Below are 60,948 nucleotides of genomic sequence, written 5' to 3'. Positions count from 1 at the left end.
AGTTCTCAAATATTTGGTCTAGGTGGACACAGGACAAGACATTAAAAGAGGGGCAAGGGGTAAAGAGTTATGAACTGTCGTTTATTATTTTTTTAACAATGCGATTTGCTTACTAAGGTTTTGATAATAAATTGATACGAAGTAGAGTTGCACATCGAGAAAATAATTTGGGCCTTGAGCTTTCGTGCGAGGCAAGTCCCTCATGCGGAGTGCTGATTGTGCGGGTTAGTACCGCATATTTAAAAATTAAAGCGAAAAACGCAGGGCGAAGATAAGCAATGGACACAATAAACGTTTAGCGTGTTTTCGGGGACTGTTCCTCTACCCATGCAGCCACGTCTGGCAACAGCGCACAAACACTCTGGCGCGGCGTGCACGTGGTTAGCGGTTTGTTTCGGTGTTTCGGTACGTCTACGACCGTGACCTACCATTACATAATTTGCCTCGTTCGAAACGTTTGTTGCTTGTGGAAGTTACCTGGCTGGCAATGAAGACTAAGCGAAAGACTGATGGTGAAGGACTCACCAAAAGAAAGAAAACTCGCAGCAACACCTGGTAAGTCAACAGGAGCTTTCTAAAGCTAGCTGCAACCTCTCTCAAAGTCAAGCTGTTGCCCGTTATTCGGTTTGCTTGTCGATGATCCTCACGGATCATGGAGAAGCCACATTTCTTGGGGACCTTTTACTCTGTACGGGCGCCGCAGTCGTAGGGCTTCAACTTAATCTCGTTAGCTGCGCGTCATCCGACTGCGGCACTCCGGCGACTGCATAAATACGAGCACGCCTCGTTCGCCGACGCAGTACGCATCACGACAGACGTTCTGCACGTCTGTCACCGCGTACACACGTTCACAATGGCGTTCTTCGTCTTGCTGTGCCTCGTCGTCGCCGTAAAGGTGTACAAGAAAGTCTCGCCCAACGGTAAGCTCACCGTCTACATTGGCAAGCGGGACTTCGCGCAGCGAGGAGACAGCTGCGATCCCGTGGAGGGCGTCGTCGTGGTCGACAATGATTATCTCAAGGGCCGCAAGGTGTACGGCCAAGTGATCACCACGTTCCGGTATGGTCGCGAGGAGGACGAAGTGATGGGACTGCACTTTTACCGACAACTGTTCCTCGCCCATGACCAGGTAGTGCCCGAGCGCAATCAGGTTACCCAGGTGTCCGACCTGCAGCAGCGCTTGCTACGCAAATTGGGAAACAACGCGTATGCCTTCAGCTTCAACCTGCCTGCAAATGCGCCCATGTCCGTCACGCTTCAGCCTGGCCCCAATGACCGTGGTAAACCTCTGGGTGTCGAGTACGAGCTGCGCGTCTACGTCGCTGAGGACGACCAGCAGAAAGCTCACCGACGCAGCACCGTCAACATGGCTATCCGCAAGGTGCAGTACGCGCCACTCATGCAGAGCGAGCGCCAGCCGACGACCGTAGTCTGCAAGGGCTTCACGCTCAGTCCAGGCAAGGTGGAACTCGAGGTTGTGCTCGACAAAGAAATCTACTTCCACGATGACAAGATAAACGCGCACGTGTCCATCTCCAATTACTCCAAAAAGAACGTCCGAAACATCAAGGTCCTGGTGCTGCAGAACACGGAGGTCACGCTTGTCCACGGGCATTACTCCAAGGTGGTGGCGTCTGTGGACAGTAACGAGAACTGCCCCATTCTTCCTGGTGCTGCCTTCTCCAAAGTGTTCCACCTGCTGCCTTTGGCATCGGAGAACCGAGACAGGAGAGGAATTGCCTTGGATGGCCTGCTGAAGGAAACTGATGCTTGCCTGGCATCGTCAACACTCAACCATGAGGATGCTATCGGCATAATCATTTCATATGTTCTCAGAGTGCAGCTCTATCTGGGGCCCATGTCTGGTGACTTGATTGCTGATGTTCCCTTTAAGCTTGCCAAGTCAGAGCCTGAGGAAGTCTACCCCAAGCTTCAGGAGAAGAGAATCTTTGATCGCGCAAAGCTCAAGAAGCAGCTGACCAGAGAGATGAGCACCAACCTTGTATTTGAGGACTTCCAGTGGCACAGGCAAATCAGTGAAGACGGAGGAGAATAATTCTTAAACGATTTTTTTTCGCCTAGGTTGCCCTCTGTTGGTTTCTCCGTCTCCACTGCTCTCTATGTATGTCTGGTTCTTGCCTTTAGTTTTCGGGCCTCGAGGAGTGGAACTGTATGGTGGATTTTATTTGTAGAATATCTTTGTATGAAAGTACTACATGTTAATAAAGAATAAGCTAAATAATGGCGCTGACTATTTTTGCTTCATGTTGCAATAGAAAAAACCAATCCACAGATTGGTCATCTTGCTGTTATGTCCAAAACAGCTATTTTTCTTGGAATGGACCCTGAAGTGAGCTTTGATGGTGTTAAATAAGGTTTACAAGATAATTAGAATGCTTAGCTGTGCTCCTCAGCTTTCATTAGAGAATGCAGAAATGGAATCTCAGGTGACATCATCAGCACTTTCGGGAAGCGCATGCATGATGTAATGTCTTGCATGGTTTAACCAGTGGCCAATGGTGCTGTATTATCCAGTATTACGAAACCGGCTTCTGTCAGCATGAATGTCACCAATAGGTTATTTATGGTAGTTGCTGTAAGAGCGTTGAAGATGACGTTGCAAGCTGCCTGACGGTACTAGAAATGCAACACCGCAATTCAAGGAACATTCCTTATACATGATGTGCGTCTATCTGCACATGAAAAGCGGCGAGTTTGGTCAGAGAGCCTCCATTTTCTGGATGCTAGTGGAAAGTGTGGGAATTAATGTCTCTAGACAAAGGCTCAGACCAGGGGAGTTATTTTTGAAGCGAAAGCTTCACTACGGGACCTTGGGCTTCAATCGCGGACCGTATAAATTTGACCTTCAGCTGAGTTAGAGGACAAAACATGAAAAAGAGAAAAAGAAATTGAATCAGTATCCATGACCAGGAGTCGAACCCGCGGTTGCGCGAACAGATCTCCTTTAAGGGCCGCTCAGCGAGACCACTAGGTGATCGCTGCAGCCAACATGCCTCGTGTTAAACTGCACCACACTCTCGCACTGTGCATTGGAGAGCGTCGTCTTCATCATCTGCCATCTGCTTCATCCCGCGGCACTGCCTGGTCACCATCGTCTTCTACGTAGCACAAATCTGTGCTTTCACTCCGATTCGAATATAGTAAACTTGCTGGCTCTCGCCCTGCCATAAGCTTACCGTCCCGGTTAGCTCAATTGGTAGAGCGACTGCTCCGGTGAAGCGGTGGTCCCGGGTTCGAACCCCGGACCAGGACAAATTTTTCTTTAACTACGAAGTTTCTGAGAAAGCTGTATAGCTTTCCTTTGTAGCCGTATGGCTGCGCTCGGGTGGATGTCAATGAGTAATTACTCCCTTATTAGTAAACTTGCTCTATAGTTTTATGCAGTGCTTTTACTGTGGACACCCATTAACTGATTATCTGGTCTTGTCATGAAGAAATGTATTTAAAAAAGCTCTCGTTAATTCAGACTGTGTAATTCAAACAAATTTTAGGTCCACTTCTAGTTCAAATTATTGAGAGGTGACTGTTTTATAATATTGGAAAATTCCACGGGCTATAGAGGGTGCCACTAAAAGACCAATATGGCTGCCCAAGAGATGATAGGCAGCTGTGCTAGCCTATTGCTGTATTGTGCTGTCTCATACTGCGTTAAGACGTCCGTGCTATTGACTCGCTTTCTAGAACGACGAACCCCATCTCGTGATTGCGGACGCTGATACGGCGGACCTAGCTATGAGGGCACAGAAGAATGACGGCACTCTGGCTGACACAAACAAGGCATCCATTGTTACAGTTACAATAACGCCAGCTAGCAACAAATTACACTAAAGAATCGAGATCGTCTCTTCACCAGCAAAGTTATGAGTGATTGTTGGCAGGGAGAAGTTATGAGGCTGGACGGGCTGAGCTCACGGGAAAATGTTCCCATGAGGCCTCTCCCCACTGGCGGAGAGCGGAGCACCGCACCACAGTGTCAGCACGCGATGAGTTCTCAAGCCGAAGAGAGCTGTCTCCCCTGTACAAAGCAATCACACCATCTGTGAAGCTCATGTCGTCCCAATTCAGGCGCCCTGTGTAGTTAAGATGCATCGTGGGCAAGCAAACGAAAAGAGACAGAACAGGGCGAGTCCCCACAATTCTTGTGTCTTGAATTTAGAGGAAATGTGTGTAGGTAATATCACCTGTGACCGGACAGTTCAGTTGCGTAGTAGGTAGAAGGTATGGTTGCTTTTATGTTTTCTGCCCATGTTATGGTCTTTAATCATTAACTTGAATATTATAATAGCCCGTCACTGTGCCTATGTGCAAAAAATAATGACTTGACTCAAAAAGAAGCTTCCGTTGGAGATACTAGATCAAGTTGGATCATCTCTCGGGCAGTACTGTAGATGGCCGCGAGGCGGTGACACTGTATTTAAAACTTGTGAATATGCCTTGGACAATGCTAATGTACTGCTGCAGATTACTTTTTTTTTATTGTTCTCTGTGGCATCGTGTTTCCAAATCCTGTATCATGCATTAGGTCCTGCTGGAATTCCTTAGGGAAATGGGCCTTTATCATTGTGTTGTCATTAGGTGCAGTAGTACAAATAAATGAAAAGATTTCCTTGAACAGTACTTAAGCACAAACTGATATAACCAGAACTCGCCCGTAAGCAGAAGTAGCTAATTTTGCATCTTAGTTACTGCTGTCTTTATAAAACTGTTCACTGATGCAAACGTCGATGAAATGTGCACCTCACTTCCCTGACATCTATGGCTGAAAAAAAGAAAAAAAAGAAATCAAATTATAAATTCGAGAAAGAGGATCAGCATTTATAGTCAGGCTCAGCATCACTTGCAGCATGCAAAACTTGGCTGGAGCTTCCTTTTTGAAGCAGCAAGAGCCCGACTGTGGTGCCAGTGGAAAGGGTCAGGCTTTCTCTGAAGTGTATCGCACTGCATTCAGTTGATTACTATAAATTGGTGTGATCATTGCCTTTGCATTGCAGGTCATACTGAGCAGGGCTGCATTGATGTTATTATAGTCAGCTTGAAAGAAGGGGTATTTATTTTTTGTTTATAAGTGTCCCTTATTTCCTTGCAGCACTGACAGTACCTCGAGTGTCCTGGGCCAAAATTTCGAGACGCCACTTCATATTGTGGAGTTTCTGCTGACTCCACTTTCATTTGAAGCGTTTGTGGAAAAGCACTGGGAGCGAGAACCGTTCATATCTCAGAATCGAGTTGGTCACGCCGAGCGGTGGGCACCACTATTTGGAAAAGACAACTTCTTTGCCTTGCTCAAGGAGAAGCAAATATACTTTGCAAAGGACATTGCTTTGTGCAAGTATGAGGATGGGAAGAGGACAAACTTTGAGAGGCAGGGACGTGCTACTGAGGCTAAGGCAAAGAAACTGTTTGAAAATGACAAAGCTACAATGCAAATCCACCAGCCGCAGCGATGGGTGGTAATGCACTTTTGTTCCTCATTTTCATGACACTTGCATTGTGTTTTTATCTGGGCTCTCCACAGTGGCTTGGAATAGCCTTTGAATACGTATACCCCGAAGGCACTTTACTGGTTGCACGCACCACTTTTAATTGAAATTGTTATAATTCTAATTGCAACCCTCTGCAGTGGCTCAGTGGCTATGACATGCTGCAGCTGAGCTCTAGGTTGGACTGAATTCTGGTTCCAGTGACTGCATTTCAGCATGGCCAGAATGGAAAAGCATCCACGTGCTGTGCTGTGTTATGTCAGTGCGCCTTGAAGAACTGCAGGTGGTCAAAATTAATCTTGAGCCCTTCATAATGACCCAGGTGCAGCTTCGGCACATTAAACCCCATATGCCATACTGTAACATACCATGCCGTACTCTGCCGTACAATACATGCCATAGCATACATACCACACCATAGCACACTGCTCCTTACACCACAAGGCACCATGGTTCGGCAATACACATTTTTCAATATTACCAAACCTATATTGTCTAAAAAAAATGTGTAGAAAAAGCAGCATGTTCAGATCTCATTGGTATTTAAAATAGTGCTGTTGTCCCTTTGACCTTCTCCTTCTTCCCGGTGAAAATATGTCAGCAAGGAACACTTGCCACCAAGAAGCCGGATCAAGGTCAGCATGCTTGCCAACCCACGCAGTACGAAGTGTTATTGCCAGCAGGGTGCCATGGTACTGCCTTTGCACAAATCACATTGGAACAAAGGGGGAAAAAAAAAAATTGGTTGTTGCTGTTTGTTTATATGTATGAAATGCTGTAAAGCAACACGCGTTGGTTCAAAATTGACTCTTCACCCCGCAAGTAGTCTGAAAAGCAATGCGGACTCTTAACAAAAGGTCATTATAGTGACCAGAAATGTAAATCCTGCAGTTATGATCTGTCTGTGTGTTTCATTGCGTTTCCTGGGAATTATGTTGAGCATGGCTAAAAACCTAGCAGACTGCTGGATGGAAAACTGAGAGGCTACCACTGTCTTGTTTCAATTTTAAGTACACAGTGCCAGTGTGACTTGTGAAGGGCAGAGTTGAGCATGCTCAAATGTCTCCACAGGATGGTCTCTGGGAGGTGCTGGAGAAACTGGAGTGCTTCTTTGGCTGCCTCGTGGGATGCAATGCTTACATCACTCCCCCATCTGCGCAGGGGTTGGCCCCTCATTATGATGATGTGGAGGCAAGTTGTGTTGTTCTTGCATTTTACATTCGGGCATTATTGCATACAGACCCGAGACGTGGCTCTAGACTGAGCATCAAGCGTAGTGTGATTGTTGATAATGTGAAAAGTGAACTGCAAAATTCTCTGTGCAAAATTTCGCAAACAAGTGGTTGCCGAGGTTATGGTCAGCTTTGTAGGTTCACAAGGTTTGAATTTTGAAATTACCTTCTAAAAGGGCTTCTTGCCATTTGGTCATCTCTTTTCTTGTCTTGTTTTTTCAAACCCTAACCATTCCTTGTTGCATCAGACACTCATTGACTCACTGGACACAAGTTCATTGCTGTCACTTGTGTGAGCACTAGGCAACGGATAGGACATAAATGGAAGGTGGCCTCTTGGCTGACCACTGCCAAAGGTTTGCTTGCAAACTACATTATAGTAACGCAAGTGCTTAGGTGACTCACCAGATTTGTGTGTAGTAGTTTCAGTGAGCTTGAGTTGATATCACTGTAGCCTGGGAAATCATCTTCCTTTCTTTCTTCTTTCTTTTCTTGTCTTTTATTAAGTAAATTGTTTTCAAATGTACACTTGGGTACTTAAATCTTCATCCTCAAGTTTAGTGGCTGGTCCAAAGCAAAACTGATATCAGAGGCAATAGATTGTGAGAATACAAACTGTAGAAACAAGTATACATTAAGGGACCACATCTATATGGAAAGAACACGACTATAAATATTGCATCACCCATTCACATGGTAGCAAACATACATTTATAAAGCATAGCAAACACATTTGTAAAACTCACTTGCAAATACAAATAATCAGTTTGAGGACGTGAAATGTTTTGCTTACGAGAGCTGTTCCTTAAGAAACAAGAGTCATCATAAAGTGTGGTTTTCTACATCTATATTTTTCTGGAGAAATTTCTTGTTGGTGTTTTGTTCATGTCTGCCTCCCTGTTTTAATCCTTATCTATTGACTGCAGAACCTACTGTCAGCATTGTAGCCCTCATTTGCACTTTCTAATAACACTAGCTTGGCATCTACTGATCTAAACTTCGTAAGCTAAGCTAACAAGTTTCTGAGCTTCCCTGCTACTCTGTGGCTTTGGGCAGCTAGTTCATAACAGCACTTCTGTCACAGCCAGTTGTTTCTCCCAGATGGTACTCTGCCTATTGTGAAGTGTGTGTCTGTTATCTTCTGCTCAGATCAAATCAGGCTCAAGATTGTTATTTAGATGTATGAAGAAATCCTTGCAATTTCTTCTTGATTACTCATAATTTTGTATTGCAAATTTTCTTGCAGGTTTTTATAGTGCAGTTGGAAGGCGAAAAATGCTGGAAGCTTTACAAACCTCCCATTGAATTGCCTCGCACTTACAGTAGTGATTTTGATGCTGCTGATATTGGTGAGCCAAGTCATGAGTTCACATTGAAGGTAGGTGAATAGTGAAGACTATGTAGTTTAGCATGGCCTGCCTTGTGTACTCCAAGCATTTTGCTTATATGGTCAGCCGCAAAAGTTTATGGGATGCGGATGTGTAAAAAAACTTACTTAGGCAAAGTCGTATAAGCCGGTTGCCTGAAATGGCTGCAGGTTTAAGGAGACGTGTATGCCGCATCCACTGCTGTCAGTACTAGGCCTGTAGGTTTCAAGGTATTGCTGCAACACACACATCCCCGCTATCTGTGCCGGCTCATCCTCTATATATGTTTATTTAAGGTTTGCTCTCTCTATCTCTCTCTCCCGTAAAGTTCTGCTGCTGGCTGTATGTTTTATTTATTTATTTATTTATTTTAACCTCTTGCTTCCGATAAAGTTAAGGCAGATAATTCTATGAGCAAGTGATGCTCTTCTTTGTGACTCCATATATCAAATGTGTGTTTGTACTGCCAAGAATTGTGCTTCGTTTATTTTTTTATTTTGTGAGGTTTGGAAATGTTGAGCAAAATAAATGAATTCAAGGCGGGACATGGACGTTGCCAACGGTAGTTATGCTTGCCCCATGTCCTGTCTTCCATTTGTGTAATTTATGCAACTTTTTTATGTCCCGAAGTATGCACTAACTAGTTTTTCAGCATGCACAAAAATTCGCAGCATGTTGGCATGGCTCCCTTGTGCTTGAGGGGTTACTGTAAGCTTCACGTAACACAGACTGACCCATGTTTCGTTCTGCAACGGTCCTCAGTTTTTTCTGCCTGCTTCCTCTGAAAGCCAGGAGACTTGTTGTATATGCCACGGGGAACTATCCACCAGGCATGGACTCCAGAATCTTCCGGAACTCACTCTACGCACATCACGATAAGCACTTATCAGAACCAGTAAGTGTTTCCAAGCTTGCTCCCAGCTTGCTCCAAGATTTTTTTTTGTGCCACTTCTCATTTCATCAGCTATGTCATATAACAGCCAACTGTCTCAAATGTTAAGTTTTGCTAGCTTGCTCATTCTTAAGAAAGCACACAGAATATCATGCTATCCTGATCACTGTCGCACAAAACCACTACATCATATGATTATGCATTGTATCGTGTAAATTCAGTAATATGGTAATATTTTTTGTTAATCATAACCGCTCATGCACCAACCACAGGATTAAATAGTCCGCTTTTTGTGATAAATTAACTAAATTCTTTAAATGTCTTAATTCAGTTAAAACACTTGCTTCTTTTAAAAACCTAAAGGCCCATAAAGGTTATACAAGTGCATTTTCTCCTTGAAGCAAACTGGTATGAAAAAGAACTTCGTCATCGTGAAATTACATTACAATCCTTTTTTCTTAGCTTCTCAAGTTTTGTGGATGAAAATGTAACATGGTTTACTTTCACGGATGGGGCAAAAGGAAAGAATGTAAGAGCAGAAAAAGTTGCAAAATTGTCAGTGCATGTGGAAGCTATTATACCAGGTACAGTTTGTTCCGAAAGAAGCTTTATTGGCCCAGGTTCTATCACTGTCCTGAATCTATTTTATGTATTAGTTTTGTGCATCATTAAAAGCGTGTCCTTTTACTGCATTAGTAGTCATAAGCAATGTTGACATTGTCCGTGTGATTGCTTTGTTGGTTAAAAAAGTAAGCTGGGCTAGCTTTGTTATATATTTCTGCTATGTCTGCACCACCCACTGTTGGTGCCGCGAGAATTGATGCCTTGAAGCAGCATGAAGAATAGGACAGAAAAGAACCAACACCACGAGTGCTATGGTCATCTCTATTGCCTACTTCGCACTGTTTCACGCATTAGGTTTGAAGAACAAGCCCAGCTTACTATCCTTCCGATGCCTTCGTGGGGCCTGAATTTTGGCTGTCACACAGGCCTGGAAGGGAGTTGGCGAGGGCCATTAATTGTGCGTGCTGTATAAAGTGGTAGGTCACAACGAAGTTTGTAGTTGGGCTTCTTGAGAGCTGCTCCTGTCTTAATTTTGTTCTCTACGATGGTGTTTTTTTCATTAACCTAGACTAGTTTGTTTTGAGTCCATGTTTAAAGGTTCCTACGTTCAAACTTGCAGCATTAACTTGCTGAAGTGCTTTTTCAAAGATATCACAGTAATTGTTAAGCTATTGTAAGCAAAACCTGGCCACTGTCATTGCCTTTCTTGATTTCTGCCTCAAATTAATGATGTAACATGAAGGAGCTGCTTTGGACGACAACCTATCAAGTGGGATTTAAAACATTGAAGCTTATGTTCATAGCCCTCCACTAAGGCTACATGCTTCATGCAATAAGAGGCTACAGGAAACATTCTCAAGTGTGTTTTTATATGTGCCCTCCTGTCCAGTGATGATGCTGCTGTGGCTGCTGCAGCATGTGTTCTCTCCTAGTCTCTGCTTCGGCCAAGTATGGTTTACCGTTTCTGTTTCCACTGTGCTTGCCGTTTTCTTCACTCAGCACAGTGGGCGACGGTCTTAAAAGTCTTGCACCAAACTTGATTGATGCTGCTCTGGACTCCTGCGTGCAACTTCGAAAGGGCCTCCCTCTCCAGTTCCTCCCACATTCAACTTTATCCAAGGTGCAAATCACACAAATCACAAGGTGCATGCTCATTTTAGTCAGGGGATGGAGGCTGCCATGACGCTCTGTAGAGCTTGTTGTTATGTACTGCTCCAGTCTCTAGCTATTTCATGCTTGATTCTTCTGGCAACTGTAGAATAGACAGTTTTTAAGACATTGCTGTGGTCAATTGAGTTTGACTAATCATGGATAGTTGTTATTTTGTTAGCTCGTAATTCGTCTGTGTCATGATAATGTGCATTTAGAAAGGGTACCTAGCCGAGTAGTACCAAGCATCGAAGCAGTTAGGTTATACTACAAGGATAACACTAAGCCTTTTTGTAATCTTTCCCGTGTAAAACCACTAAAATCAAGTACCACTATGGTTACCTTTGAAACAGAATAAAATTTAACTGGGTGTTATGAATCATCAAACAATTTAAAACAGTATTTCTTTTCCTTTTTTTTGTCCAGAGAAGTAAAAATTTTTTTAATAGTGCTCTCTTAGAAATAACATTGTTTGATGCTATACTTACTTCACTGCAGTTCTGAGTTCGAAGTTATTGTATCTTTATAATTTCGCTAGTTGTTCACGTTGACCTCAAACAACACTTTGCCTCCTGTGCGCGCTCCACATAAATTTTTCCTCTCTGTTGTCTCCTTTTCTTGTTTTTTCAACTTAGCTTGAGCATGTCATGATGCTCGTTTGTGAAGACATTGCTTGTCTGACCTAATCGAGCTTTTGCACTTCTTTTTAAAGGCCACTGTAGTCACTGCCCTCGAAGCAGTTCTGGAGCATGTCAAGAGCACAAGTGATCCTGTGCCCATCGCTGAAGACCTGGTTCATGATTTCATGCGTACACGATTGCCTCCATTTGGAGTTGACCGTCAGGCTATGTCTGAGACAACGCCAAGTGGCAAAGCGCCTTGCATCAAAGACTGCATCAGGTTTAGATACCCAAGCCATGTGACGTATTTTATAGAAAGTGGTGCAGCTGAAGCGGATGATGATGAAGAGGATGCTGCCGATGTGCCGTCACAATCACTTGCTGAGCAACCACTGCAGCAGGATCATGGTAGGGCTCGCATGTTTCCAGTTATTTCCACTTAGTGTGTATGCCTATGTTTCATCTGTGCAGGTGAAAAAATGGTGCTGCTAGTTACGTCAATGTTCAACGACAGGGAAACACACATGGTGTCTACTGGTGAAGATGATGAAGACCAGGAGGTAGGGAACTTCGATCATTCGTACAACTTTCCTGAACATGTATGCTTGTGCCTAATACTACTGGTTTAAAAAAAAATTGTTCACCCGATAACCTACTGATTGCATCAAAAATAGTGGTTCCGGTCACTGGCGGATTAATAAGCAGTCATGCATCGGGTATTTAATGTCCCTATGCATGAATTGCTCTTTTGTGCGAATGAAGTCTCTAATTCTCATATTATAAAGAAATCAAAGAAAAAAAAGTTACGATCACATTATGCTAGCCGGTGTACCCACATTCAAAACCGAGTATTGAAATTCGAGAAATCTGTGTTTCGCCAATTAGTAGCAGTTAGCATATCGTCTTGCTGTGCAGATTGTCAGATTTGTGTTAAAACCCAAATTGAAGGCATCGAAGGCCTAGAGGTAGCAGGCAATACTTTATCCTACAGATATTTTTCCATTTCATGACACTGAGCAGTATAGGGTTAAACAGGAAAAAGAAAAGAACAGCGCAACAAAACAAAACAGGACATGAAATGGCTGCTCCTTATTGCAGGATCCGGAGATAGCAAAATTTCCTCTCCGCTTTCTCGAGGCAATAAAAAAATTGTGTGGCTCCAAAGAGTTTGTACGCTGTGAAGACCTCAACTTACCATCTGATGAAGACAAGCTTCTGCTGCTTACAACCCTGTGGTCTCTACACTTGCTTGATGTCCAGGGCTCAGACGCATAAAATGGCAATAAATATTTATGCAGTGTCTTTTCACTTATTTTTATGTGCTTATTATCATTTCGACATTCACTAATACTGCTCCTTCTGTCTTGCGGATGTGAGCTGTAAATTTTTTGTTTGAAGCCTATCTTTCACATCTGTATAAGAAGTGTGTATTTTTATTATATGTACACAGATGTAGCTGAAGGCTCATGAAAGCTGCTCTTATTACTTCTTTGACAGCTGATATATTTGGTTGTGGTGGTATAATTGGGTCAAAGCATGTGTACTGTCTTGCTGTAGGCAGTTACGTGGCCTATGCGAATGTTACATGTGAATGACTTCGATATGAACAAGGTGTCAGTGTGGCGTGTGCTGTCTGCCCTGTTCTGCCCTGTGCTCTCTCGGTGGCCTGTGAGCTGTGCGGTGGTCATCCTTATGTCTTCCTCACCTTGGGGCGCGTAGCAGTATGATACCTTTATACTTTCTGCTTATTTTCAGCATTTAGGAAAAAGCTCTGATAAAGCTCTTGACTGTGAGGACATTTCATGTTAGTGCAGCCCTCATTGGGCCTCCTCCCTCGTGTGCAGCTCTCCACTGCGTTTTGTTCATTTATTTTATTTTTTATCAAGAGCAATGCCACAGAGGCATCATTCCTATCCAACGTAATACCCCCCCCCCCATTCCTGCACTTCTATGTGCCACCCTGCCACGAATGTCGTGGTGCTGTCCTTGGAAGTACTAATGCATGGTTTATCAAATTCAAAGGAGATCGCGAAATAGGTTGACATATCAGTACTTTGATATATAAATAAACATGGCGGTAGATAAAGTTATACACCCACATAAGCGACTTGCTTCTTGTAGAGACGTGTCACAGGCTGCAGGCATACTGCACGCCAGGCAAGAGCCACCGCTAGCCTTCAGTCAGTTAGGTTGGCTTCTCTGCGGGACAACTGTTTCAAATGCCGGCTTCTCTGCATGACAGGCTGTTGCGAGGAACATGGATATCCTCAAGTAGACCCCTGTTCACCTCGAGACGTGGTTTTATAGCACTAGCACTGCCAGCAGGTGTCCAAGGCTGTGCAGCTGACCCAACTCCGCCCGGCCAAATGTGTTCGCTCCCCTGGCAGGGGGCTGCGCCTCACTGATATATTGAATGAACGTTCCGCTGACCGAGAGTTTGATAAATGCATACAATAGTGTTATATATTTGCTTGGGATTTCCAAGGAGATTTTTTGACTGTTCGATGGAAAAGCATTCAAGATATATGGGTTTGATGTATCTGGGATTGACTGTTTTTGGCTATGCCTAATTGATGTAACACACACACCCACACAGTGCAATGCAACGACACATTTTATTTTGTAGGGCTAAGCTTGGGTGAAGAAAGGAGTGACTAAGCAAGCATAAAAAAGAGCATTTGTAAGTGGTCGGCGGTGCCACGTGGCCATCAGGTGTGAGCTGATTTGCCACTTTTGTTAATGTTTAATTGTTTTTTTACAAAATTCTTGCACCTTTAATGGCTGCATCACAAATGGCACTCACTACACAGAGTAGGTTTTACTGCTGCTTGCTGGTTAAGTTTAGTAATGGAGACTTGCTCCAAGGAACATTGACATTAGCTGTAAAGAACCCGTCTGATACTGCAATATGTAACAAAGAACACGATTATTGCAAGCCATGCCTCTTGTTTGTAGAAAACGAGCATGACTATGCAAGTTGTGGTCCCTGAACCATGCCCGTTAGTAAAGGGGGAAAGTTGTCACCATGAAAAATCAACAAGAACATAGGTCTTCTGGAAAACACCCAGTGGTTATGCTTTCTTTGCTGGGTTTCTAATCTTCAGGAAGGGTAATACAAAAAGCTGCTTCAAATCCTGCAGCCATCTCTATTGATAGTCTCTTTTTTTTTAAAGGGCATGTGAAAGTATTATATGTGCTGCAATCCTATATAGTTCCCAACTTTTTCATCCGAGGTCATATAGTTTTAAAAAAGCTCAGTGCCAAACATAGCGTGCACACATTTACAAAGAAGGGTATTGTTGTGTTGGACATAAAAAATTTGGTTGGTTTTGATTGAAAAATTGGGAGCATGTGGCGTATCTCTAGGGTACCTAAACTACAACATCCGTATAGCATGTGCTCCTCCATATAGCATGTGCTCGTAACCTTAAACCTGAATATGTAAAATTCAGGGTAGAGTGGCTGTTTTACTCTACATGGCATAGAGAACACCTTACAGTGGCTAATTGTGGCATTCAAAAAGTTTCAAGCTGGTCTGTGGTCTCCTAACGCACTGACAGGATCGCGCTGGCATGGCGCGCTGCGTGAATTGTAGAAACGGTATTGGGAAAGTAACAACATCGCGCATTATCTAACAGACGTTATTTGAACGGCATTTGTAAACGTCAGTCTTGTGGGTTTACTGGAAGCCGCTTATCTATAAATGGCCCACACCAAAAAATCGAGTTGTTTCTCTGTCCATTTGTTTTTAGGATCGTATATCTACCAATCGCGCTTTGCGCACGGCATTGCCGACCACCAACTATGTAGAGCCACGAGTGTTCTTAGCGCCCGGGAAAGCGGAGGTGCGTAAAAGGAAGGGAGGTGGGTGCTGACGTAGGACGCGCTCCGTCCGGGCTCAGTCCATGATCTTCCTTGATGGCGACATGGTCATCCAGGCAACCATGCCAACGGTCAGCACCGTCCGGAACAGGCTGCTGTCACTCCTGAAATGGCTGAAACACGGAAAAGCTCGCATGAGACGCTGGTTAAGGAATAGTTGGAACGGCGAGCGTATTTCTGTGTATGTTGCCACACAATTTTGTTCCGCCATCCCAATGTCGCGTGCATGTCGTTAACGGCGTTTGTCATTGACCGCTTACGGTGTGGCTGTACTCTAGAGGAGAGAAAACTTGAAGCGATTACACCTGAGGTAATGTATAGTTGGTCATTGCTAGCAGTTCACGTTTTGCGCTGTGGCTTGCTTTGCGAATGCATATAGTGTGTTGCGACGGTCCCACCACAACTTTCGGTTCGTCGACGTTCCCGCGCCCTTGCCCCTGGCTTACGCGCCGCGTCACGTGCACGGGCTTCCCTACGCCGCCGTTCCGCTCTGTTCATGCCACTGCGCGACTCGACTCCACGTCGACGCCCCGGTACTGTCTACCGCGTCAATGCGTGTGTTATATTTGTGCTTGGCGGTGTCCTCTGCATGTGCCGCTCCGTCGCTGCTGCTGCGGCGCCCTCTATCCACGCGTCTGCGCTGCTGTCTGCTCCGGTGTGCCCTATCTGCGCCGCTGCATCGCTCACTCTACGTCGCCCTCCGCTACAACGCCTATACCGCATACACACTACTTGCCACCTTTTGTTCCTGTTCCTCCTTTACTGATTAAAAAAAGAATATTTCGAGTTCCTGCCGCCTCTTCTTCCTGCGCTCTTCTTTAATTATTGCTCTTCTTCCTTTGGCGCACGCGCTCTGCCCCAACACCGGACTCTCGAGGGTGAAGACGCTTAACTATAGCGCTGTAAAAGTAAAAGGAAGGGTGAAACATACTGGGATGACGGCATAGGAAAATACCGAAGATTAGTATACAGCTCCGATACCTTCTACTGGAATGCTCTGAGCTTGCATCCCATACCATTGCATTGGTGGCTGCCCTGCTACGCGGAGGAATACGCGTCCTTTTTCCACGCGGCTCTCCATCTGCAGGGGCGGATTCTCCCCCAGGCAAAACTCTTTACATGGGAAAGGAATGCTTATCCACATTTTTTGGACGATAAACTTCCAGGTTCAAACGGGACCTCCTCCTCCAAGAGTGACCCATAAATCCGCCTTTGGCCAACATCCATGCCTTCCGGAGTTTGCACTAGTTTCTCGCCAATTCCTGCCTCATCGTCCGCTTCACCAGGCCAAAATTCTAGCTCTCCAGGAGCTCGTTACCTGTGGTTCCTTTCGTTCGGCTCTCGGGTAGTCCGGGCGGCGCGTCCTTTGGGCCTCGCATCACCGATTCCTCCCGTCGCGCTCTCCCCCCATCTCTCGGGTGGTCTCCTTTCCAGATCTTATCGAGACCTCTGTGGCTTCCCTCACACACCGCTTTTCCTCGTCCTCCTCTCCACCAATCTTTTCATCGGCTAGCCACACGTGCTGCGCTCCCCTTTTCCAATCGCGTCTTTCCATCTCATTCTTTTAATCCTCACCTCCCCTACTTCTGCCTCGCACGGTTGCGGTGATACACATAGCTCGGTGAACAGTTCCATGCGCCAGGCAAATTTACTTTCCTCAATACACATTCTCTTTCTCTCTCTGTATCGGCGCAGATCGCGTGGCGACCCTGATATCGCTACTTATATTTTTTTCGCGTAAAATGAAATGCCGTGTGCAATGCACGCAGCCCTTTGATCGACGTAAGCTTTGGTCAAGCGCCCATGAGGCTGTATTCGCGGCAAGCACTCCTGGTCCTGTAATGCCCCAAACTTGCGGTGCGTGCCTGCGTGTACAGTCGGGGATAAAAGTCTCCGGACCACGTGTTCCTCTAACGAAGCCGATAGTTCTGCTATTGGACGGCGGCTGGAGACCACACTTGTGGAGGTAAAGGCTAAATTTTTGTTCTTTCATCTCCACAAGTGCGGTCTCCAGCCGCTGTCTGATAGTAGAGCTATAAGACCCGTTTGAGGAACACGTGGTCCGGAGACTTTTGTCCCCGACTGTACGTGTCGGCGCGCACGTTGAAGAGATGCGGTTATGATCGCTGCGTGCTAAAACTCTTCTACCCGCACCGTGGAAGCTTGCTGGCTATGCGTGGTGCACAGGTAATTGTGGCGCCGCTGACATCACGTGCAAACACCTAAATGTTTTCAGCCAATCGCAGAGTTCGCGCTGTGCAGTCCTGGCAGTATGGTTTTGTTCTCGCTCTTACATCCTCCGTGGTCGCGGTGTATGCTGCATTTCAGGCAGCATGTTCCGTTTTACTCTGTCGTTATTACTATAGCGTGGGTTCCGTGGCGGGTATGCGAGATTTACTTGAGGAAAGCGTGTGGAAAACTTAGATGTGGCCAAACCTCGTGCCTTACCTTGGTGTAAATTCATCCCAAAATAGAGGACTCTTCTGATGCTTTGAGTGATAGCTTGTTTCCTCCTGAAACAGAAGACGAGCGCCAGCTTCACGCTTCAGCAGCTATAGCAGTTTTGCAAGTATATAAATTTATAAGCAACGTCAAGCAAGAAATTTGGTGCCAATTAATGGGCAACTGAAACTCCCTTAAACTTCCTGGGAATGTTTTGGACGTCCTGCGGACGTCCAGTTATTATTTCAGTGCTTATTCACTGCATTTCAGTGCTTATTTGGAACAGGGTACACCATTTTTCGCGCGTTTCGCTCTGTGTTCCTTCGTCGTCAGTTTTGCGAAGAAATGTAAGTTCACTCAAGACACCTCCAAAAGAAGAGACCTAGTAGGGGCGATGTAATGTTCAAAATCTACAAACCTGCTTTTCGCCCAAGTCTTCTGCGGAAGGAGCCTTCCGGAACCCGGTCCTTGATAACGATAAATCTGTTTTAAAGAGCTGAGTGATGGTCATGTCACGACGATCGTTTGATGCTGTGTCTTCATAGTCACTCCGGTCACTTTGTCTTCTTTCCAAGCCGTGTCGTTCTCTTACTTGAGACGACCTCATGTCTTCTGGGTTTCGACGGTAAGCATTTCTGGCTGCCGCGTCCTCATTCTCTCTTGTCGACCTGGCTCTGTCCAGCGTGGCACTGTTCCTGTTCGCTCGAGAAGCGCGCGATTCGTCGTGCGGGAGGTCTGCGCGGACGCTCAGTGCGTTCTCTCTCTCCCCGTACGATAACCGACGCCTGTCACCGGACATTCTGCTGTCCGCTACCATCCTATCACGAAAATCGGTTGAGCGGATGTTCTGGTAGCGAGATTCACCGCAACGCTCGCGGCGGTTCTCGGTGCGCCGGGAAGCCAGGTATAAATATCGCCCGACGTCATCACCTGGTACCCTGTCTCGTGTAATGAAACCTTGCTCACGAACAAGGCGTCTCCCACTTGGACTTGCAGCCCGTTCGCGAGAATCCACCAGTCTAGACAACCGGTGTCGGTTCTCAGCCGATTGCGACAAGGCAGCGTCGCTGGTGCGAGTTAGCTGTCTGGCGTTGTATACTTGAATTGACGTGTCCCTCGTGTCCTGCCGATCAGGTATTCTGTGACTGGCGTCAACTCTCGCTCGCAGCGTGCTGATGGTTCGCGCATCATCGTGGCGTACCGAACTAGACAGGCTTCTCCTGTCCTGAACATCACGGTTTCGGTCGCTGTCCCGTTCTTCATTCCTACTGCCACGTGTTCTGGAATCGCGCTCGTGCTGGCTCTCGCGCCTACTTTCTTTGTCTTCTCGGAACTGCGTTCGTCCAAGATATCTATCCTGTGTGTTTGCGTGCCGCTTGTCCCATACGTTCGCCAACGTCTGTCCAGTCAAAGATCGGGCTGTCCTGATGCGCCTCCGGTCGATGGTATCAATGGCGTACCGCTCGTCCGCGGCAGATCGCCTGGCTTCGCGATTCCTGCTGCTTTGGAGTGAAGTACGAATATCTCTCGTCCTTGCCTGCGCGCGTTCGCTGTGCCTTAGATCGCGCCTCACTTCTTTGTCGTCCTCGATGATACCGTTTCTAATGGTCGACACTCTTATTGTTTGAGTGCTCTCCTCGCCTGGAGCCCGAGAAGATGCCCTTGCTTCATCGCCTTTGTTGAAGGACGTCCTCGCCAGCCTGTCTCCCCTTGCAACAGCTTCTAATGGGAGCAGTGCGCTGCTTCGTATTTGATGACGCGCGATGTTCTGCTTGCTCCTTACGGTCGCTACTGTTGACCTGCCGGATAGTTTCTTCGCTAAACCATTCAGATTGTTCAAGTGGTCCATGATCAGGTGGCTTTGCTGCATGGCGTCTCGAATGTAGCGACCCCTGTCGTCTTTTCCGTCTACCTGACGTTTTGAAAGCGTAGAACGTAGAGAGTTCGACCTTGACAAGCGATTCTTTTCGACACGACGCTCAAGACGTTGTGCGTCGGCCCTTGCGTCTATTCTCCGACTGTTCTCCCTGGTTTCATCGAATCGTGTGTGCCGTTCTGAATTCGAACTCCGCAGATCGTCCTGGCTGTCGGGTTTGTCTGTCTGCCTCCCGTGAACGTCAAATCTCTCGTCAGCATTGCGCCTGTTCTGACTGGGGCTCAGCCGATCACCTGAACGAACCATATCGCGGCTGTCTGACCTTACCGTTCTCCTCGAATCTTCCTTCACCCAAGTCGGTGCGTCTGCTGTTCCCTGCCGTTCGCTGCCCGCGTGGACTCCTTCGTGGATGCCTTCAAGCCCCCTGTCCCTGGACTCACGCTCTTGTCTTTGCAAATCCGACCTGCGGGACTCAACGCGAATGGTTCTTTGAGTGTGTCTGACATCTGTCCTAACACTGCCGAGCCTTTCTCGTCTGCTGAGCCGTTCAAGGCTGGACAGAATGCGTCGTACGCTTCGCTCCGCAGTTTCAAAGTTTCTGACGTTTTCCTTGCGAAACCGAAGGTACGAATCTTCGGTGCGTTCTCTGGAAGACCTGCTGGTAGTTCGTACCATCTGTTGGTCGGTCCCGGCGTCGCGAACGGAAAAGCCTGCCGACCGCTTGTCGGGTTCGTTGTCACTCAGCTGTGCTGCGTGCTGACGGCCTCCTTGGAGTGCCTTGAGGTCCTCCCGCCGCCTCACGTCTTCGGCCGTGGGACTGAAGCCCGTCCAGTGCTGGTCGAGGAGCACCCGGTCGTCCAGGTACGCTTGGCAGGGAATGGCGATCGCCACGAGGATGAACCACACCGGCGTCAGCATTCAGAGCTCGGCTTCGTCTGTAACGATCACGACGATAAAGATCGAAAAGAGACTGAGCGACAGACTTGAGTCATCGACGTGCTCAAGTCGGGGAAAACATTTGTTAAGACAAAAGAACGTGTAGTTCAATGACGTGCGGATGACTGCATACCAGGGTGACTTCGTTGCACCACAGGACAGCTTTGGATTTGCATATTTGGCTATACCGGGTGTCCCAGTAACCAAGATTTTCGAAAAGTCGGATTGTCTGTAGCTAGGCGAGTGAAACCAGTTGAGTGCTGTCGAGAGTCGCATGGCCTAGTCAGTAGTATTGTTTCGTACTGGAAATTTAGTAAAGATTAATAGGCGAACTTTTTTTAATATTGATGTCAGGAATGAAGTATCAATGCCCAAGTTGTAGATCGCCTTGAAACACAACCGGCTGAAATGTTTGCGGCAAGGCTTTCACGTAGCTTTTCTTGCCAGCATGCAAAGAAAGCTCTCAGTACTAAAGCTACTACGTGACAGGGGTACTGCTTAAATGACCCAAGACGTCTCGCAGAACGAAATCGACTTTTCTCCGGACCGTTGTCCTCGACGGGGCTTTGAGTGTGCCCTGGGCGAGAGATATGCGCCAGCAGCTAGCACGTGGTATACTTTTTCGCGGGCATTCTTTTAAAGCCCTTAATTAAAGCCGCGTAAGCGGCTCCTTGCATGGCGCAAAAGTTTCAGCCAGCTGTTTAAACTTCTGAATGCACTCCTCATTCTTGAGGCCAAAATTTAATGCTAACTGATTAGTACTTAAATAACTTTGAAGAACGAAAAAATAGTGCAAATTAGGCCACCCGACTCTCGCCTTTTTTTTTTTTTTAATCTTTGCTAGTGTTAGGTGGGACGCCCGGCGCATATATCTGACCTTTTACTACGACAGAATATTGTTATTTCAAAATCTCCTACATCGAACTTCAAATTCATTCGATCTGATGCTGGTCTCAGCGTACTAACGGGGTCTTTTGACTCGAACTCGGCATAATTCGAACAGATTATCGGTCCCCTTCAAATTCGAATTAATCGAGGTTCAACTTACTCTCCTTCGGCAGTGGCGTTCGGCACTGGCGTAGGCGCACACATACAAGGCCTACCCGATGCCTTCAAATAATTTGACATTAACTTCTCGAACAGAATTACCGTTTTAAAAAGCACAAAAATGACGTTTCGGAATTTCGTTGGGGTGTATTGGGCCCAAGGTCGGGCCCGTAATTACTTGCGCGGTATCATGGATCCGTGAGCCGCGCGGTGTATGCAGAATGTATAGAAAGGCTTACGAACATTTGTTCCCTTCAACTTTAATGTTGCACCGCATGGATAATTCGAAGTTTTGCAGTACGGTTTGGAGATACGTTTCGGCCTTTCATTAATAGAGCTTCTTTATCTCTCTCTCTCTGGCGCTATGCCTGCCCATAGCCTTCTCTATGCCTTGTCCAAGCTCAACAAAGCCGATCGTCGTGTAAGTTTTCACAGGTTCGCTGAGAACAGCTTTGAGTTGTACACTATACTTTAGCAAGCAGGACGACCGTTGGGTCATTTAGTATTGTACTGCAGCATTAGCAGTGGGCGGGACGTGTTTTCAGCGCGTTCTGCGCGAGCCGAGGACGAATCAGGAGTGGCGAGATGTGCGCAAAACTTTAATGAGCCCAGAGCGTCTCTCGGCGCATACTGCTTCAGTGGCTCATCGCCAGAATTATGCGCCAGAGACAGACCGAAGTCTACGCAATCCGTTCGCGTTTCAGCATGTCCGTGCTGCTGCATGCATGCTTAGAGAACAATTGGTTTTCAGCGTGCGCAGTGAAGCACCGAAATGCAGCACTTACCTTTTCTGAGGAAGAGATGCCGCCGGAACGGAGAGCGCCGAATACAGCGTCGAGTCCCCGGCCCAGCTTCTTTTATATAGGCGCCACGTGCCTCGGGTGGACGTCGCTGGATTTTAGCCGCGCAGTTATCTGTCCGGCAGCACGCGCGGCTTAAGTAAACGTCCCATCCGAAAAGCTAAGAACGAGCTCCACCGGCCTACTATACGTTGGCTTCTGTAGACATTAATAAGTTGACCGTGCCAGAAATACTCCGTTGTTTGCGCTTGCTTGGAAAAAGGGATTACGGCCTGGGCCATTGACGTAGGCGGCTTCTTGGAATCCCGGGCTGTTGACGCTGAGAACGGACGACGTGCAATGCACGGGACACGCTTCGCGGCTAAGAGTATACAGTTTGTAGATTCGGTAAACCCTTGATAAACCGGGCTAATACACTGCAGCACTTCATTTCGCTTGTGGCACTACAAACGGGGACTGCAAGCAGAATACGTGTTTGGCTTGGAGCACAAGTGTGCCACGTGCCGTGTTTTCGTGAATGCCTACTTAGTACTGGTGTCCACGCGTCCATGGACTAGGCGGCGTCTGTCTGTTCAGCGTATATCGCGGATTTTTCATCCCTATATAGCGGGATGTCCGGCTTCACATTTTTTATTTTTTTGCTTGAGGTAGCTTATTCTTAAGAAGGCAGTGTTAGCAGTGAAGCGTTATTTATTACCAACCAGACACGGTTTCATAGTTTTTTTTTTTTAATGTAGCTTTCCCTCAAGAAGCTTAAGTGTGCGGTGAAGCATGATTTACAGGAAGACTGCAGGTTCCATCACTTTTTTTGAGGTAGTTTTTCCTCAAGCAGGTAAATTGTGAGGTGAAGCATGATTTACAGGCAGGCTCTTAATTCTGATGGTTCACACAGAGAGACCAAAACATATCTCGAAAACTACTGGCTCTTGCATCTTGATTGATTATCCGTACAGTTCGTACTGTTGAACCTGTCCATTGACGGTTAATTTATCTTTTGTTCTTTCTGGCGGATGTCTTCTATTAAGGAGCTCTGATGGAGCTGTGTTTGCTACGTTCGTCAAAATAAACGCTCGGTATTTTTTTATTTACCGCCATCAGTGGTTAAGGGGACGCACTTCATGAAGCCTGAAAAGCTTTCAGTTCCCATTCTCGGCAAACTGAGGCGAACATCGTCTCAGCCGGCACGATCGCTGGCACGATCGGCACGCCGCGGGGCCAGAACGATGCGCGTGCCGACGAGTACTACTCCATAAATGTCTTGATTGCTCATAAAAGTTGCTCCCCTGTTTTTAAGTGCGGAAAAATTAAAACGAATGTCCACTGTAGCTAAACGATAGTGCTGTCCTCTACCTTGTGTTTAGAAAGGGCCGCTATATAGCTCTTTTCGTACTTTGTAAGCTTTGCCAGTTCTGTTCTCCATAAAATGGTAAAATGGCTGAGGGGGGCCAGGGAGTGCACAATGGAAGACTCTAATGCCAGGCCTTTCTCTCTCTACCTTCGTTTTTTTTTTTCTTCATGGTGCGTGTCATTTTTATCTTCACTTAAAATGATATCAGAGTTGTTCGGGGCGCACGTACCAGCTTCTGGAAGCAGTGCCACGGCATGGCCTATTGGTATGTATAACGGGGACTGCATGCAGCCATGATTTATCGACGCTTTTAATAGACAAGCGCAGGAAAACAACGAGACTAACTGTCAATAGCACTTTTTTATATAGATTGATATGAATTGCTTCTTTGAAGCATTTCCTGCGTTTTGCAATAATAGGGGTTCCTCACAACCGGCCAATGTGATCAGCGGCCTTTAGGGAAGAAACTCATGATCACTAAGTGTGCAGGTGAAAAGGAAATGATGAAGTGCACGCTGCTGTAACTGGTTGCGTGGAAAGTTCATCAGCCACGCAGTGTAGAATTGGAGAGAAGACACTATACAGATATCGTTGGTCTTGAAAAAGTAAATAAAAGGGTCCTGGCTCATGCCACTTATAACGGGCTAATTACATTCATTACGGGAGGGGGGCAACAAAAATAAGAGAAATGGTGCCCTTCTCATATATAAGACACTATAAAGAATGAGGTCAGACAGATCTCTTCCGTAGCAGTGATGTATCTAGGGAAAGGACACTACAGAAGAGTAAAAAAATTGATATCATTTAATGTAAGATGATCACTTTATTGTTACTGACGCTTACACATTCGCCCCGCCACGGTGGCTCAGTGGCTACGGCGCTCGGCTGCTGACCCGAAAGACGCGGGTTTGATCCCGGCCGCGGCGGCTGAATTTCGATGAAGGCGAAATTCTAGAGGCCCGTGTGCTGTGCGATGTCAGTGCACATTAAAGAACCCCAGGTGGTCGAAATTTCCGGAGCCCTTCACTACGGCGTCTCTCATAGCCTCAGCCGCTTCGGTACGTTAAACCCCATAAAACGAAACGAAACGTTTACACATTCAGTTTAAGCAACCTGTCAGCGTTAAATTTTGCAGCACCTTTGATAGTCTCCTAGTAATTTTTTTTCCTATTAATCTGCGATATCTCATTCTCAAGCAACTCGCACAGCATTGGTTCCATAAGTGAAACCGGTTTCAAGCCGGCAAAAATGCCGGTTTCGTTTGAAGGCTGCGCACCCTATCCTGAGCCTCTGAGTAAGCGTCCTGTGTCGAGTTAGTCGTCGACATTACAACGCAACTTACCAGTTACCACTGAAAGGCAACACGTCCAAATGCGCTTTTCAACCTAAGTACCAGCAAAGGTAAACAATCCATGCAAATAATGCACACTTTATTTTTAAAAAAATAAAGGGAACTGCATTTTTAAATACCTAGTGTAAGAAAAAAGTAACCATAACAATTCAAAGCCGCTCCTTGACAGCATGCAGTGCGTATGTCATGTGCGTGCAATCCACCCAGCTCCAGGAGCGAGTCAGCGGGTTGTAAAATGTGCCATGGATGAGCCGGACGTAGCAGCCACCTGCAAATAGAACATACAGTGAACATATCGCCATCACGTGTTTATAGAAAGAGCTAATTTTTTTACCTACGGCCACCTCGGAGACCACGTGTCACAATGGAATCTCAACGAATCAGCTCACCCACCAAGAATTGATTACAAAGGTAAAGAAACGCTTCTTCTTCGATTACTAGGTGCCCCTACAAGAGCAATGTCATCCTGAAAGTGTTTCTTGTAAAGGTGCAACACGAACGGGGTAGCTAAAGGGACAATATTTAGCTACTGCAGTTCCTCAGCTCAGTTCTCTTCTTCGTTTTCCCTCGACTAGCACTTGTGAGAATGATGTCCGGCCCTTCAGGGCTGCAACTATTTGCTGTGACCCAGCGCAGCAGACCGGCGCCAGGAGCCACGCGGAGGAACGTGAGCGGTGACATCATAATACAGAGGCTGCTTCAGTGCAGATAGATGGAAAGCAGCAGTGAGAAACATAGAAGAGCTTACTTCGTGCTCCGTTCGCGAGTGATAGACAGCGCATGAGTTCGTGTAACTCAGTTAGCTCATAGCGACGTACTCGCACATACTCACTCACAGCAATGTACTGCTTTCGCTGTCTCTGACTGCTCCCCATATTCAAGGGGTGACTTCGGACCACTTTATTAAGCTTCAGACTCGACTTAGCCTGAACTTGTCGGTGGTGTTGACCATGGAGGCTTTTACAGAACACGGGCTCGTGTGAGAAATAAACTAGAAAATTTCCTCACAGTCATTTATGCAACCAGGGATTTGAAGCACGCAGTTATAACTGTTCTGCTCCAGCTACCCAACACTTAAAAAGACTGGATGGACAACTGCACAGAACCTCTTGCATGTGCCAAGGCAGTACAGTTATTAAGGTTGATTTTGTGTGGTACCTAAGTTTTGGTCATGAATTCTCGCTGAGCAAAATCAGTGTACCATGCTAACAAACCAGATAAAGTGAACAGTGATGTTCACATTTTTTTTTTGTCATGCCCTCCAGCAATACACTCTCATCACTCATGCACTCCAAGAACAGAGTGTTTTTACAGAAAAAAAGGAATCTCAGAAAAAAGTTGGACATCATTTTTGCTCAATTTTTCTAAAAATGCTTTGCAGCTGTTATGCAACATCTGTGATTATTATTTCTCTTACATGTTAAGAAGCAAGTGCGAGTATTGAAAGTTCTCTGAATACTTTTGCCTCGAGTCAAATTTCTTTGAACAATTCACAGTATAATAAAAAATTATTGAAAATTGAAAAGCTATATAATAACCTTCCTTCACATGTGTCGTGAAGCATTACTATACTCAATTAACTTAGGCTCATTGTGTGTGGTAAGCCTTGATGAAGAAATGTGATTGTATTGCACTGGAACCTATTCAGAGCACAAGTGCAGCATGCAAAATTCACAGGGACACCCAATTGCCTTGAGTAATTGGGGCAATGCAATGGCATTAGAAACTGTTGATGCCTTTATCAGAAGTGATGTCGCTTCCCTCCGTCCAATGGACAAATTTTATGACCGACTTTCCTGATCTGGCTCATAATGCTGTCGCTTTAGTAAGCCAGAAACTACGAAAACTGAGCAGAGTGCAAACATTTCACAGAACACAGCCTCTCCACCATAACCTGCTCTTTTCAAGGCGCTTCTTGGATGCATTGAGAAACGCTAGAACTTTGCAGAATGACAGCCACATATCAAAATTGAACCACTGAGCTTCCATAACACACTAGGGCACGTTTTCACAGAGTAAATTATACAGCCTAGTTCGCAGTCTAGACCCTTCAATGCATTTATGGAAAGAAAACGTATGTGACTGGCCCGCTTTGTTGGTGGACACCTCAACCACGCTGCGAAAAAAACAACAAAACAAAAACAAATGCTGTCTAAAAGCTTCAGCTGCCAGCTAGCATTTGTGTTTGTCCATTTGTGTTGGCACTTATTTGCATCTCTCCACCACAGCAGCACTGACTAGAAAGTCAGCACTCCTGCTTTATTTTTTTTCCCCTCTCATCGCCTGGTTGAGGTTTCCACCAAAAAAGTGGGCCAGTCATACACCTTCCCTCAAATCCAGCGGAGGGTCTGGACTGCGAATAAGGCTTCACGCAAGTGGACCAGGTTACACCAACTGTTTTTGCATGCTTTGCCAGTGTAAGCTATAACTGTGCAGAAGAAAAAAAAGAAACCCTGGGGGAATGACACTTACATGATTCTAAGGCTTCTTCCATTTGTTCCGGAGGCACAAACATATTCCAGTCATGGAGGCCAGGTGGTACAATGCGAAATATATACTCCGCAGCGATCTTGGCTATTAGGTAGGACGGAACTGTGCGGTTGATGGTTGTGAAGAAAAGGGAGCCACCATCCTGCCGCCACAAAGGAATAAAATGAACTCATTGCACTTTCCGGTGTAAAAGCATCGGGCAAAGAAAAGCTTTCCAATTGCAGCTTTAAGGGTGCAATTTACGATCATGCTTAACATGCAATTAAAAATAATAATTTTTTTATTGTTTAAACTTTTGGACCGAGCAGTTCACTGCTAACAACTGGTGTCTCATTATGTTAATACTGCTTTGAGAGGCATTATGTGCATGAAGCTAGTAGGATTTAAATCAATAAAGACTATGGAAAAGATTATATAACACCAATCAACAACTCAGGAAAGGCACATCGCAAGCCAAAATACAAATCTATGTCATATCTTTGCAAAACAGCATTTCATGTGTTTTACCATTATTGCCAACTTGAGGTGCCTGTTTCTTGCTATGTGCAACAATGCTTTTGCATGCTGCCATATATGCAGCTGTGCGCAGTACACCCTTATTAATAAAATATTATTGTCACTTCATTCAGTTAATCCTTGCAACTGCCTGAACAGTATAAACACTAAGGAGCGAGAGAGCGTCAGTGAATGAGAATGCAAGCACATAAATAAACAAAATATAATAATGTATTGTGTCAAGGCATATTCTGTATTAAACCAGATAGGCAGCATGCTAGCTAAAAAAATAACTGACTGGTTATCACTTATGAGTTTCTCCACCAGAAATGTGTATGGTGGGCTATGAGTGATGCTAGCGGAGAGCTCCAAAACAATGCCATTCACATGGGAACTCTTCCACTGCACTGAAACCTCAATTTTTGCACTTTACCTCCATTGAAATGTGACCGCTATGACTTGATATCAACTTTGTGAATGATCAGCTAAAGTACTAATTGGCTGTTGCTCATTTTGACGAATCAAACCCTCGTAACCACCTTAGCAGAGCAGTTGAGTTTGCTATGGTGCACATAGCAAACTCAAAAACAGCAAAAGAGCAACATTAAAATGATTCTACAAGCAAGCCATATTAAGTATGCTGCAGCTCTCTTTAACAAAGTAGTCTGCTTTGTCATGTACAAAAAAGATGGGTCATGCTAACTGGAGTACAAACCATAAATGTCTGAAGTTTTAGAATGCTTGCGATTATAATTATGGCTCACAATGTGCAATACAATCACGGAAAAAAAACAACCAATAATAGCCAATATGGAATGTGTGTGGCCTTATGATCAAGTCATCTTTAATGCAAACTATGCTTCCAGCACAACAGAAGATGCAACAAGAAAAAAATGGTAAAAGCTCATAGGTTAACAACTAGACATTCGGGATCCATAACTAGTGCTTCTGTACTGTTTTGAATAGCTCCCTTCTTTATCATGCACTGCCAACTGGCCAACACACAAGCTCGTCGACTATCACCTCACTCGCATGCTTTGATTTGCGCAAACATCCACATATAACAGCCCGCACTGATGCAAACTTAAAATGCATATTGCCACAAGCATGCCCCTTCTGTACTGCTCCCTTTTCTCTTATTCATTTCATGGCGGAGTTAGTAGGGAGGCTCTGCATAACAGCTGCACAGGGAAGCTTTGCGGGCAAGCCGCAACATTTTATCCCCCCTTCCCTGCAATGCGAACCTTGATAGTCATGAACACATTATGATGGCTCACCTCTGTCAGCTCAACGCAGGACTTTACAAAGCTTGAGTAATTTTGGACGTGTTCAACAACCTCACTAGCCACAACTGCATCATACTTCGCACCACGCTCCAACAGGGTCTTTATCTCAGCAGCTTCGTAGGTGATGTTATCTTTAATTTCGGGATCTCGGTCTGCGTGTGCCCTGGCAACTTCTATGCTCCCAGGTGTAGGGTCTATTCCAGTCACTGTTGCACCTAGCCTTGCAAGTGGCTGCAAAGAAGAAGAAAGGACTGTATGTCAGAAAGCCTGCAAGCACAGCACTTTAACAGGTCATGAAATGAACAAACACGCAGAGACGTCATGGAGGCATTAAGTCTGTTTCAAGCGTTTTTCTGGATTGGGGATGACACACTGATGCAGAAAATCTACGGCAGTTTTCATAACATACATACTGCCTTGGCCGCCGCGGTGGCGCAGTGGTTATGGTACTCGGCTGCTGACCCGAAAGACGCGGACTCGACCCTGACCGCGGCGGTCGCATTTCGATGGAGGCGAAATGAAACTTCCGGAGCCCTCCACTACGGCGTCTCTCATAGCCCGAGTTGCTTTGGGACATTAAACCCCACAAAACCTAAAAACAACCCAGCCTTTCCTAGAAGGAATTCGTCGGGCTAGTTGGTCCATGACATAAAATTACCAGCAGAACAGAGGGGGCATATAAGACTAGTCAGCGTTGCTGTGTGTCTCCTATGACCCGTCTGTTGCGCTGCTAATGACTTTCCTAGCGAGAAAATACAAAGCACGCAAGAATGCCAGTGAAGCCAGTAATTCAACATGTATGAAGACTGCAGCCAAAACCGCTGAACTTGGGACAAAGAAAGCCGGTGGAAATGATCACACTTATTGTTGAACGCAACTTTTCTATGTAATGATCAACACTTTATGAACGGCACCCCAGGTTTGATAAAGAACGCGCCCCCTAACCAAGAAAGAGGAAGTAAAAAGAAAGCACTTGCTGCCGGCTGATAAGTGGAATACGTTCCCACATACCTCGGAAAGTAAACCGCCACCGCAGCCAACATCGAGGATTTTCAATCCTAGAAGCGGTTTTGTCCGAGACGTAGGGGACGGCTGCTCAGCCGACCTGCGAGTCTGCAGAAGTCCGTCTCTTATCAAAGGGACACGCAAAGCGTTCATTCTCGCCAGGGCTGAGAATTCGCCTTCTGGGTCCCACCATTGATGGACAAGTGCGTCAAATTTACTGCGGTTTTCTTCAAAAACTGTGGATTGAGATAGCCCTGTAGAACTTGCTTCTGCGGCCCTGTGCCTGAAATAAACAGATTGACACTCATGTCTTGACAGCATACATATATAATTTTTTTTTTAATGCACCAAGTTTACCTCGTTTGAGCCAAGTTTCCTCCTATGTTTGCTCTCGAGTAACCAGATATCAAAGTTGTTCTTAATCGCGCCCACATGATGGCCGCAAGTAATACTGTTAAAATGACACTTTCCGATTCACGTTGGTGTTTGAGAATTAAACACTAGCGCTTTCAGCACGGACGCGCAAACTCAATTACAGTGATCGGTGAGAGCACCAAAATACCAGATTACACCACGATAAGCGACTGGACACAACATAAACAGTTCTTTCCTTCCTCCATGATCATAAACAACCAGAGCACATGGTTTGCAGTGTTGCTGGGCGGCTGCCGACTTGCCGCCGAAAGCAGCCGCCCGATTGAACCGCTAGCCGAGTTTCTCGGTTCACGTGTTGCCGCTCCCTTCAGCTGGTTCAGCGTCGCAGTCTCGCTGCAGTCGCAGCGTCGCGTTGAACGATAGTTCGTTGTCTCGCGTGTTGTGCGTCCTGTGCCCGCACTGGGATAAACTGATCGACTGCTGCCAAGTGTAAGCGAAACTTTGTGCTACATCATGTGCTTTGGAGATTTATGAAATGAGGGAAAAAGCGGCGGGTAGTGTATTTGCACGTTTACACCCTGACTTGCTTGGTGAGTCATTGGTAAACTGCGAAACGACTGATCCGCTGTTTGCTGTTTACACGATCTGCGGAATTTTCGGCTTCAGATAACTCTTGCTGTCGTCGCATGACTTCGCAGTCATTGTTGTCTTTACTGTTTTGCTCTAATTAGGCGTTGTTAGAGTTGTCCTCGCCAGCGTAGTACTCGTGACTGTATTGTCTGTTGGAGGCGCATATGACAGCGCGTATCACTGGCTCGACGCATTTCTTGAAACGCTCTGTACTTCTCATGTTTTAGTATTATATGTTTTACCCTCATCAGATGGCGGAAGACCGAGAAGTTCTACGCGAGGTATGGGAGGGAAGGCTGCCTGTGTGCTTCAAGCTTGCAGAGCAAGAGGTCTACACAATGCAGCAGCCTGACCCTTACTACGTAAGCATTGCTTGTGGCATCTGTGATCGTTTAGCAATTTGTACAAATTTTATCGAAAACATCGCATAGTTGACTTAAACGGTGGTATGTGCCTTTTCTGCAGCTAATGATTTCGAGAATAAGTTACTTCCCCTTGGTGGTTGACAAAGTTCACAAACACTTCTCCAGACACATTGAGGAGCGATATCATGGAAATGAGATGTGGCTCGAATACAACGGTCAGCCTTTAAAATGGTAAGAACTTCATGTGGGGTATTTGCAGCAGCTCTAAATGATAAGCATTAATACTGCCGTGCGCACAGTTTCACTTTCATTTTTTTGTTATTTTTATTTCAGGCATATGCCAATAGGAGTACTCTATGACTGTTATGCCAGTGATTCTACATTACCGTGGAATATTACAGTTCGCTTCCAGGTAATGGACTCCTTGTGATGTTTTTATTCTTTTCCGAACTGAAATGACTGAATTCTTGGTTGCCGTTATTTACTGTGCTTGTGTATGTTTTGCGTCTGGTATCTTCCAGGAATTCCCAGAAAAGCAACTCCTACACTGCGGAAGTCGAGCAGTTGTCGAATCCCACTTCATGTCTGCCATCAAAGAAGCAGACATGCTGAAACATCGCAGCCAAGTAGTCAGTACAATGCAGAAAAAGGATCACAACCAGCTTTGGGTGGGTTTAGTGAACTCAAAGTTTGATCAGTTCTGGGCGATCAACAAGAAACTGATGGAACGTGTCGGTGGAGAATGCTTCAAGCACATTCCCTTTCGGCTGTACACAGTAAGTGCACTTCAACTTCCCAAAACACAGCAAAAAGATACAGCGTAGTAAGAGATACAGGGCATAGTGAGAGACACAGGCTGTATCCTGTCTGTGCCGTGCTGTATTCCTTCGCTACATCACACCAACTAGCCCAAAGTGGCCCTTATTGAATTCATGAAATGTTTGTTTTGCCTATAGGCAAATTTTTGTCTGCTTCATTGAAAGAATGGGCCTTTATATGTGCATTGTCATATTTGTTGTTGCTTTGCCTGTATTTTTGGATTAAAATAGTTGTTCATTAACCAGAACCCTCCCAGCTGTTAACTGGTCCCAGCTGTCATACGTTCTTTTACGCGATAGCGTATACAGCTCGTTCGGTCGAAATGCCGTCAGCGTAGTAATAATCGAGGGCTGCGTAAAATCATATCATGGTAATTTATGGTTCTAGTGATTGATAATTGATTAGTGTGTGATAGGCAATGACATTAATGAAATCATTGTAATTAACTGATTAATTAAAGAAACTAAATAATTGGAAAAAGCGGGGTTCAAAGGTGTCAAACTGCTGAGAATGGAAAACAGATGATGAGCCAAAGAACCTAAAGAGTCTCATCAGCATCAGATGATGCACCAAACGGTATAAACTATCGCATCAACTCGTAAGCGCTGCATAGGAGTCCTTCAACCTTTTATCTTGTGCACATTAGCCATCATTGTCTTATATTATGTGCATTTGTAAAGGGTCAGTTGAAACTGGGATTTTTTTATGTGGTAATGTTTGTATTTTGTATCTCACCTGCTAGGGCTGTGAGTGAAGATAACTGCATTATGCTGACTAAGTCAGTGCTCTCTCCTCTCAATAATTGTATGAGTGTTAGCACTGAAGTCTCACAGTCCATGCCATCATCTATCTGTCCTTCATCTTACATACTCTTTTGTTCACAATACCTTAGGCTGACAGCACTCTTGTACAAAAGCTAGTCTCACCAGTGACCCCTGCTGGGGAAAAGACAACACTAGAAACACTCTTGCAGCAAGTGGTACCCCACATCCTTATCGGCGGTGAGTATCTTCATAAGGTATTAGTATGCGCGTGGTATGCCTGAATTGCTAGTAATTGACTGAGCTGGGGCCTTCACATGTGGAGTACCTGGATCAGATGTTTGTTTTTGCATATGATTTGTAACAGACAGTGGTGAGGTTTCCATGTTTTAAATAACTGCTCATTTGTTTTTATTGGCTGCTGCTGATTAGCCTTCAAATCATATTGCGGAAAAAATAGCTTATTTGTGTGGCGCATGTATAAAAGCAGATGACTCTCTTGTATCTGCAGTGTTTGTTTTTTGTCATAAGACAAAGCAGTTATGCCTCTTTACCAGTGACGTGATAAGGTTGCGACTGCTTCTTGCTCTATTGGTGGCAGCATTAAGACCAAGTAGTCAAATTGGCTAACATCTCCTGGTTACATGTTTGACATGACTCGCCATCACATAATCGTTGTTGTATCTGGATGCATTAGTTAGCAGGCCCTCCTCGAGAGGGCACTTTCAATAAAGTGTTTGTGAGCAGCACAATATGTATGTAGGGTTTTCAGAATGTGTGCAGTTTGAAGGTGCAATGGTTCATCCTAACGGAGCTCATTTCAGACTTGTTAATTTTATCAGGTGAATTATGACATGAGAAAATGCAGGAGCGATGGTGAACACATGCTTGATTACACAAGGAGCAGTCAGTGGAAGCTATCCTTAAGATCTACCTCATTCTTTGGCTGTTCTGCACTTTTGCTGAACTGCTGGTGTTTAAAGTCGTAAAGGTGACTTCCTGTTGTTTCTTTTTAACTATGAACTTTGAAAAGGATTATGTGAGAAACAAACAGTTGCACACAGAGGAGAGTTACCAATGAAAATAGGTTGGAAGGAAATTTTTGCCCCCCTTATGTTGTGATAGAAGTCTCTTCAAATCCCTTGTCATCAATCAGTGTCAACATTTTCAGGTTTCAAGTTGCAAGGGAAGTACCGACATTAACACGACTATTCTGTCATATTACCTGGTTTTCGTAGTTATCTTACTGCAGTGTGAGAAGGACTGCACTACATATTATTGGTGAAAAATTTGGGAGCGTACCATTACTTGTATAAAGATGTGGACCAGTGAAAACACTATGGGATGCATTTTGCTTCATTTTGTAAGCACAAGCTTTCGCAACAAACAGTTTGTTGTGACTCTTTTTCACGACTACTCTCACATGCACATGACAACATTCCTTAGATTCTTCTGAAGGCTCTTCTCTGCTATGCATTTGCATTTGTCAGTTGCCGCAGAAACATTCCGGTGAATCATTGAGAACTCTTGCTGCTTGCAGTTGCCCTTTAAGTGCTTTGTCAGGTGTTGTTATCATTTGGTATCATTGTCATATGACTGTCATACTAGACACTGAGTGTAGTGTATGCCGCCACAGCAGCTGTACCTAGTGAAATAAGAAAGGAAAGGTGCAGTAAAAGAATGTTCTGTACTACTTAGGAGTCGATGTAAATGCTTGTCACAAAGCCATGCACGAAACATCAGATTAAAAAAGAAAGAAAAGAAGCTGTGGTGGGGCACAGGAGAGTTTTCATAGTCACCCACATTGAAGATGTGACAGCTGATTGAATAGTTAGTACTTTCCTGCAGCGATAATTGTATGAGGGGCTCTCCGGTGTGAATGGTGTCTCCATAGGCATTGCTGTTGGTAAATGAAATTCCCTTTTCACCTATTTTCACTGCCCATGAACATTTCCGAGGTTCCTTAAGAGTGGCAGTTTTCTTTTTTTGCTGTCCAGATGGAGCCAAGCACATGGTTGTCACACATGGAATTCAGGTGCCACTAGACACACCACTGCAGTGGATGAGTGAGCACCTCAGCTATCCTGACAACTTCCTGCACCTCTGCATCCTACCATGCTCATAGCATGTGCAAACATGCTCGTCAGAAGCATTTTAAAAATTTTATTGCACCCTACACGGGCGCAGCGTTTCGTGGAGGTGTGGACAAAGCAGGCTTATGGCATCGAACAGGTGGGCTTAAATGGGCAGGATGTCTATTTGAATATAAATTTCTAGCACAGCTGATAGCTGTTCTCTAGGACTTATGAAATGCATTGTTACGAAGCATTAGATTCTTTTGTGAGCATTTTTTTGTACTGTGAAGTTTTCTTTGAGCATATCATCCATAGGCTGGTTCTGCTATTATGTGTGCTTTCACTGTGGATGGCTGTGCGTATATTGTAGTAGTACGGTATGTGAGCAACTACTAGCAAAAAAAAAAAGAAACCAGCCTGGCTGAAATTTGATTGAGCTTACTACTGAGTTTGCTGGGACCTCTGATCGGTTGCAAGCGACCATGGATAGATGACGGATATGCTCTGCAATATTTTTTCACTTACCTGGAGGATAAGTACATTCCTCTCTGATAAATGGAGCAGAGAAATCCATTTCTGCTTATATGCTGTCAACCTTTATTTATTTATTTTTTTCAAATGCTGAAATAATTTCGTACACAATTTGTGGAGCTTGAAGAAAGCTGGCAGACATCGTATACACACATGTATAGAGCTTTAGATGTTATTTTGAAGCCTGCTTTAGTCGTGTATATTGAAAGTTCTTTGCCACCTTGAGTTATGAGCCACTCTGTATTCCTACATAGGTGTCTGCAACAATCATTTCTGTCAGTCAATTTTAGGTACTTTTAAAAAAGTGTGTGATGTAGATGTTTGGATTGTGGTTATGTGTATATTTGTTTCATTAGCACACTAAAGTTAAAAAGATAGGTTTGAATGATGTTTTAGAAATTGTGTTTGTGTAGATTTTGCTCGTCTCTTTAGCGTGGTTCATTTCCGCATTGTCTAAATTTATGTGATCTTACTGTGCAGTGTGTGTGGTTTATGCATTGTTTTTTATTTATTCAGTGTCATGTTGTATTTCAATTGAAGAAAAAAAACTTATGCTTTATAACATATGTGCCTGCAAAACTCACATTTAGTCTGTGATTGTGCTAGTGAACAAATCAGAAAAATTCTGTGTGCATGTGGAAAGACAGCGGAACTGTACCCTTTAGCAAGTACATTCAGAATGTCCACTGGAGTTTCGGAAAGAAAAATCAAATGTAACTAAGGCATCTAATTTACTGTAGCATGGCATCATGTTCATTACCACATTTTAGGTTACAAGAGAGTTCAAATGATTAGATTAATGGCATGCCCACCATTGTCTTTCTATGCTGACAAAACCATGTCCACCATGTCGTGACTACCATTGCTTTTGGTTTGATTCTAACTGTACCAGTGAGCTAAATTGGGATTCAGTGTGCATTGTATAAATTTATACTTCGCAAAGTTTATAGTGAGGTAAGGGGCAGCAAGTCTGACATAACTCAGCGCTGAGACAATTTCTGCACATACCTTCATTTTTTTTTTATTACTGATTATAGCAGCGGTTCTTCAGATACAGTGTAAATGGTAATTTAAGTATGAAACTAACATTTGGAACTCACCTTTCAGAAATAAAGCCGAGATTCTAAACACTCAACATGGTGTCAAAATATTTTATTCCAAGTAGCTGAAGCCAACATTCAGGTAAAAGAATACTGAACAAAATAAAGTTATCGACAGTTTGTTGCATGTCACCGAGGGCTTTGGAAGCACTAAAACAGCAATACTAAAATGAACTGGACTTAATCATGGTAATGAAAACCAAGATAAAATGACATGCATGCTTCATGTACTTTCGAAAATTATGTGCAACACAAACTGGCTGCAATACTGAGTCTACTGTACACCTAAGCACACCCTGGTTTTATGACATCACAAGAAAAAAAAAAATGAGTAAAAAGACACACACACACATGAAGTTTGCGCCAATACCATACCTTCACTGGTCTAAAGTTGCAGTATATACGGTTTCGTTGAATGCATTTTGTTCTGGCAACAATGTGATTTAGCCCCAGAACACTTCGTGTTCGAAGAATTTGGACGGGCGCGTTTTTTGAGCAAACAATAACCCCAAGAAACAAGGAAAGCATCGAAAGCTGGCGCATCACTTGCATCGGCGCTTTATCAAACAATGTGCGGAGTGCTTTGTTTGCCACTCAAAACAAGCATTGTCTGCGTTAGCGCTTTTTCAATCACAGAGCGACACACGTTATCTGCACCGGCGCAAACCTTTCCAAACACTGCTCCATTGATACCGAAAGCACTTTGGCGCTAGTATCACCATCGGTATCCATGTTTGTTTACAAACGTCAAAACTGTGTATAGCAGTCTGAAAACAAATCGGGCTAGACTCCCATGCACCTACCATTTGGTCATGGCTGGATACCACCGTAACACTGTCTGAAGCAGTTTATAATGCTATCACTGGAACCTCGTGAATCTAAATAAGCTAGTGCGTGCTCCATGCGACTAACGTATCACAACAAGCCTTGGCACGCGCAAAGGTGTGCCTGCTACTGAAAGCACAGAACCAGTCCTACACCCATTTCAGACACTGACTACAACTTGTCCAATCTATCAATGTTTGATGTTAATAAAAAAATTTCATAAGTTCTCTTGCTGAGTTACTGTGAAAAAATAAAGTTTGTCGATTACTCAAACAGCACGTGGAAACAAAGGCATGCAGGTGGTAGACAGCCGTGGTCCCCTCCAGAACAACCCCACATCCTGTGCTGCTTGAAAGAGCTGCTCAAAAGGAGGTGAAGGTGTTGTACGAAATGCTTGCCCATTCCTGCTTTAATGGAAGGTTGTGGTGATAGCTTTCGTAAACTACCCATTCTATTCTAACTGCCACTCATACAAAATCTTTCCCAGCTCAACTGGTTTATGGAACAATTCCCAGCTGGTTCCAGTTGGTATCAACTGGAACCCAGTTGGTTCCAACTGGAACCAGCTGGGAATTGTTCCATAAACCATTTGAAAGGTACTGCAAGGGAACACTGATCTGTGAAAAATGTCTGCCTGAAAAGACATACAAATCATTAAAACAAATATAAACAAAAACACTCTAGAAAGCAACAATAAACTGATCCCACCAAGCTTACTGTGCATCCACACTTTTTATGTGGTGGCCATGGTTCTGCAGTTCGCACTTGCTCACTGCTATTCTTTGAGATAGCTGCCGAGTCTAGCCACATTGTGCTTCATATTGGAGGGTTTTGTCTGTTGTTCTCACGCACATTTAGGTTCGCAAGTTTCGAAAGATTATTTTATAAGCAATAAATGGGTTAAATATTAAGTGCATTATTTTGTGGACTCGAAAGAAGACAAGCCCTTATGCATGGGAGCATTTCTAACAGACGATGTTGACGGGACCAAAGTGCCAATTTGAATAAACCAGATATACGAATTAAGGGGTTTAAAGTTAACCACAGTCCTCTGTACAGGCAGTCTCTATGTCATCGGTGCTTTTGTGAAGCTCGTGGTGGGACCAGTCTATTTTATAGACTGCTCATCAACAAAGTGTTTTCCATTAGCAAAGAAAAAAAAGCAGCCGTATAAAAAATCCCTCGTCATTCCCTCAAGGCTTGCACAATGTTACGTAAGGCAGTGGTGGCTTCGGATGGAGGGATCTGGTTGAGAACAGCAAGGGCCCTCGATGTGTAGGACTCCAGAAGTGCCTTTGTCTTCTCGATGCCATCTCCATTTACGATGGTGTTGTGAACCTAAGCAAAGGCAACAAACCAAACATTGTGAATATGATGCGCAACTATGTATGCTGATTTTGCTGTCATTATTTGAACTTGCAACAAGTAGAATGAATAGGTGTGCATCACAGGTTGCTGTTTCAACAGTCTTTGTGTGAAGACGTCAGTTAGTGCAGTCATGATGTTACACAATCTTTTGTGTAGCGTAGAAACAATACCGGGTGTTTCACCTAAGATGTTCTGCAATTTTTAAATGTAGGCTTTTTAAGTTAGGGTGCTATTTTCGGCATAGCATTGTCAGCGGCGTAGTGTATCTGAGAGCAGCTAAGGTGTGCTACAGTAGGCCGGTCACCTAATAATGAATAGTCAACTTCCTAAACCGTATTTACTTGTGTATCTTGCACACCCCTAATTTAGTTATTACCCAGATTTATATGAAAAAATTTTTCACTCGCATATTTCGCGCTCCCTGCTGCGCAAGCACTCCAGCATGCATGCGAGTGTGCGCAGGGCGGGCTTGGGAATATCGGCGAGGCAGCATCACCACGTGCAGCTGCGAAAGGCAAGCGAGTGGTGTAAAAAGAAGTTGGTAATTCGTTTATAAACTGGTTCCCGTAAAGGAAAGTCAGCTTGGCACCATTTACCCAGCTCGCTCGCTTCAGCGGTCGATTCACTGCACGAAAGGCTGCAAGAGCAAACTTCCGGCAACGTTCGCAGCATTGTGCGCCGAGCCAGAATCTGAAACTACCAAACCCGTTGGCTGTTCTGTTTGCCCCTACTTAGCTGGACCGCATGCGAGGGCGCCGCTTTATCACCTTGTATCTCCATTTTCCTCTGACTGCTGGCCTTGTGATTGTATCGTATCGCACTTTTTGCTTCGAGTTGCATACACGCCATATACTATCGGGGGAAGGCTACATAATGTGGGTCTGGGGCGCGCGCGCGGCGTTATGTGTTGACTTATATTTGGAATCAACTTTTTTTTTGGCCAGCGAGGGGTGGGAGTTGTGGGGTTAACCTTTAAGCGGTAATATACAGTGTGTATATTGTGCGTAATGACCTTTATGGGTTGTGTTCGCGAAATCTCCAAGTAATCTGCGCACCCCTTTTTTAAAGCCTTAAATTAAGGGAAAAAAGTGCGCATATTACGTGATTAAATGCGGCATTACTGTTACTCCCTTTATTTATTGAGTGGCATGTAGTCCAGTGTAAGTAATATTCATATCAGTTTCTCTAATTTCGAAAGCGCAGTTACCCTGGGTGCTGTGGCCCAACAAATTCTCATACTATTTCGATGAGTTGTGTGCCTTTCCTGGCGGGGTTGCTTTGCCTGCAAACTTTTTGAAAGTGCATGTATTTTGGTGCGATGTCGCCAAAATTTGTTGGGCCGCAGCACTGAGGATCACTGCATTTTTGAAATTCTATAAACTAATACGAATATTACTTACGGTGGGCCTCACGCATCTCAGTAAATAAAGAGACTAACATTGATAGTTAAAAAGTTATTATCTGCTTAATATCAGTTAACCAGCCCGCTAGCCAGCACTGTATAGCTGTATTCTGATGTGCTGCACCACTGATGATGCTTTGCCAGAAAAAGCGCTCTTTTACCTCAAAAAGTCTATTTATAAAAATTGCAGAACATCTTAGGTGAAACAGCTGGTACGTCAACAATAAGTGCTCCTTTCAGCAACAGTGGTGACAGGTTTTACAAAGTGATTTTCATTTGTCCATTCAGTGCAGGTGCACAACACTTGCCTTTAATGTAGGCAAAGTGACATGAAATGCGATAAAAGCACATAAAGAAGAAAGGCAATGACAGAGCAAATCTCATTACCTTCAGGTAGTCCAGCTTTTCAACATTGTCCCTATGGCTTCGAATCTCTTCAAGAAGGCTTGGATCTGACTCCAAATGCAGGACAACCGGTGCTGACGTCAGTACGAATGGCATCCCTGGAGGATGCCTGTAGGTGTCGACAAAGGGCTGCAGGTCAGAGTGAACCTGGGCGGACGGAAACAGGAATGCCAGTCAGCAACACTCAAAGGCCGGTAGTTACTACTTGGCCTTATGTAATAGAAACTTGTCTGCGTGATACAAATCGGGAACAACCGGTGTCGCTACTGACCTAATATGTGGTAATATTTTTTTTTAATCAACCATTCAGAGTTTTCTTAAGCAAGCAAGACTTGTGAAGCAGGGACCTAAGTGCTAGTGCACTAAAAGTAAACTGATAAAAGACGCTTGTAGATATTGTTAATTTCTCATTTGTGAACATGGCTTAAATGCAAAATTTCGCATTATGACTGAGGCCCACTTGTAAGATGTTAAACCATTCACCATATTCATTCATTTCATTTCATTCATTTATTTATACTGTCAGCCCAGATCATGGGCTATAACAGGAGTGGATAATGAGGTATGAAAAATTGCAAGAACACAGATATACCTACAACTGCAGGTCTTGTATGCATAGCAAAAGCACCAACTGACCTTTGCTGCTAATTTAGAGAACATAAGCACACCAAAACATGGGTGGTGTGCCAGCTAGTGCGAAGGATGGTTTCATGTCATGAAAAATATTGCTCACTCTGGCAGTGTAAAATTTGCATGCTGCCTAGACTGTACACACTGTTACACGAAAGTGGCTGATAAACCGCAGTTGTAAGGCAGCTTTTGTCTCTTCATGTTCATGTCTCTTCCTGAAGTCCTATTTACTGAATAAACAGGCCACACTCCAAAATTGGGATGACAACTCCGCAGGCCAATAATGTATTCTTAGTAAATCGGAGCCAGTTTATATTTTTGTAATTCCTGCCCTGCATCATTTTTTGAAGCAACTCCATGCCTCCACTATCACTGGGCTTGAGACAATGATGAAAAGTGGACACAGGGTGTGGTATCACTTCAGCCAATAAGAAATGGGAGGGGGGATATAAAAATGGTATAAAAACAGTTCTAGAATCGTTAAGTTATACCCCGCCGGCAGGGTATAATGTAACGATTAACTATCAGAGTGGTGCTGACCTGCCATGCCAGGCCGATGCTTTTGCCAAACTCGAAGCCCAGCTCTTGGAAGGCCTGATCGTGGCTTGCCAGCTCCAGGGTGGCCTGGCAGCTGTTGGACATGAGAGACCCCGTGGAGAGGTAGTTCTTCTCTTCCCACTGGGCGATGCCCATGCCGGGGCTGGGGATCGGGCTGCCCTGCTGGTCGTGGTCACCCAGAAACTCCGACTGCATGAAGTCTCCAATGGCTGTGGCCACCAGGTCCACCACCTGAGCATCGATGACAACCAAGCATTGAGGGCATGATGTCAGAAAACACAATTAAGGAGAAAAGAAAGGGCCAGAATACTTTATGGAATATTTTTGACAGGCAAAGTAATTGAGAGCAGTACACTAAATGCCGTCAATTGCCCCAATTTTCCTACCTTATATGAACACATATATTGCCCTTGTTTAGCAGCCAGTTGATAGTATCTAAAATTATTCCTCTATGCCATGTTAACTGAAAAATGTGCCTTTTAGGCAGAACATGTCAACTGTGAGCCTTTAATTAACACTTTATTATGCAACCATCAGTAGTAGAGATTACACTGTTCAGGCTTTGAGTAACACAAAAACAGTTTCAAAATACCACCACCCTTTCTTAAAAATTCCAGGCTAGAAAAGGAACTGATTTCAGCTGCAATGATGGCTGCCACTCTGGTGGCTCTCATGCTTATTTTCAATTTGGTATTGAAAGAGTTTACCATATGACTGTTTTGTAGTGCCAATTATTGAGAACATGCATTGTAGAGTTACGTGGACTAAATTTTCATTTTTCAAATCTTTTTCATCGTTCTTATGTCGACAATTTTTGAGAATTATGCAGATGGCATAGAGTGTTTGAGTGCAGCTCAACATTTTGCCTTTTAGTTACTGCAAACAGTCTGATAAAAAGAATGCTGATACAATCTTTGCTGTTCTCTTGCATACAAAACTGCCGGTATTTTATTTTGTTATAACATTATAATCCATTATTGTATTACTACAAACAGTTCCTCATAATCATTAGACTTGGACTTGCTTCGATGTTATTTCTAATTCGTTTACTGTTTTTTTTTCTAAAGCCCCTCTGCTGAGACCGACGGGTCTGTGGTGTGTATTAACAATAAAAAAATAATGAAATTAAATGCTATACATAGATAAGTGTGCATGTGGATGAGTAAATGCAAAGAGCGAAGCTGTTGCTGAGGCATTAATCTGCATCTTGATAGAACAGGATTAGATGGGAAGAGAGGCAGCCTGCAATGTGGTATATTCAAGGACATATCCACCCACTGCATCAAAGCTCTCGTACCTTGCAGTTCTTGAGGTCGGTCAGGGACTTGCTTGCATTGGCAATAAGGTAGTCCCCCGTTAAGACGGATATCTTGTTGCCAAACTGCAGATCCTTGAGCGTAGTGGCATCAGGAAAGAGGTCGTTTGACAAGTTCAGCACACCGCGGTGTATGAGATGCGCAGTGTGGATCATCTCAGTGATCTCGGCCAGCGACCTCTGTCGCTGGGTGATGCCTGCCACACGCTCTTCTTCGAGGCAGTCCTGCCTTGTGCTGGGGTGCCCTGCTGCCTTGGACAGCAGTAGCACAATGAGACCTCTCGTCTGGATATTGGTGCGCCCATTATAGATCAATCTCCTGCAACAGAGGGAGGGTTGTTGGGCTATTTTATAAGTACATGCACTGAAGAGATTCTCAAGATAGATTTTCTTTAGCTCCAATGGTAGATGCTCAGAGCTGCGAACACTGAGCTCCTATCGGGAACGCTCTGTCTCTGACATTTCCGTTCCTTGCAGACTCTTAGGGATGACAGCAGCTACTAGTGCAATGGCAAAATTTACCACTAGTCTACCAAAAAAATATGTTGACAACAATTACTGCATTGCTGCCACTGTATCTCCACACTAATCTAGTCTCTACATGCTTGAAGGCAAAAGGCAGCGTCTTAAAACTTCACACACTAAAAGCCCCAAGAATTTTGCAAGGGATCTGGCTGGCTAAGGAATTAGTTAAACAAACAGCATCAATTGGCTATTTTGCCACCCGTAGCACATCAAGTATGCGTTGTGCCCATGTTCTCTTCAAACCAGTGTGGAAGAAATCCAAAAACGTTCAAAAGAGGTTTGAACTCAATTTTCAAGAACTCCTGCAGTGAAAGTTGACATAATTCAACGGTCAAACCCGTGCACTACTGAATTCCACCTGCTTAACAACAACAGCACCCCTTATTTTTTTTCTCGCTTGTTAATAAGGAACCAATCAGTTCCAGTTGGTCCCAACTGAGAATTGTTCCACACACCCAAACTTAGTGCCAATTAGCAATTTTCTCCAAGGAACTTTGTTCTGTTTTTTCTCTATCTGCCACTTTTCTTTCACGCTGTGACGAAACCGGAACAAGCTACACGCGCGCTGCTACTGAGCAAGAACGCGTAACGGCGCGCGCTGCTTCTGTGACCACCTTGCGCCTCGCCAGACGGCCCCTGAACGAGAGAGGCGCCAAGGAGAGCGCGGCTGGAACCTCCTTTCCTGACTCGAGCAAGGCGCGACTGACATGCACGTTCAAAGCCACTGGGTCATCCGGTCAAGGAAGTTCGTTCGCACGGATTCCAGGGCAAGTGCCCGACCTGGCACGAAAACACCTTCTAGGCGCGTCGGTCATCGTTTCATTTTCTGGCCTTTTGAAACTTTACATCATTCAGCGCTGTCTAGTCGGTGCACATGAGAAATCGTGAGCGAAACGAGTATGCACACAAACGACCGGCAGACGGGGCTTTGCGATCGTTTTGAGACTGTTTTGAGATTGTGATCGTCCCACTGAATCCCAAGTCATGGCAGGCTCTGAAAAAATCTCAACACGAGCTTCAAAGCACGTGGATCGGTCCAAACAGCAGCTCGCGAACAAATTACTGCACACCGCGCAGGCGTGCTGCGGTGGCTTGTTAGCATGGGATCAATGTCGGCTTTATCTCATGACTGTTTGGAAAGCTTGACTGAGGTTACACATAGCAAATAAAAAAAAAGTGAACAAAAGTTCAACCCAAAAGCAACGAGGTAACGTGAGCTAACATTCTGCGACGGTACTTTGTACTTACTTTGCTGTCTTCAGTACAGGGTGATTAGTGCCGATCAACTTTCGCACGTGAAACGCAATATTGGACGTTTCATCGTTGAGAAGGCACCGCAAGCTGAAGTACGACGTCGGGTAGCCGACGATTTTCTCAGCGTTGGACACTGCTCGGTTCCAGTCGGTGGTCTTCGTCGAAGCCCAGAAACCAGCTGATGCGAAAGTTCTGCTCGTGTGCCACTGTCTGGCAACGACACCGCTTGGCGCGCACAGTGCGCGCAAGAGCACGCGGCTCATGTCGCAGAAACGACGCGATGGCGCCGCGGAAACGATCAGAGAAGTTTCGTCCGCTGTCGTTGTCCCAAAACAAACTTGCTCGCACCTGTGCGACCCATCGCTCCGAACGAGCAGAACTGAAACCGGTGTGGCCGGCTATGGCTTGTTTTGAATTCTGTGCTTGCGCGCACGCAAAAGTTAGCGCTGATCTTTAGTGAAAAAAATTATAAAAATTAATATTATGCTTGTTATAATGTATTTAAATTTATTGGTAAATTATACCTTATTTGTTAAATTGTAATTACATCGCTAAATTATTAGTGGCGGCATCTAGTGGCGGCATTCTAAGAGTAGTTTCGGTTTCGGAGGATTGCGCATGGACGCTGCCACAACCACTGATGGCACTGGGAGTTTTATATTTCTCATGACACTTGGTGCGAAAATTATGTTGAGAGTAGTCGCACAATAAAAAAAAAAGCTTTTCTATTGACATTAGTGTGAGCGCTTCGGCATACCAGCGACTTGCAACGATTGTTGCAGGGGAGGTCCTCGAATTTTGTTTTGACAGGGCGCTTGAGGCATATGCAAGCGGCGGATTTTCTGACCAGGGATCATGCAGTAGGTATAGGACCCGCAGACTGCTTTCAGACTTTTTCCCGTGCTCTTTTGGTTTCCCTGCTTATGGCTGCGCGCACCGCCCTCGCTATATGGTAGTCTTTTTTTTTTTGTTTCTTTTACTATAACCACTGTACCATTGCACTGAATCCGTTGTGAGCGCCTGGGGTTATGCCACCTCCCAAGAATGCCGCAGATATCGCGGTCTTACTTTTAAGCCCTCTTCCGTAATGTTCAGATGAGGTGCCAGTTCCGATTTAGGTATTTATTTATTTTAGGATACAAATTTCATACAAAAACCATTCCCCCCCCGTCCCCTTTCCACGAAAGAGAAAAAAAAAAAACGTACCTGCAGCACTGTTATTCTCGAGGGTAAAATTCACATTTCTGCTTGTCCTCATTAACAGCTTTCCTTAGTAGATTTTCTTAGCAGCCCTTAATTTCCCACTTGTCTCTTAATTTCTCTTTTTTTTTTCATTTTACTCCATCACAAGCCAATCTCTGCTATGCTAATGATATGCGAACCAACAGTTCAAACTCTGTTGAAGCTGTTAAGCATGATATTTATCTCCGTCCATTTTGACAACAAAATAGCATGAAATGCCCAATTGTGAATGCAAACGCGCGCACGCGTTTGCAATAAAGCTTTCTCTCTCTGGAATTCAACGTTCATAAAATTTATCTTCTTGAAATAGATAAGAATGTCATTGCGAACAACGAAATACAATGTAAAAAAAAAATTAGAGCTTTTTCGGCAGTGGTATCGGTTCTAATTTTAAAATACGTGCCTGTCGTGACCTCACAAAACGATGGCCGTGTCTCCTGTCCTGATTATGCATTGTATTGAAGAACCGGGATCATACAGTGCGTTTATTATTAATTGCTGTCTAAAGAACAATGGGCACCTTTTCCCGTTCTATGCACGTTTCAGACATATCGTTCTTAAAATATTTTTCTGACATCTTATCGGCTTGAAACGGCCGGTACCCTGAACAAGTTATAGGATCATTAAAATTAGGATCATTAGAAAATAACAGTGCAACTGAGTCCGACTCGATCCGCAAAATGGCTGTAACGCTGTCGAATGTAGGTGGGGGTCTGGTCTTCGAGTAGCGAGAGCAGAAACAAGAACCTGCGCTGTGAAACCTCAGAGAGCGCGCCTCCTGTCCGCAATCTCGGAAGTCCCGATCGTGCACTCGCACTGGCGTTGTTGACGCTAGGCGCCACTGCCATCGCGACTCGAGAACTTTACTGCCTCCAAGCCTAATTTGTTCGGGTAATGCAATGTTCGGACTGAAATGAACCCCATTAGAAGAAAACTATGATGCGCAGCGTTGCGCGGGTAAACGCACTCGAGGCGTGTCAGAGCCGCACGTAGTTAAAGCGTACGAGACTAGTGACAGTGCCTTTTGTGCTCGAATTACCGGGAGATTTCGTTATTTGAAATGCAAATGACTTTAATGGGGTCGAAGCGTCCGTTCGAATTAGTGGCTTTTGATTTTTATGGTTTATGGAATGGGGGGGGGTTAACGTCACAAAGCGACTCGGGCTATGAGGGACGCCTTAGTGATGGGCTCCGGAAATTTCGACCACCTAGGGTACTTTGACATGTACTGAAGAATGGAAATAGTGCAGTAACTGTCTCACTTCTCGGTGGACACTTCAACTGCGCCGTGAGGGATGGGAGGAAAGTGGGAGTGAAGGAGAAAGAGAGGAATATGTGCCGTAGAGGAGAGTTCTGGAATAATTTCGACCACCTGGTGCCTCTTGCGCTTAGCCTTCATCGAAGCGCGACTGATGCGCTCGGGTTCGAGTAAACCGGAGATTCGAATTAAGAGAGTTTGTTTTTGAAAAGGTTTCATTGTATTTGCAGCTGACAGTAAGCACAGGCATTAAGCAGTTCAATCGCTGCTCGTTTGACACTGCAGTGTCAAGTTGGCGCGCGCTCACGCACGCACGCACGCACGCACGCCCGCCCGCCCGCGCGCGCGCACACACACACACACTCTCTCTCTCACACACACACACACACACACACACACACGCACGCACGCACGCACGCACGCACGCACACGCACACACGCACGCACGCACGCACACACACACGCACGCACGCACGCACACACACACACACACACACACACACACACACACGTGTAAAGGAGTCGAAAAATTACAGACCGATCAGCTTGCTGTCCGTTTGCCTGTAAGTTATTTGCTTATTTGCTAAGGCAATCGCTAATAGAGTCAGGACAACCTTAGACTTTAATCAACCAAATGATCAGGCAGGTTTTCGTAAAGTGTACTCGACAATAGACCATATTCAGACTATCAATCATGTCATGGAGAAATGCGCAGAATATAACCAACCCCAGATATAGTTTTCATGAATTACGAGAAAGCATTTAACTCAGTCGAAGCTGCAGGAGTCATGCAGATATTGCGGAATCAGGGTGTAGAAGAGCCTTATGTAAAAATACTGGAAGATGTCTGTAACTGCTGTACAGCCACCATAGTCCTCCATAAATTCAGCATTAAAATTACAATGAGGAAGGGTGTCAGACAGGGAGACACGATGTCTTTAATGCTATTCACCGCTTGCTTGCCGGAGGCATTCATAGAATTCGATTGGGAGCAGTTGGGGATGAGAGTTAAGGCAGAATACCTGACTAATCTGCGATTCACTGATGATATCGACGTGTTACGAAACTCAAGGGATAAAGTGCAAAGCATGATCAATGAGTTAGACAGGCGGAGCAGAACAATGGGTATAAAATTATTGAGAAAGAAACCAAAGTAACCTTCAGCAGTCGCCGAAGGGGAACAGGAGTTTATAGTTAGTTTCAAGGTGCCAGAATTGGTAAGGGAATATGTCTACTTAGGGCAGGTAGTGACGGCAGATCAGGATCACGAGAAAATAACTAGAAGAATCCCTGAAGAGAAAAGTACGTATATAACAGCTGTATCTTACCAGTACCCACCTATGGGGTAAAAACGTGGAGGCTAACGAATAGGGTCCAGCTTAAGGAGAGCGAAGCGAGCTATGGAAAGGAATGGAAGAGGACAGAGTTGGTCAGGGATCAAACATGGGTTTATGACATCCTAGTTGAAATCAAGAGGCAGAAATGGGCTTGGGCGGGGCATGTAACGCGAAGGCATGATAACCGATGGTCCTTAAGGGTAACAGACTGAATTCCAAAGGAAAGGAAGCGTAGCAGGGGGCGACAGAAAGTAGGGTGGCCGCATGTGACAAAGGACAGGGTTAATTGGAGGGACATGGGAGAGGCCTTTGCCCTGCAGTGTACGTATTCAGGCTGATGATGATGACGAAAGGCCTCTTTGTTCAGTCCGACTCCTGTCTTGGCTCGCTCCTGTCGAATTCATGCGTACGAGCCTATGGAGATCTTTTGTTCTTGCGCAGCTGCCCGGCTGGGGTCCGACGCAGCAAGTGTATTATTTTCTGGTGCTGACAGTAGCAAAGTACTGAAAGATTCAGTTGTTTTTTTTTACCCCCCCCCCCCCTTCTTTTTTTTTTGTCGGCAGCCATTTTGTGCAGTCCGGTGTGGTCAAAGGAAGTTCTCTTCGAGCGGGAAGGGGGGTCTTGGCACAGCAAAAAAAAAAAAGAAAAGAAACACAAAAAAAGGCACAGCTGACGCGCTAGGGCCCTCAGCGTCCAGTTCGATGCTGCTTAGCACTAAAAATACAAAAAGCTAATTGTTTGCTTGGGATTAGTCGAAGTTTCGCTGATACCAACGCATGCATGCAATTGAGTTGCTTTGTGCATTTTCTCTCTGGTCATTGTCCCAGCACCGAGCGTCCGCATTAACCACGCTTTAGTACACTACGAAAGTTGGGTACGTGTCATAGGCATGGTGAAGGGGGGCGCATGCATACCCAGCAGTTCTGGGTAAAATCGGTTTTCAACAGGAAAGATTTTATGAGCGCAATTTTTTCATATGTTGTAATACTTCACTATAATAATCAATATAATCGCAGATCTACCCTCGGTGAGCTTGCATTTTTTTGTTATTAACGTTTTTGCTGTCGTGAAAAACGTCCCCCATTGGTTTCCTATGGAAGTCCGTCCTAATTACTGGATGCGAGCAATGGAAAAACTTTAAAAGAAAAATTTTCCTACCCATGGGAAGATTAATGGACCATTATACCTTCAATATTTCCGTAACAGTACCTTACAATATTCCAGTGATCAAAACTTTTGGTCCAAGAAAGCTTGAATTGATTTTGTCCCCTATTGTTCTCTTCTATCCAGAAGACACGAAGAGGAACTACTATGAGATGTTTTCCTTGCTTCGAGTCCTTCATATAAGCCAGAGGGCATGACTCCACCGCGTGCTAGGCGTGACTGTACCACCTCGTAAGCCCGCCTCAGAAGTTGAGGTTAGAGAGGTCAGAGAGGTGTCTGACCACCCGTCACCGTGGATCAGTGTATGTACATACTATAGCAGTGTGCTGCTGAACAAACGTTCACGGGTTCGATACCCGTTTGCAACACTTGCGCATTTCGATAGAAACGAAATGCAGAAATGTCCGTGTGCGGAGTTTCGATGCAAGATCAAGAGCTCCGGAGGGCCGAAATAATTCTGTCCGCAATGGCGTTCCCTGTTGCCTACAGCCCTGAGAAGTAGAAATACGTCACAAATGACAGAAAACCGAAAATGAAACAAGTCTTGCGAAGCCCACACGCGGAACGTGTTAGCGAAACAGCGAGATAGAGGCACTCGAGGTGCTGTACCCAAATCACGCATACACACGCAAGGACTCGCGTTCGGCTCTCTTTTCTGGACTCTTTTGTTGCTGTTGTTAAATACGCGTATTCGCCCGTAATCTGAGAACAGGCGCTAAGGCGGCCCTCGATAACACGGCTCCTGTCATTCCGAAGAGAGGGAAATGAAGATAGCGAGCAGTTTCCGCGGCACTGGTGCAGCGACTTTCGGAAGAGGATTAGCAAAGCGATATCGCTACACCACACCCTGTCTTCGTAATTCCCTGCAGTGTATCGTTATGCCTGGGCCGGGGAGGTCTCTGCGTGTCGCTTCACGGGCTCGACAAAGTATAGAGACCCACGTCGCGACCACTTTTCAATGGCGGCTTGAGGTAGATTACAGGACCGTGTGGAACGAGTAAAAAAATGAAGAAACGTAGTCGCAGTAACGTGAAATCCTTTCTGCCGGCGGCATCTGCGGCTTCCGAAGAACCCGTGGCATATGCCGATGCCAGCGTTTGCCTCACTGCCTAGGCTCGCTTGACTTTTCTGCATCTACACGGCTGCATTTTACCAAGTCTGTCGCATTTCGATGTAGCCGAAATGCAATGCCTATGTGTGATGAGATTTCGGTGTATGTGGCTGAAATGAAACAGGAACGCTTAGGTCGACAGTTCTGCTGTATGAAGCGCAAATGTGCAATGATGTATTTTTCTTCCGCACTCTTCCTCTTTCGATACGCACATCCCCTCGCTGCAGTCAGGGTGCGGAACCAGGCATGCCTGCTTAACAGCACAGGGCGCCTTTTGCATTTCGCCTCCATCAAATCGTGGCAGTCGCGGTCGTATTTCTATGGAGTCGAAATGCAAGGACGTCCGTGTGCTGTGCGATGTCGGCGCATGTTGAGGAACCCCAGGTGGTCTAAATTAATCCCGAGGACTCCACTGTGGCGTCTCCCATAGCCCGTGTGTAAGTTTCACAAGTTAAACCCCACATGCCGTACCATACCCTTTTTCTTTGCCTCTTATCGCTCCTTCTGTATAAAGAAAATATGATAGATATCGACCGACCCGAAAGACGCAGGTTCGACCCCGCCCGTGGCGGTCGAATTTCGATGGAGGCGAAATTGTACATGCTCGTGTACTGTGCGATGTCAGTGCACGTTAAAGAGCCCCAGGTAGTCGAAATGTCCGGGGGCCTTCACTACAGCGTCCCTCATAGCCTGAGTTGCTTTGGGACGTTCAACCCACATAAACCAAACCATAAACCAAATGCGGTAGTTTGTCTATGCGATGGTTGTCTCGCGAGTCTTGGTCAAGATTTATTTTATTTATTTTTATTTACAACATACTGATAACCTCTCCTTGAATGCTGTGGCAGGTTTGGGACATAGCATAGCACGAAAGGAAGAAAAAAATAGTGAAAGCAGCGGAAGGAAAAAAAGAGAAATCTCAAGAACCGAATTGTTAATCAGAAGATCGAACAGAGCTAGTTCTGCAAGTTGTAAGCGAACAGAAGGAACAAAATGAAAACTGACACTATCTCACAAACTCAAGTTTAAGCAATTTAAGAACAAATCACCAATTACGAGCGAATATTACAAAAAGTCACTCAGAGTCATAAACAATGCAACTCAACTTGAAAAGAAATGTAGAAAGCTAAGTGATGTTGATAACAGAATCAGGCAGTGCATTCCAGTCTGTAACAGCTAGTGGGAAAAACGAATACCTGATTGATCAGTATCAAACCATCACTTAGAATTCTTATGTTTTGCACCACGTGACTTTCAAGGCTCAGCATTTGGTTGGTGAGGCAACATAAAAGGGCTTCTGTGCCACCAAAGGCCCGAAGCAGACTTTAGAGTAAGTTTTGGAGTAAGTTTTGACTTCACGCAACTTAATTTTGCTGCGAGGTTCTAACTTTGCACGAATATGAAACCTGTGAGTGCTGTAAAAGAACTGCACTTTTGGCATAAAAATTGGAAGAAAAGAAAACGCCAGCTCTGCCGTGTCGTTGGGATGTGGTAAACGGCCGTGCGTTGCCTGCTGCTCTTTGTATGAAATGACGTCTTTGCAGCTGCCACAATACTGCATGGAATTCGCTGGGCGGTGCGTATAGGGTCCCGTGAAATACACGGAGGAGCCTACGCTGCAGGAGGTCTGTAGAACATGATAGAGCGAGAGAGAAAGAAAGAAGAGAGGGCGAAGCACCGCGGCTCCGATTGCGGTGCCCGATCGGAAGCGAAGACCAAGTGCTCCGAGGTGATCGTAAATAGAGTATTAGCGCGCATTACTCCAGGCCGTATCCGAAAGAGATCGGCGTGTAACCGCGACAGACGTGCAGCTTCTGTTGCATGGTCTCCGACACGACGTGTTCTGGGGATTGAGACAGAGGCCCTCCGAGTGTTCTACAGCGTTCCGCGACAGACGGATTGCGAAACACACGAGGAATGCCTCCGTAGAGAATCGGGCGCAGTTATGCGGCATCCTCTTGTAACGTCCGTGATCGAGATCACTTGCTACAGCGGCTTTTAAAATATCGGGCGTGCGAGCAGAGACACAGACCGACATGCGCAAGGAGAGAAAAGAACGCATGAACGGGTGACCCGCTGGAAAACTTACCTACATTCAAACCGAGTAAACACTAAACATACGTTAAAGAGCCCGTGTCGCAGAAAAGCCGGCGTCATTATAGGTTCCTATTTGTGACTGGGACTCGACAAGCGTGATGAGCCGGCATGTTGGAACCTCTGAAAGTGCCATCACTGCATCGCCGGTCGGATGGAACGCTTGAAGGACGAGCCTTCCAAGCTCCAGAGCCTCGAATTCCTTTCTGCTGAGCTCGCGCATTTCTTTATTTCAGTTTTGCAGGCCAACTGGTCAATCCTCTTTAGCATCCATCCTGGCTGAACAAGATTTTAAAGTTCACGCTCGCCACCCTAACACCCTTCCCACATCACACCCTCCTCCCCTATACCGGGCCGTTCTCCTCGGAGTGAAGGCCCCATACAAATCCCGCCAATGATGAACGCTTTGCCCAGACGAAGGCAAGTCCTTTTGTCAAAACGTTGGCAAGCATATACTGAGGCTTTCCCCTCCCTCGTTCACTTCACATATCCCCGTAGACTTGTTCGGCACGGTATACACAAAGAAGGCTGAATGAATTGTAATACGTTACCATGCAGACGTCCTCAAAGGTTTTTAATCCGTTAGCATTGCTACCCTAATTTTCGCAAAATCTGTCCATCTGGTGTTGTCTGATGCTGCCGCCGGTGTGCAGAGCTCTACCCACCACTAACCAACCACCATCACCCTCCAGAAGGACCTACCTACCACCCATACACTCATTTCCATCCTCCAGTCGCCTTCAAATACGAGAAGCCCACGTAGCACTGGAACGACGGCGAAATACAATTCAAACACGCAACGGGAAGGCTATCATCGTAGAAGCGAAATGTACAAGAAAATACTACAGATTTGTCGCAACACATCGTATGATCGCCTGTGCATTTCTGTTTCGTTCAGAGTGCAATCACGCCTACCCACTCTATCGCAAATGAAGAAACTTTGTCCATGTGAAAGCGCACTAGTATCCCTTACCATGCGCACACAATAGCTAGCAATTTCGATTAGTCAACGCCGTAAAAATGTTTGAAGGCAATAGCGTTTTCGGCTTTCTTTTGTCCATACCTGTAAAACAGGTACTGCTAACATAGATTAGTTACATAACATCGTATGAACAACCTGTGCATTAATGCGTTAGTGCATTCAGCTTTCGTTCTTATTAGTTCTTTCCTAAATTTCGCGCCATCGACGGCGCCTGCAGCGCCCCCTGCCACCTGCCACGATTGGCAGGTGGCAAAATGGAGAGTGGAAATGAAAGAGGCAGAAAGGGTGGGAGGCGACGCGTGGCGTCGGGGCTTGGGCGTCCGCCACGGCTGGTAGCTGGTTGGATTGAACCCCACCGCCCGACAAGGATGGGTACGAGCGTCTCCCGGCCCGCCGCCCGGCTTCTTTCTTTGCTGTCACGCCACAGCTAGCGGTCAAACATTCGCGTTCTACCCTCGTAATCGTCCTGTTCTTTTTCTTTTTTTTGCGAGTATGCGCCCGGAGACTTCACGAATAGAAGAAAAATCCCATCCATCTAAAGGGAAGCGAGCATGGTTAATCGCTCGAATGTTGTAAACGGCCATCTTAAAAAGATGTTAGTGGGTTTTGAGGAAGTGGTGCATTAACTGTCTCACTTCTCGTAGGACGTCTCAACTGCGCCGTGAAGAAAGGGAGGCAGGTGGGAGTGAAAGAATAGAGAGAGAAATAGGTGTCGTAGTGGAGGGCTCCGGAATAATTTCGACCACCTGGCGTCTTAAACGTGCGTGACATCGCACAGCACACGGGCGCCTTCCTTGCTGTAGATTCCGGAGCTTCTATATATATTCCGCTATATATTCACTGCAAATAATACAACCATATAGCCAACGGCAGTTTAGTTTGCTGGCTGTTGTTGGTCTAGGTTCAAAGGCTTTTTTGTAGCTCCGTTAGTGACTAGTCTACTCTCACTCGGCAGGTATGTACGACAGCCTACGAGTCATGTTGCCGATGTGAGCTTTATTAGGAACTGCTAAGCAGTTGCCTTTCCGGTCGTTTCCTTGATTCTAGTTTCTACTTTTTTTTCTCCCTCTGTAAGCTGGCAGCACGTATCGCACTTTAAAATGCAGCAAAGCCACCTCTCAAGGGGATGCTGGAATTTCGTCAGAACGATGCTGACACATTCGGTGAACGTCCGTTATCCATGCATGAACGCAAAGCACATAAGGGAGGCTGAGAGGTAACCAATAATACAGATCAAGGTAAAAAAAAGTGTGTGAAGTAGTGTTAGAAAAGAATTCAAAAACATGTTCAATGGGTCCAACAACAGTTCAACAACAAACTCGGACGCCGAGGGCGCCAAATAAACTAGACAGATCAAGGTAAAAAAAGAAAACGTGAAGTAGAGTTACGAAAGAGTTAAAAAAAAAACATGACCAATGGGTCCAACAACAGTTCGAAAACGAACTCGGACCCTGAATTAGAGTCCGCTTCAGGTGCCCGAAGAAGTAGTTTGACTACAGCCAAAACAGACCCAGATTTTATTGCAGTACCTAGATCTGGCGGAAAATACACTCAATGTCACAAACCAACCATCGATAGCGTTCAAATTATAGTTCAAATCCTGCATGGGTCAGTCACCGTAATACCTCTTTGCTTTACTAGCTCGGCAGTTGAACAAGTGCTTATTTGTGAAATCCTCGATCGGTTTAAATGCAATAGCATTGGAGTTCACGTTAGGTCCAAAATCGGCCGTCCGGTGTCAGAGGTGTCACCTGACCTTGTGACATCATCACAACCTGCGCGCGCGCGCGCACGCATGCACACACACACGCACGCACGCACGCACGCATACACATGCGCGCGCACACACACACGCATACACACACACGCACGCACACACGCGCGCGCACACACACACGCGCACACAGACGCACACACACACACGCACTCTCTCTCTCTCATTCTCTCGCAGACACGCATGTACGCATCGTTAACGCGGTATTTCTTCTATCTTTAGCGAAACTCGTACCGCAAGAAAATGGTCACCCTCAATGAAATAAAGATAAAGATAGGGAGGTTGAACTACATTATTACCCGTACCTTTCTTACAGTAACTATCAGTATTTCGGGAAGCCTCAAAATAAGTAGCCGTGTTCAAACCTCTCTTTGATAGGACTCGTACGAAAAGAGAAATATGACGTTTGATCAGCGTAATGTCCCGAACCCCTCCCTCTGTTTTCTTTTTGCTATTGCTGACCTCCAGTCTACCGTCTCCATAATAGCAAAGAAATACATACTTTTGGGAAACACCACCAGCAAATGAAACGTACAAGCAAAAGACGCACCAGACACATCCCAGCGCGTCACGTCGTGCTTGGATGAATATGTTTTAGAGCCGGCGGTGCTCGCCAGACAAGCGCCTTCATAAAAATAGGTATCAGAAAAAAAAAAAAATGTTACCATAACGACAGTCATCTCTGCGAAATACAAGCGTGTGGAAACCAAGATGCTCAGTCGACAGCAGTATTAAACAAAACGCCATAAATAAGTCTCGCGTAACATGCGTGGGGGCAGAGGGGGGGGGTCTGCAGAGCGAAATATTTATCAGGTTCACGCACACACGCACGCTTCTCATGTTAAGCGGGGATATCGTTCTGCCGCCCTCAGGGAGAACTGCCGGGAATACCAATTTGCGGACGCGCCCCCGGAAGAGATAACGTATTCCGGCTTCTGCACAAAGCGAGACATTCTCTACATCGGCCCGCGGAAAAGCGAAGAGGGGGAAAGAAAGGAAGGGGTTGGTGTAGCGGAGATTCTTCCGGCTTCCCTAGTGGTGACCGCCGCCAGCCAGGCATGCGCAGCCAAACAACACCTGGCCTTGCTGCGGCTCGCGCGATTGCCCCCGCGGTTCCTGCGTTCGCCCGTAAACGTCTCGTCGGCTGCCCAAAACATTAGCGCGGCGGCTGGGAATACGCTGTCCGAGCCGAAAATAGCGCGCGCGGCAGCCGCAACGCCGGTAGCCCCGACGAAGAAACCCCGTTTTAAGCTGACGTACATTCGCCAGGGAGAGAGAGAGAGAGAGAGAGAGACGATGCACATCGACGCCTTTTGCGGAGTTTGGCAGAGGAGGCAGTGGATGGCGTATCTCAGTCAGTAACGTCGCTGAGGAGGAGGCTGACAAGAACTTCGACTGTGTTCATTCTTTTATTTTAGGCACGCCTGATTTCGGCGGGATATAGACAACGTGATGAAACTCAGGCATTGACCGTACAGTCTTTGTCAAAAGTTTAGAACCCAAGGGGTTCACTTCCAAGCTTTATATTGGGACTCCAGGAGTATTCATGGAAGTCCTACCTATGGCAGGAGGCAGTACCAGAAATATGCTCATGTCCAGGAAATTTGGAGCGCTAGAGATCCATTAAGAACGACACAGTGTGGCTCAAAAGAAAACCCCCTGGGCTCCAAACTTTTGACAAAGGCTGTACAGCTGTGTACCAAACGCGGGATTTTCGAAGATTCTTTTTCGTACTTATTATTTGACTTTTCTGCCCCCTATAGCAGCGCCCGTGACGTCAACGCTGTTATTTAGCGAGCAATGTCATTCGTCAGCTCCTGTATCAAAGGCAAGCCTCAGCAATAGCAGTGTATCAGGAGAGGAATCACTAGAAAGTACGACGCCTGGCTGTCATGAGTATTATTTCTTGTACCTTTAACATGGTAAAGGACATATGACGCATCCCATTGTTTCCCATATTCCCCATTGTTGTCCAAGGGGGCAATGACTCACCGAACTTATGACTCACCGTCACGACTCCAGTTGCAAAATATCAGCTTGCAGAAATTTATCCTTCCTACATGAACACAACACACTAAGCAGTGGTAATGTCAACACGTTACAGTTATCGACCGAACACCGTCAGCTATTAGCGAAAACTTTGCCACAAGGTGAAAGTTAATCGCGAACTGTGAGGTGCGGACAAGGCGTCACTGTGACAATTGTATCACGGCGCTTTGCTCCTTAAAGGGCTACTGAAGAGGTTTTAGAATTCAATGAATTTAAAGTTGCCGAATGTGCAAAATGGGCACGTAAAGCCTGCAAAATCGTTTTGATCTAGCATTTGAAATGGTGGCATAATCGCCGAATAAAGTCGTCGTCGGCGTTCAGGCTTCTCTGAAGTGCACAGCGACGAGCAGAGGCCCCGATAATGACGTCACGTATGACGGCACTACGTTTCCGGCGAAGAAACGGTTATTCCATGGAAGAAAATCGACGCCATCGAAGGTAAAGCTCACGATGCATTGTTTGGCGCCATCTGACGACACACAGCAGCATGCAGGCGTAAGCAGCGGACATCTGAAATTTCGGCAACAATGACGTCACTGCCGAGTTTCCCCGCACTCCTCCAGCGTAGTGAGAAGAAGCCTAAACATCGCGGTTTTAATCGACGATTATGACAGCATTTTAAATGCTAGTGCAAAAATACTTTTCATGCTTTATCCAGATGCCTGAGAGATTCGAATTCTTGAATAACCTCGAATTCTCAAAAAACCGTTTCAGCTTCGATTTAATGCAAGTCTTTACTGTGTCCATGTGCTTCGATTTACAATTTTAGTTTTATTTCTACAAAAAAAAAAAAAAAAGACAGCCCCAAAGACATCAAAGATAAGTTAAAGATAGTTGTATGGCTTACCCTGTCATGAACGTCTGTGTTCAGCGGGACTGTGGTTGTCCAGCTCTCTCCGCACTCATTGTTCTAACGATCAAGTTCGACATGTACCGCCCGCTGGCTTCAGTGGTTTCTTCGACCGACGCTCAAATGTAGCTGTCGCTGATTTCGCTCCTGATTTCAGCGAAGGTATTCTTGTAAAAGTTATTCACAAATCTCTTGCACGGACATATTGATTCGCCCGGCACATGGTGCTAGTGTCCATTGGAAATGAAATCGTATTTTTTTTTATAAGGCCCTTTAAGTGTGCGCCAATCTATTCGGCGGCCTCTCCTCTGCGAACAGAGGCCACAGAAAACGAGTATTTAGTGCACTATAGAACCTGCGAAGAAGACCTGGTCCTCGATAGAGTAGGATTGCATCCCAATCGTCCTCCACTTTTATTTTGATTGTCATTAGTCTTTGGCAGCACCACACCTCTGCATTAGAGGGGATCTGCCGTTCGGGGTGGCGAGTGACAACGTGAAAATCTCGAATATAAATAATCGTCATAGTAAGAGGCCCCTAGCTGTATTGCTATGTACGGGAGCGCCAAGATGCAGCGGAGTGACGTCACAGATGTCGCTTTATGTTTTAGTTTGATGGTTGTCAATCTTAGAGTCACGCCGAAGAGACAGATACAGGTAAAACAAAATAATTAGAAACTATACAAAAATGGAAAAAGAAATAATGGACATCTTCCGGCTCAATAAGGAAGGAACGTACAGGTGTAGTTGACAGCCGAAAAGACAAGTCACTTTGCCCAGCTGTTCCTGGCTCATGCGGTTGTTTGCGACCTGCCCAGTTGTTGGTCCTATATACCGTTTCTATCTGCGGGTTTCTTCGCTTCTTACACAATCCGTAATTCTTTTTCGCACACTCATGCGCAACTGCACACCCACTAAGCAGCTCTTGCAAGTAGACGGAAGCACTTCCTCTTTCTTGATGTCTCCGTGTAGTGTTTTATGCCTTCTAAGAAGAGGAAGCTTTCTTCTTCATCTGTCTTCTCACCTTCGCGGAGGGTCCACACCACGATGTTTTTACGTCTAGACCAGCTGTACGCCGCAGACACCGATACTATATTGCGTAAGGTAGAATCAAAGACGAATCAAAGTTCACCGAAATAAAACCTCAACTATGGACTTATAAGGGATGGCTAACTGTAAGCCACACTGTTTTCATCACCTGTTTTCATGGAGAACATGCCACTGGCACTAGCGCATATAAACATGCACCGAAATGAAATTGGGCGCCATATTCGGCACCTAAGAACCAGTCTAAGAATCTCCTGAATGCACGCATATATATTGCTATATGCGCTTTTCTCGTCTGCTTCGTTTCTGTTACTCTCTCTCTGCGCTAACAGTCCGGCAAGCCTCGCATATAGTTTATCACTCAAGTGAACATGAACGTATTATTATACTTGCAAAAGAACTCCATTCAATTAAATATCTTGTGTTGGTATATACGCACGTGAACATGAACGTATTAATATACTTACAAAAGAACTCCATTCAGTTAAATTTCTTGTGTCGGAATACATGCACCAGAAGCGGATTCAGTGTTTACGCGAGGTCAAGATTGTTCTGGAATGCGTGTTGTTGTTTTTTTTTCGTGGTTAAGCGCTGTGTCTTTATGAAATAACCGCCCGTCACCGCATTCTCCCCATTAAAAAAAATATCAATAAAAAACTCCGCCTCGTCTCGGTTAAACCCATTGCACATGTCCGTTTTCACTCTTGCCAAGACTTGTTCTCACTGCTTTTTTCCCATTCCTCCTTGACTGGCAGCTGTCAGTTCATGCTGTCGCTTCCAACCGGAATAAATCTCTGAGGCCCGTCACTTAACATCCGCC

At 45.3% G+C, this 60,948-nt stretch overlaps 6 protein-coding genes across 6 annotated transcripts; 3 read left to right on the top strand and 3 right to left on the bottom strand.

Annotated features, from left to right (window-relative positions):
• The first annotated feature begins 340 nt into the window (after window positions 1–340).
• On the top strand, window positions 341–12,627 carry LOC149358655 (ribosomal oxygenase 2-like). Its single transcript, XM_089570808.1, has 9 exons — window positions 341–555; window positions 5,108–5,471; window positions 6,573–6,692; window positions 7,980–8,111; window positions 8,889–8,995; window positions 10,556–10,676; window positions 11,418–11,733; window positions 11,797–11,885; window positions 12,424–12,627. The coding sequence occupies exons 1-9, from the start codon at window positions 488–490 to the stop codon at window positions 12,598–12,600; spliced, it is 1,494 nt and encodes a 497-aa protein (XP_089426934.1). The 5' UTR covers window positions 341–487; the 3' UTR covers window positions 12,601–12,627.
• Arr2 (arrestin 2) lies at window positions 607–2,244 on the top strand. Its single transcript, XM_089570809.1, has one exon. The coding sequence runs from the start codon at window positions 854–856 to the stop codon at window positions 2,054–2,056; it is 1,203 nt and encodes a 400-aa protein (XP_089426935.1). The 5' UTR covers window positions 607–853; the 3' UTR covers window positions 2,057–2,244.
• A 1,294-nt stretch (window positions 12,628–13,921) lies between the features above and the next one.
• Window positions 13,922–22,361, bottom strand: LOC149358654 (uncharacterized). Its single transcript, XM_089570805.1, has 4 exons — window positions 22,294–22,361; window positions 18,068–20,460; window positions 17,656–17,720; window positions 13,922–15,320 (listed from the first exon to the last, which is right to left on the bottom strand). The coding sequence occupies exons 2-4, from the start codon at window positions 20,441–20,443 to the stop codon at window positions 15,224–15,226; spliced, it is 2,538 nt and encodes an 845-aa protein (XP_089426931.1). The 5' UTR covers window positions 20,444–20,460; window positions 22,294–22,361; the 3' UTR covers window positions 13,922–15,223.
• A 2,708-nt stretch (window positions 22,362–25,069) lies between these two features.
• LOC149358653 (ubiquinone biosynthesis O-methyltransferase, mitochondrial-like) lies at window positions 25,070–30,985 on the bottom strand. The gene is made up of 5 exons (XM_089570806.1): window positions 30,641–30,985; window positions 30,290–30,566; window positions 29,270–29,509; window positions 27,480–27,639; window positions 25,070–25,275 (listed from the first exon to the last, which is right to left on the bottom strand). The coding sequence occupies exons 1-5, from the start codon at window positions 30,715–30,717 to the stop codon at window positions 25,157–25,159; spliced, it is 873 nt and encodes a 290-aa protein (XP_089426932.1). The 5' UTR covers window positions 30,718–30,985; the 3' UTR covers window positions 25,070–25,156.
• Window positions 30,986–31,093: 108 nt separating this feature from the next.
• On the top strand, window positions 31,094–36,974 carry Atg5 (autophagy protein 5). The gene is made up of 7 exons (XM_089570807.1): window positions 31,094–31,147; window positions 31,540–31,650; window positions 31,754–31,884; window positions 31,987–32,065; window positions 32,175–32,429; window positions 33,365–33,473; window positions 35,231–36,974. The coding sequence occupies exons 2-7, from the start codon at window positions 31,540–31,542 to the stop codon at window positions 35,356–35,358; spliced, it is 813 nt and encodes a 270-aa protein (XP_089426933.1). The 5' UTR covers window positions 31,094–31,147; the 3' UTR covers window positions 35,359–36,974.
• A 1,770-nt stretch (window positions 36,975–38,744) lies between these two features.
• Window positions 38,745–45,614, bottom strand: LOC149358651 (all trans-polyprenyl-diphosphate synthase PDSS2-like). The gene is made up of 5 exons (XM_089570804.1): window positions 45,216–45,614; window positions 43,425–43,761; window positions 42,110–42,358; window positions 40,922–41,086; window positions 38,745–39,102 (listed from the first exon to the last, which is right to left on the bottom strand). The coding sequence occupies exons 1-5, from the start codon at window positions 45,482–45,484 to the stop codon at window positions 38,950–38,952; spliced, it is 1,173 nt and encodes a 390-aa protein (XP_089426930.1). The 5' UTR covers window positions 45,485–45,614; the 3' UTR covers window positions 38,745–38,949.
• Between the last annotated feature and the right edge of the window lie 15,334 nt (window positions 45,615–60,948).

This window comes from Amblyomma mixtum, chromosome 2 (genome assembly GCF_055824585.1).
Source record: "Amblyomma mixtum isolate Tamu chromosome 2, ASM5582458v1, whole genome shotgun sequence".
NCBI classification, from domain to species: Eukaryota; Metazoa; Arthropoda; class Arachnida; order Ixodida; family Ixodidae; genus Amblyomma; species Amblyomma mixtum.
Note: the sequence above shows the minus strand (reverse complement) of the source record. Positions and strands in the feature narration are given on the sequence as shown.

Excerpts from the sequence above, each read along its gene's own strand:
- Arr2 (XM_089570809.1), top strand. The coding sequence starts at position 854 with ATGGCGTTCTTCGTCTTGCTGTGCCTCGTCGTCGCCGTAAAGGTGTAC.
- Atg5 (XM_089570807.1), top strand. The coding sequence starts at position 31,540 with ATGGCGGAAGACCGAGAAGTTCTACGCGAGGTATGGGAGGGAAGGCTG. Across the intron at positions 32,066-32,174 it reads ATATTACAGTTCGCTTCCAG|GAATTCCCAGAAAAGCAACT; the intron begins GTAATGGACTCC and ends GGTATCTTCCAG. Across the intron at positions 32,430-33,364 it reads TTCCCTTTCGGCTGTACACA|GCTGACAGCACTCTTGTACA; the intron begins GTAAGTGCACTT and ends ACAATACCTTAG.
- LOC149358653 (XM_089570806.1), bottom strand. The coding sequence starts at position 30,717 with ATGTGGGCGCGATTAAGAACAACTTTGATATCTGGTTACTCGAGAGCA. Across the intron at positions 30,567-30,640 it reads GGAAACTTGGCTCAAACGAG|GCACAGGGCCGCAGAAGCAA; the intron begins GTAAACTTGGTG and ends TGTTTATTTCAG. Across the intron at positions 25,276-27,479 it reads GGAAGAAGCCTTAGAATCAT|GTGGCTGCTACGTCCGGCTC; the intron begins GTAAGTGTCATT and ends TTCTATTTGCAG.
- LOC149358655 (XM_089570808.1), top strand. The coding sequence starts at position 488 with ATGAAGACTAAGCGAAAGACTGATGGTGAAGGACTCACCAAAAGAAAG. Across the intron at positions 6,693-7,979 it reads CTCATTATGATGATGTGGAG|GTTTTTATAGTGCAGTTGGA; the intron begins GCAAGTTGTGTT and ends ATTTTCTTGCAG. Across the intron at positions 11,886-12,423 it reads AAGATGATGAAGACCAGGAG|GATCCGGAGATAGCAAAATT; the intron begins GTAGGGAACTTC and ends TCCTTATTGCAG.
- LOC149358654 (XM_089570805.1), bottom strand. The coding sequence starts at position 20,443 with ATGCTGACGCCGGTGTGGTTCATCCTCGTGGCGATCGCCATTCCCTGC. Across the intron at positions 17,721-18,067 it reads AAGACTTGGGCGAAAAGCAG|GAGGAAACAAGCTATCACTC; the intron begins GTTTGTAGATTT and ends CTTCTGTTTCAG. Across the intron at positions 15,321-17,655 it reads TGGGATGAATTTACACCAAG|CCATTTCAGGAGTGACAGCA; the intron begins GTAAGGCACGAG and ends TCCGTGTTTCAG.
- LOC149358651 (XM_089570804.1), bottom strand. The coding sequence starts at position 45,484 with ATGAGCCGCGTGCTCTTGCGCGCACTGTGCGCGCCAAGCGGTGTCGTT. Across the intron at positions 43,762-45,215 it reads CCTGTACTGAAGACAGCAAA|GAGATTGATCTATAATGGGC; the intron begins GTAAGTACAAAG and ends CCTCTGTTGCAG. Across the intron at positions 41,087-42,109 it reads GCATCGGCCTGGCATGGCAG|GTTCACTCTGACCTGCAGCC; the intron begins GTCAGCACCACT and ends CCGTCCGCCCAG.